The sequence below is a fragment of the Rutilus rutilus genome, assembly GCF_951802725.1.
Source record: "Rutilus rutilus genome assembly, chromosome: 16".
Lineage (NCBI taxonomy): Eukaryota > Metazoa > Chordata > Actinopteri > Cypriniformes > Leuciscidae > Rutilus > Rutilus rutilus.
In genome coordinates, this window is record NC_140224.1 from 29,445,866 (window position 1) to 29,516,596 (window position 70,731).

Below are 70,731 nucleotides of genomic sequence, written 5' to 3' on the forward strand. Positions count from 1 at the left end.
ATAACTGGAGGTCAGTCCAATAACACCCACTAACTGGAATATTTTTCAGCTATGCTCATCAGCAGCACTGTCTAACTATAGTAACAAACATCAGGCTTATAAAATGTAAGTTTCAAATCACTTCCTCATTTGAAAAGTGAATATTCTCAGAGAATAACACTTTCTATTCGTCAATGGTTCAGTGTCGAGAGGAACTGGAGTCGCTAAGGAAATCTGAATAACCTTCTAAAAACTGTTTTTCAATTTTCCAAATGTTCACACATTGTTTTAATGAGCTGCTGTTGTGTGTAATGGTCTGTGTTTAGCTGATAAGGCTAATCAGACACTTTTAGTTCCCACAAGACCTCATCACTGCACCTAAGAGTCCTAGTTAGCTTTTGTTCCATTTTCAGTTTAAATAGCTGTAAATAACAGCTATAATAGCAAAGTCGCCAACCATTAAACAAAACTAGTCATATCCAAAAGAATAGCAACAGAGCTTAATCTGTGACTGTCATGGTCTGTGACAACAAAGATTGTTTTAAAAGAATAGTGTAGGCTACTGAAAAATGAACAATATAGTAGTATTTATTTGTCTTCGTTTTATTCTGAACTCAAATGCTCTTATTTTTCCTTGGAAAATTATTTTTAAATTATGCAAATTTTCGAACGACCACAGTTGATCGAGCTATTAGCCTCTGGCCAAAAACAACACTCATAAAGGTTCACAACTGGGGGACTGTAGGCTATTAAATGTTTTCTAAAGCTTTTTTTGAGAGAAACTGACCGAAAGACAAAGCTTTCTGTTGTTCAAATCGGAGATTTCGGGTGACCAACTTAAACACATTGGCGAAATCGGAGAGAGGAACTCTTTGGCGCTCTCGCGAAATTCCTGATCGATTGGTTTCGACTGCGAAAAATCTACGAACAACGGTAATGACCGCACCTTTAGAAGCCAGGAGAACAAAAACGTTAAATAAATGTTGGTCTGTTCACTAGCCTACCGTTTTAAGTGTTTTGGGGGATTAAAATTGTGGCCCAATGAGATGTTGTATGAAAATGTTTTTGCTTTTGTTGAAAGCAGCATATATCTGGGATGACGCATGAAGGTGAGTAAATAGGCCTAATGAAAGGATTTTCATTTTAGTGCCACACTGTTCCTTTTATAGCACACAAAAATGGACGAGCACTGAGAGGGAGAAAATGAAATGGATGGAAAAGGAGAGAGTGCAATTAATTCGCTCCCGCAGTAGGCAAACTGTTCATTAAACAACACACGTTTTGTGTTAAATGGTTCATGCCTTTCTTAAATTACTAGCTGCTATGTTAGGTAATCATTCCCTCTTTCCTTTTTTCCCTCTCATCCTCGCTCCATCTCTAACCTGCAATTAAAACTTCTGAGGTCTGATGCCCCCTCCTACCTCCTTAACTTTACAGCGCTGCTTACCTTATCAAAACACATATAGGCCATCTAAAGTAATGGAGCGTGATGCAGAAGATGAGTGGAATGAATAACAGTTTTGCTGAGGGCCAAAGAGGAAAGATGAACTGGGTGAGTCCCTGTATAGAGCCTAGAGAGAGACACAGTATCCTCTCGACTCGCACTCTGACTTCCCCCTCAGAGGCTGTGATGACCTTTACAACCTTTATGCCCACAAACAAACTCAGAACTCTCTGTCCCAACTAACCAAACGAAAATAGAACCCTTTACTTCCCTCCTTCCTTCCTTCCCTGTCAATCTACCGATCTTATTGGATGCCGATGGCAGGCCAAACCCACAGTCAGTTTAAGGAAGAGGCGACAGATTCCTTGTAGATAAAATGAATAGGGATGTCGCAATGCAACTCAATATGGCGGCTGTAAAGAAAGGCTTTCAGTATAGAAGGTGGTGTGATTTCCATTTTGCTAGCTTCAACCACACACCCTCCCTAAAACGTCCACTCTCCTTCCCAGTAATATCTGTCAGATACTGGACTACGTTGGTTGTTTAAAATAAAATAAAAAATTCCTACTGCAGTTGCACATTATAGACCAAGATTATGCAGTTTTTAGCCTGATTTCCCCTGAAGAAGCTGGTATGGTTGAAATGTTGTTAGTTTTATTAGCGATTTTAATGTTATTTAAACAAAATTAGGCAACAGGGGGCATTGTCAAGATGTGCACTCTTAAAACTGCAGGTATATGAAGAAGCGTAACATTAAATGTTAAAATATTTTATGCTGTTTAATGCTGTTTGACAATATAACTATGTTATGAGTATGATTGATGTGGTGTCACTCTCAGAAAAAAAGGTACAAAAGCTGTCACTGTGGCGGTACCTTTTCAAAAGGTAAACCTTTGTATCTAAAGAGTGCATTTAAGTCCCTCGAAGGTACATATTGGTACCAAACGTGTACATATCAGTACCTAAATGGTACATATTAGAACCCTTTTGAAGGGTACTGTCCCAGTGACAGCTTTTGTACCTTTTTTTCTGAGAGTGAATACCAGCATTTAAAAAAAATTCAAACCTTTGCAACCTTTCAAACACCTGTAGACCAGTGGTTCTCAGCAAACTTCAATGGGGGCTGCAGAATTACTTCAAATTATATAAATTCATTATTTATTATTAATATATTAAAGCAACCTAACTTAATTAAAATGCAAAGAGCATTTTTCAAAAAGATCTTTAAACCATGAATGTACACATTGACTCTCAGTTTTAATAGTTTAGTTGTAATAGATTTAATCATTTATAAGCTCATTAGGTGACCTTTGAATATGGTGTGGACTCACACTCCTCCCATTTAGCTTTGAATGATGTCTTGCATCGCTTGAAGAATCAGGATTTCATCAGCTTCCCTCAGTTTTGTTGAACCAAGGGGGGTGTCAGCATATGTGTGGGTCTTCTAGGAAACAAACTGCACTTGATCTTAAACAATGACGACCACAAAGACAGGTCCAGCATGAGGATATGGAGAGGGTGGGGAATGTCCTCCCAACGGGCTCAGCCAGAACAAATCTCAAGGAACACTTCCTTCTGCTCTATTAAAGATCCGTTTCCAAAGACACTTCCATCAGTGTTTATGTAAGAGAGGAAGTCATCGCTGTTTACCTAGCTTGTGTAATTGTTTCTATTCATAGCTAAAGATCTGAGAAATATAGGAGGTGGTGATGGTGGGGTGCATATAAAGGACGCAGCAAATTAAACAGGATGACACAACAGATGTTACGCCACAGCGGAGTTGCACAGTAGGGCGCAGCTGCACTTCTCTTCCATCCAATGGGTTTTCCAAGAAAAGATGTACAGGAACTGAGTTTACTTGTACTTTAGACACACACATTGTGTGTTTGAACTTGTAGGTTGCTTCTCTGTCTTCTATTGGTGTCCCCGTTCCTCTTCCTCTCGTTCTGTGGGGTCCCCCCACCCTTCCTGTCTGCTCTCATGGGATGGGGCTTGGGGTCTGGCTCAGTCCTGGCCCCCCACACTGGCTCCACAAGGCTGGACGTTGTCCAGACTGGTGGGAGAGGACAGCAGAACTTGGCAGGCCACAGTGGAGAACATTCGCAGCCAAGCCAAAGTCCTAAAGCACTGCCAGAGAATAACGGGGAGCTTGAAACGACAAGAGCTATGCCAAGGGACAACTATGGCTCTTGGATTTTAATTTGTATCTGGGATATTATACGGCTGATGTAAATCTATTGCGAGTGTCAGCTGGGCTTTAACGAAACAAATCCACATTAAGGGGGAACTGTTGAGTTTGGGTGGATTCCAAGTTTCCAGAGACTTTAAAACAGGTGATTCAGTTTAACTCTTGAGTTGTTAGTTCTGAACCCCACCCTGTATATATATATATATATATATATATATATATATATATATAGGACTATATATATATATATATATATATATATATATATATAAAATACCGTAAATTATTTTTTATTTAAAATTTTTAACTTTAAAGGTTTTGGCACTTTGTTCACTGTGTGAACACACCAAAATGTCATGGATATGATTTGAAAAGTTTAAATGATCCTGAAAAAAATAATCACACTTGTATTGTTCACGGTCGAAATGACCGCATTTGAATGGGAGACAAATTTCATCTAGTGGAAGCGTTTGGTATTGCGGCCAAACTAAATATTACTGAACGCTCATTTTTCGGGATATCATCCTCAAATTTGGAACACAGTTTGTTTAGATTTATGGCTTGTATTTTTTCACAGTTTTAAGGGAAAACGTGCTTTGGAAAATATATTTATAAATATTTCATATAAAATTGAATGGTATTTTTGTGCATTTATTTTTCATAACAATAAATGTAAAATTGTATAACTTTTTTCAAGTTCACTTTTTTTTTTTTTTTACTTTTTTCACAAAAGACCAAACTTAAGTCTGTGCTCCAATGCATTAAAGATTTATGAACATTTTAGTTGGAAATTTCATTTTCAGGTCCATGCACAATAAGTGAATAAATGGATTATAACTACTGCATAAATATAAGTTGGTACCATAAAATCCCCTAAAAATCAAACATATAAAATAAACAATATTATCAAACTAAATGAGCTTATACAGTCATTTCATTGAAATAAAAATAAATAAATTCGACACGCGAGCAATCCCAGAGGGTTAATAAAATTGTGGAAACTGTGATATTTAAAAGTTTAGGCTTAAAAAAACTTTTATTCAGGAAATACATATTACATTTACATTTATAATGTTACACAATATTTCTGTTTCACATAAATGTTGTTCATTAAACTTTCTATTAATCAAAATCATGGTTTCCACAAAAATATTAACCAGCAAATATGGTTTTCAACATTGATAATAATAAGAACAATTATTAACAATTGAACACCAATAATAATCGAGGAAATCAGCATACTGGAACGGTTTCTGAAGGATCGTGTGACACTGATGACTGGAGTAATGGCTAATGGAAATTCAGAACTAACTAAATCTGTTGTATGAATCTCAGACAGCAACAGTATGTGCCATGCTTGTTTACACTTTAGAGACGAGAAAAAAAGTGTGATGCTTTTATGTCTTCATCTGAAAGGTTTCAGAGGACCCCTTTGAACCCCCACCCCCTCTTATCCTCCCCTCTCATCTCCTCAGAACTAGTTTAAGGAACAGAGGCTCTGGTACGCAGCTTTCATATCTCCATGGAAACACACCCCCTTTGGGGTCCTTGTGGAGTTTTTTGTGTGTAGACTACTCAACATTTGTTATGTTCGAGTTTAGGCACAAAAAGTCTCAATATAAGAGGCCGACAACAAAGTGTGATGATAAAACACAAGCGTGATAAAAAAAATAATCTGTGAGATGCATTCATGATGACATCACTGTCATTTCCCAGTGCGGCCAGTTCCTCGGGGTGCCTGTCTCTATTCGACTGCCTCTGGTTCTCTTCAGCACTGTGGGCTGTCTATAGGAGGCCTTCCACTGACTGTGAATGGTCTTTTTGTTGGGGAACAGTGAGCCATTTCTGCTCCCACAGAAAGCCCTGGGTAATTTAGTGTGGATGCCAGGAAGTCTGAGCTCACAGAATGACAACAATGGCAAACGTTATTGCTCCACCTCAAGGGGTGGAAAAGAAAGAGACAGGAAAAAAATTAGCAATGGTGATAGAATTCTGCTTCAGCATCCTCCCACTCTGTGAATTCCTCTTAAATCTCATCAGGCTAGGAGGATCAGAAGACAACCTTTATGGTGCTAAACAACCATTTGTGCTTTCAAGCATGCATTGCGGGACATGCTTTATTGTGGCACATGATTCGGTGTGAGGTAGATCTTTTCCCCCACACAAACTAACAAATCAACTGAAAGGAAGAAGAAAAAAACTATCCAACTGTTGAAGAAAAAAAAAAAAAAGTTAATGTACGCCTTTTGAAATTTGTCCTTGTCTGCCATCTAGTGGGAAAGCATCAGCACTGGTTTCAGAGATTTTTCTCCAACCATATCAAACACGCAGTCTATTTATGTCTGTCAAATATTTTAAAATGAATCATTTAAAATAAAATGAACTATCAATCTGAACAATTATCGCTGTTATCCATAAAATCAACATCAAATACAAAAGTAGCTGTAAATAATGAACAGGATATCATAGCACTCAACTAGAATGCAACTAGCATTTTTTTCCATCAATCCTCAGTTCAATCTTCAGTTGTTTTCAGCAACAAAAAAAAAAGTATACTACACTAAAAAATGATGGGTTGTTTCATATTTGGGTCAAACATGGAAAAACCCAACCGTGTTTCACAGACGCTTAAGCTAGTCCCAGACTAAAATGCATGTTTGAGCTGTTTTAACTGAAAGCAACTTGCTCTGATTTAGCTTATAATAGGCTTGTTATGTCAGTGCCATTGTTTGGTCTTAAGATGCACAAGCAGCACAACAGTAAGTTTTTTTTTTTCTAAGGCACGTTTATAAAACTACTAAATGCCCTGATCAATCTAAGGCCTAATCCTGGCTTAATCTAAGCATTGTCTGTGAAACCAGGCCTAAATGTTGTCCAAATTGTCCATATTTGACCCAAACATGAGTTGAAACAACCCAGCATTTATCTGACAGCTTCATGTGTTACTTTCATTTTTCTTCCCTAACTATTTTTTTTTTTAACCATTTAAAAAAAAAATGTTTTGTCATTGTCATGAATGTTACTTCAGTTTATTTTTAATTGTAGAATCTTACTTGTCCTGAAATGAAAAACAAAAATCACCCTTGCGCAAAAAAAATAAATAAATAAAAAATGTCGCAAAATGTCGTGCAATCAACTGGTAAATTCACCCACTGACAGGTCTTTTCAAGTCTCTTAAACACAAATATCGCATACTTTCCATGTTTATATTGCATACGGTACTTTAGCAAACTAATATTTATTTAATTTTAATGCTATACCTACATATATCACTGTTTTGTTGAAATCTTCAAGCTTTTATTACAGTCTATGGAGCGATCGGACGAGTAATTTTACGGTAGTGTTACGTCAGCAGTGTCCTTACACTTTACGGCAGGGCAGCATGTGGAGGTCAGAGATGCAGATACTCACGGCCAAAGACTGAAAACTCTCTAATTGTCCAACATCAACACTTGACAACAATTTTGCACAGTGACATCTATGTGGGATTTTCCACAGATGATATACAACACAACCCTGTCGGTAAAGAAAATCGTTTAGTGTCCCTAGCGTTCATCAGTTAGGTAAGGAAGAAGCAGGATCATCGAGACGGTTTTCTCTGCATCATCTCTAAAGAAATGGATAATAACACGCCGGAATCAGGAGGATATAAAGGGGGAATCGGGAGTCTTTTCGGTGGAGGAACCCCTGAGTATTCAAATACTGAGCTCGCAGGAGTACCATGTAAGTTAACGTGATAAGTGTCTAAGCTTACTCTTTTTAACAGTCCGATTCACTTTAAGGTCAAGCGAGTTGCTACGAGAATCTATATATTTATGATAATGTATACATTTGTTATCTGTCATTCTCAGTGACTGGTATGAGCCCTCTCTCGCCGTACCTCAATGTTGACCCTCGTTACCTTGTACAGGTGAGTGAGTTTCTATGAGACCACAGCTACATTTCAGTATTTAAAGATTTGTGTTCTGAATTTACGAAGTCTAGCTCATGTTAGAGTTTTAATGGACTGAATTAAGGGGTTCAATTGGAAACTTGTCATTGTAGGTTATTTAATGGTAAAAAAAATCAATACCAATTCATTAGACAGCCATGGACAATATTGTAGCATACAAAACGATCAGAACATTGTTTTGGCCAACAGAAGTTGATTGGTAAATTGCATATAATTATTGTAAGACCTGACGTGATTTCCTGAGAATTTAGTTTTAACTTTATATTAAAATCTGCCTTAAATCTGTTAGTTAACCCATGCCCTAATATGTATACTAGTGTGGTTGAATTGTGGTCCCTTGTTTATGATATTGGAATTACAGTAATACACAAAACATTACAATTAAGATGCTTTTATGGTGCTTGTCTTGCTCTGTTAGGACACAGATGAGTTCATCTTGCCAACTGGGGCAAATAAAACACGTGGCCGCTTTGAGCTGGCCTTCTTCACCATCGGGGGATGCTGTATAACAGGTGAGGCCCGTCTCTTCACAGTCTTTGATCAATCTTATCATGTCTTTAATCTGCACTCTTTTTAACTTTTGCTCATTACTTTGAAGGTGCTGCTTTTGGGACACTTAATGGTCTTCGTATGGGCCTTATGGAAACTAGAGACATGTCATGGTCCAAACCCAGAAACGTACAGTAAGTGTCCGTTCTTTTGTAAATACTTTGATTGGAAATTAAGTTACTGCATAAATTCAGTTTGGATGTTTTTGATTATCCCCGGAGCAGAGTGGGCAATGATCTATATAATGCTGATATGATGATGCTGCTTAACCCTCATGTGGTGTTCAAAACCCTATAACACCTGTGGTGTTCCCGGTCAAAAATGACAGGCCCATAAAAAAAAGCTTATAAATCACTCATTATACCCTATTTTCACCCAATCTTGGATTCAATCTTTTTGTCAACTTGTTCTCTTTCAATTAGGACTGGTTTTATATTTCTGTTTGCATCTGATTAATCATGGGCCTCATTTATCTGAGAGTAGGCATCTCATTTTTTGAGTAAAAAACAAATAATTTATGAGTAAATTTGGAAATATGAAAAAAAAAAATGGCTACTGTTGATCACACTAGTCTACTCTAATATTTCACCAGGAATTTTGTTTTGAAACTTTTGTTTTGTAAAAAATATGGCACATAGTCACACTTGTGGTGTTCCCGGTCAAAAATGACCGGCCTATAAAAAATAGCTTATAAATCACGCATTATACCATATTTTCACCCAATCTTGGATTCAATCTTTTTGTCCACTTGTTCTCTTTCAATTAGGACTGGTTTTATATTTATATTTGCATCTGATTATTCATAGGCCTCATTTATTTGATAGTAGGCATTTTTCTCAATATTGCCAAAATTATTAACAAATAATGCTTTTTTCACTCAAAAACTGAGGTGCATAAGCTCGGATAAATGACTCCTACAATTAAACTGTTTGAAAATTGAATACAAAACCAGTCCTATTTGAAAGGAAACAAGTTGATAAAAAGATTGAATCCAATTTTTGGGGATAATATAGCATAACGAGGGATTTATAAGCTATTTTGTGTAGGCCTGTCATTTTTGACCGGGAACACCATAAGTGTAACAAGGTGAAAAAAAAAAAAAAAAAAGTAAAAAAAAAAAAAAAAAATTTGGACAAGTTGTTATAGTCTCCGTGAACAAAGTCACTAAGTTTCAGTTCAATGCGATAACATTAACTAGTATTTTCAGGAAAAAGAAAATCTTCTCCAGTCAAAAATGACATGAACACCACATGAGGGTTAATTATGAAAGCTTGGATGTTTACAAATTTGCTGCAATGCAGTGAACATGCTGAAACAGCAAAAAAAAGAAAAGAAAAAAGATTTAGGGCAAAATAGTTTTGGAGGGCTGAAATCATTGACCGAGTGCGTTTTGTTAGTTAGTGTTTTGACTGTCAGTCTCTGTTTTGTTCACACATGTTAAGCAACAATTGATGAAAAACTTAACGATGACTCTTTATCATCTGTGAACATGACACCCTGAATGGCATATTAAGTTCAGTTACCCAAATTGAATTACCAAGACTTTTGAATGAAAAATTCATTTTCAGTTTTGGTGCTTCAAAAAAAAAGAAGTTATTCAACATTTACTAAAACTGCTTATCCATTGTTTATTACCCATATAATTCTATTGTAATATTGACCTTTGTAATGTTTTTTTCAGGATTTTGAACATGGTCACACGACAAGGGGCATCATGGGCCAACACACTAGGATCTGTGGGTAAGAAATGCATTGAATTCAAACAGCTTGTGTAAAAGAATATCACAACCTGTTTTGTCATTAGTTAAAGGGACTTTTTACACCTGGTCACTTCATGCGTTTTTGTTTTCTGATTGGATAGCTATCCGATCGGGAAAAGACCAGGTGTAAATGCCCTCTGAAACGATTTCGAGACGGATTTAAATCCGATCGCTCAAACCACTTCAGGAGGGCATTCCAAATGAAACTGGACAAGTGTAAATTCATATGGTTGTTGAAAACCACACGTGTCAATTTTACTCCTCACAAAATGTTAAAAAATAAATGCCTGAGAGCACATTTGGCATTATCAGGACCCACAGATGTTCCCCCATTCCATTATTATAAATTGTATTCAGCATTATATTGTAGTTTAATGTAGTACTGACACTAAAACTCTGAAAACTTTACAAAATATTGTCTCTATCCACGATTATTGTATTGCAATATATTGTGACACGATATATTGTTACACCTCTAGAGACTAAAAGATCTTACCATTGCTGATGGTGTTCTTTCTCCTATTGTGGTATTTGATCTTGAAATTAGCTCTTGATAAATAAAATGATCACATCTGTTGCTTTCGTTGATGTGAACTCCATTAAATTTGAATATAGTGCGGGAATTGAAGATCGGCTTTGTATTCGTCTTGCAAAGGGAAATCATCCATCATGTTTTACCATCATATAGCTATCCGATCAGTAAAAACGTATAGCTATATGATATATGAAAACACATTTTGTTTTGTTTCTCTACAGCTCTTTTGTATAGTGTGTTTGGTGTGGCCATTGAGAAAGCCAGAGGTGCAGAGGATGACATCAACACAGTGGCAGCTGGAACGTTAACAGGGATGCTTTTTAAATCCACAGGTGAGGAAAAGCCACATTGACATCAGTGCTCAATATAGTGGCAATCACAGATTTAAAGGGTTAGTTCACCCGAAAATGAAAATTCTGTCAGTAATTACTCACCTTCATGTTGTTCCAACCCCGTAAGACTTTCGTTCATCTTCGGAACACAAATTAAGATATTTTTGATGAAATCTGAGAGTTGGCTCATTCCTTCATAGGCTGCTAGGTAATTGCATCTGCCAGCCCAGAAAAGTTAGTAAAGACGTCGTTAAAATAGTCCAAGTGACTACAGTGGCTCAACCTTAAAGGGATACTCCACTTTTTTTGGAAATAGGCTCATTTTACAACTCCCCCAGAGTTAAACAGTTGAGTTTTACCGTTTTCAAATCCATTCAGCCGATCTCCGGGTCTGGCGGTTCCACTTTTAGCATAGCTTAGCATAGATCATTGAATCGGACAGGACCATTAGCATCTCTCTCAAAAAAATGACCAAAGAGTATAGATATTTTTCCTATTTAAAACTTGACTCTTCTGTAGTTACATCGTGTACTAAGACCGACGGAAAATGTAAAGTTGCGATTTTCTAGGCTGATATGGCTAGGAACTATACTCTCATTCCTGCGTAATAATCAAGAAACTTTGCTGCCGTACCATGAGTGCAGCAGGCGTAATGATATGACGCAGCGCCTGAAAATAGGTCTAATAGGTTAGACCAGTGTTTCTCAACTCCAGTCCTCGTGACCCACTGCTCTGCACATTTTGTATGTCTCTCTTATCTGACACACTCAGTTCAGTTCATGGAGTCTCTCCTAATGAGCTGATGATCTGGTTCAGGTGTGTTAAATAAGGGAGACATACAAAATGTGCAGAGCAGCGGGTCACGAGGACTGGAGTTGAGAAACACTGGGTTAGACAAACTTAGTCCCGGTCACGTTGCAAGTTACCGAGCTGGGGACTATTTTCAGGCGCTGCGTCATATCATGAATGGATTCGAAAACGGTACAACTCAACTGTTTAACTCTGGGGGAGTTGTAAAATGAGCCTATTTCCAAAAAAAGTGGAGTATCCCTTTAAGTTTATCAAGCAACGAGAATACTTTTTGTGTGCAAAAAAACAACAAAAATAACGACTTTATTCTTCAACCATTCATTTTCTTCCGTGTGGGCCTCTGAGTGAGTTCACGAGAGCGCCAAGACGCATGCGCGAGTGTTTAAAATGGTTCTAAAGTGTGCATTTCCTGGATGTCCGAATCGTGAGAAACCAAGAGAAAACGTAAGATCTCAGTTCTCACGCATGCGTCGTGGCGCTCTCGTGAACTCACGTCAGAGGCCCACACGGAAGAAAATGAATAGTAGAATAAAGTCGTTATTTTTGTTGTTTTTTTGCGCACACAAAAAGTATTCTCGTCGCTTGATAAACTTAAGGTTGAGCCACTGTAGTCACTTGGACTATTTTAACAATGTCTTTACTAACTTTTCTGGGCCGGCAGATGCAATTACCTAGCAGCCTATGAAGGAGTGAGAACGCTCTCAGAATTCATCAAAAATATCTTAATTTGTGTTCCGAAGATGAACAAAAGTCTTACGGGGTTGGAACAACATGTAATTACTGACAGAATTTTTATTTTTGGCTGAACTAACCCTTTGATCTATTGAACGTAATATTTGTTATAAGAATTTATTACACACTGTATTTATTGTGTTCAGCTGGACTCAAAGGAGCTGCCAGAGGAGGTCTCGTTGGTTTAGCCATGTCAGGGCTGTATGCTCTTTACAACAACTGGGATCACCTGAAGGGGACATCGCCTTCGCGTTACTGAGAATGACTGAGAGCTCAAACCATGGACTTATTTTGACTCTGAGCCCATTCTTAGTCTTTTCACCCCCTTTTGGAGATGCTTCAAATTTATTTTTTAAAGAAACCCATGGACCACCACATGTGCACAGATTTCTTCAGAGTTACAGTAGGTGTAATATTTAAATGGAAGAGCCAGACTGCCTCCAGCTGTGTGGACTATGTAGCTGTGCCTGTGAGTTTGCTGGTGACATCTCAGTCGTACAGTTGTTCAAGTACATGTCTTTGTTGGTGTACGTTTCACAGATGAACTCTGTGTCCTTTAATGATGTGGTTTAATCTGTTCTCATTGTGGATTGATGCACTTTATCAGTGCTGATTAAACTGTCCGCTTCCTCTCTGCAACCATCTAAAATAAAATGCTAGTTTCCACTCTTTGAGGTTCTTTATTTGTATTTTAGTGGCATTAAAATGTGTAAGTTGTATAATACAATGGATGCATGAATGGTCAGTCTTTCATACTGGGAGTACTGTAGTCAATTACAGTTGTGGTCAGAATTAATGGCACCCCTGGTAAATATGATCAAAAATGGCTGTAAAAAAATAAATCTGCATTGTTTATCCTTTTTATCTTTCATTCAAAAAATTCACAAAAAATCTAACCTTTCATTGAAGTAAAATAATTGAAAGTGGGGGGAAATCACATTATAAAATAAATGTTTTTCTACAAAACACGCTGGCCATAATTATTGGCTCCCTGTTATTAAATACTTTTTGCAACCTCCTTTTGCCAAGATAACAGCTCTGAGTTTTCTCCTATAATGCCTGATGAGTTTGGAGAATAACTGACAAGAGATCAGAGAGCATTCCTCCATACAGAATCTCTCCAGATCCTTCAGATTCACAAGTTCATGTTGGTGCTTCTGTTCAGTTCACCCCACTCATTTTCTATAGGGTTCAGTTTAGGGGACTGGGACAGTCATGGCAGAAGCTTCATTTTGTGCTCAGTTACCCATTTTTGTGTTGATTTTGATGTTTATTTTGGACCGTTGTCCTGATGGAAGATCCAACCACGGCCTATTATAAGATTTCTCGCAGAGGCAGTCAGGTTTTGATTTTTTTATCTGTTGGTATTTGCTAGAATCCATAATACCATGTATCTGAACAAGATGTCCAGGACCTCCAGCAAAAAAATAGGCCTACAACATATAAGATCCAGCAGTATATTTAACCGTAGGCATGGGGTACTCTTCATCCCTGTATGCACCAAACACATCTGGTGGGTTTGCTGCCAAAAAGCCCTTTTTTAGTTTCATCTGACCATAGAATCCGGTCCCTTTTGAGGTTCCAGTCGTGTCTGACAGCTGAATATGCTGGAGTTTATTTTTGGAGGAGCGAGGAGGATTTTTCTTGAAACCCTATCAAACAACATGTGGTTGTGTAGGGGTTATTTGATCATTTTTTTTAGGCTTTCTGACCCCCAAGACTCAACTGATCTCTGCAATTCTCCATCTGTGATCTTTGGAGAGTCTTTGGCCACTCAAACTTTCCTCCTCACCGTGCATTAAGACAATATAGACACACGTCCTCTTCCTGGCAGATTCGTAACATCATCTGGAACATCTTAATTATTGCCCTGATGGTCAAAATGGGGATTTTCAATTCTTTAGCTATTTTCTTACAGCCACTTTCTATTTTGTGAAGTTCAACAATCTTTTGATGCACATTAGAACTATATTCTTTGGCTTTACTCATCGTGATGGATGATTAAGGGAATTTGGCCTTTGTGTTTCCTCATATTTAAACTCCTGTGAAACAAGACGTCATAGCTGGACAATTTCATGTTCCTAGTCACCCTGGTGTGCTAAATAAAGGTAAATATTAATAGGAATATACTTCAGAGATATTTTACTCATAAAAAATTCTAAGGGTGCCAATAATTGTGGCCAACGTGTTTTGGAGAAAAACATTTATTTCATAATGTGATTTCCCCCCCACTTTAATTTTTTTTACTTCAATGAAAGGTTAGATTTTTTCTAATTTTTTAAATGAAAGATCAAAAGGATAAACAATGCAGATTAATTTTTTACAGCCATTTTGTATCATATTTACCAGGGGTGCCATTCTGACCACCACTGTAGCTCTAAATATATAAATAAAATTTAAATTTAGTAGGCTACATGTTCTTTTTAATGTACTAAAATGTTTTAAATGTACTGACTGCATAGAAATGAATTGATAGGGGTCTTGTTTTCCAAATGGTTTATTTGTAAGCAGGTCAACCTTTATTTCTACAGTCAATGTGTAGAGTACAGAGGAATGATAATTATAATATTACAGAATGAATGTCCTTCATTATGACCTTATATGCTACAGTATTCATTCACACATGTTTACGAGTTAAAGCATTTTAAAAGTTCCTTTCAGTATTAATTCTCGAAATCATCCTATTATCCTAGTAGTATTGTAGTAGTAACTCACTCTCCCTGTAGTTTGAATAATTGAGCGATAGTTGCATGATGCAATAATTAAAGCTCCTTCTCAGAATAATGATTATAAAGAAATGTATGAAAATTGTATGCATGAATTCCTTGTAGCATCTTACAAGTGTAAAATATAAATATCCGTCCTGTGTGGAAATTACCTAGCCTGTTCGGTGAAAAGAACTGGAGTATAAAAGGGAGACTGTCTCCATCAACAGGTGAAATGTTCTTATCACTACTTGACGTTGACCGTCAAAGCACCTTAGGGACTGAATACCGGACTACCCAAGAGAGGGCAAATGTACATGCCGTTCCTTACAGGAAAAAACAAGGCCAACTGAACTGATGAGTGTAATGTAGAATAGCCAGGACTTGGTTTACAGAAAATGTTGCTTGGCTTGCTGAACACAATGCGGAGATCAATGTGATTTAGCTGAAAGCAGTTAAAACTTTGCAGTTCATGTACTATAACAAAGCCCAGGAGAATCTCACATGCATAGCGGTGAAACGACCCACAAACCAGTGCAAACTACCCTAACTTGGTGGCTGGTGGTTGCAGTGATGTACACCAGCTCTCAGTGCACGGACCACAAATGGATAAGCAGGTCCATGGGCCAGACCCAGACCGGGACATGGCACTAAATCAGTTGCTTTCACAACTCTTCCTGTACCTACAAATGTGGGCAAATAATTCTTGGAGGTGGGAGTTCAGTGCAAGAAGAAGTCCCTGATGCGTGTAGCCTCTATCCATGGGATGTAGGCTGCGGTGCGAGTGAAGACGCTGGGTTTGTTCTCCACTGTGCATCCAATAGGACCGAAGCTCACAATGCCGTGGACCTCCCAGCGGTCACGCCCCACCTGGCACAGCAGAGGGCCACCAGAGTCACCCTTTAGGAAGAAAAGCCACAGAGAAGGTATAAATAGAGTTGAATATGGGGCACCGTGATACATTTTCCCATTAAATAGTTTTCTCACCTGGCATGCAGCTGGGGTCCCCTCTGTATCACGGAACCCAGCGCAAATCATGGAGTCTCGCACGCGGTCACCCCAGAACTTCTTCTGCCGGCAGGTCTTGTAGTCAATGACTGGGAGCCGAGCTTGATTCAGTGCCTCAGCAAGTGACACGTTTTCCTTCCCGCCTAAGAAGAGATGCCAAACCCATATTCTGGATAAGTGGATCACCTACCTTTGTGAACTCAATGATATCAACAAAACATTAAAGTGCTCTTTGTTTTCACCTCAGGGGCATACAATTAACCAGTTTCTATGGTAGAAACGGCTGTGAGTGAGAGTGTTACTCTACACTCATTAATCTTTATCTATGAGCTAGTGATGAGCCATAGATAAACCAGCCATCATATTTCAAGACCGAACTTTCTTAGCACAAAAGGCTTATGATACATATTTTACCTCGTGTGTCCCCCCAGCCGGTCACCCAGCAGTAGTGCCCTGGTTTAAGGTTGATCTGCTTGCGCGGCAGGCAGGCATAGCGGATGAAGTTAGTGGTCGGGATGTCCGTGGCAGCTTTAACCAATGCGATGTCATAGTCTAGCTCACTGTGGGCTGGATAACGGAAGTGCTCATGCCTGTAGATCCTCTTCACTGGGAAAGTACGCTCAGCGGACTCTGATCTTTTCAGTTGATGCTTACCCAAAACGATACGCCAGCTACTAGCATCCTCTGCTTTTCCCCTGGTCAACAAGAGGGATACAAAAAGTGGTTGGTTGATTATGACATCTAAGGGGAAATCAACCAGGAAAAGTTGCCCAGCAAAGCAACGCTTTTAGTTCTACCCTACTGGTGATAAACTTATGCTTTGCCTTACTTCTGGAAGCAGTGAGCAGCAGTGAGAACCCAGTTCTTATGGATCAGAGTCCCTCCACACACATGAACATAATGTTTACTGCCTCTGGGACGAACCTATTAAAACAGACACAAGCATCAGTGACTTTTTCTTTTGTTACACCTTGAGTAATGCTGTGTCATTTGAAGTATAATTTACCTGCAGTGAGACCTGCCACGGCCAGGAATGGGGTCTTGCTTCATTGCCCAACACGATACGCTCCACTGTGTTTGGTTTGAAATGAGGCAGGCCACAGTCCTTCGGCCAGTCTAAGGACAGAACAACACTTAAGTCAATGTCAGTTAAAGTACCATGTAGACAAGAAAACACAAGGTACACAGGATTTATGTGGAAGCAAATGAAAGGTGTTGTACCAGGAGAGGAAAGAAGGAAAGGAAATCCATATTTGGATCTTTGAGAAAGACATAGAAATAAGTGTAAATTCAGTTTTTTTTTTTTCTTCTCAAGATAGCACCACTTGAAATGCACTTGAAAGATGTCAGTGGTTAGCGTTCATTTCATTTCTCACCAAGGTGGAGGACTTTGTGCTGTTGAAGGCGACTAGGGTTGAATGCATGGGTGGAGGCTCTGTCCAGCGCCAGACCCAGCAGCATTAGCAACAGTGGAAAAAATGGGCTCCTTACTGCCATGATCTACAGTAAACTGTGTGTTGCGCTCTGGTGATTACCCATTTATACCATGCCTAGTGCAGAGGCCATTCTTTGTGCACTCCCCACCCCTGTCATTGGGACAAAGCACTTTCACAATACTCCTCCCAATCCTGGATTGTTCTGGTGGGGTAGCTGGTGGTTTTCAGAACACGCTGGCCCCAGGGGATCATGGGAGTCCCATCAGCACTTTCAGCTACAGCCCGTCCCTTGCCACTGCAAAACAACTCACCCAGAATAGATTGCCAGTAGCCTCCTTACAGTCACGCCATGCTAATAGCTGTTTGGATGAGCAGAAGTGCTGGCCTTCACATGACCTTCTGCTGCCTTCCAAAACCTTGCAGGATTCAAGTTTTACCTTGGTAAAACCCTGACAAATAATGAACAAGATTATGACTGATCCATGTGTCATTTATATATTCATTTCATTAAATATTAGCAGAACCTGTTCTTAGCAGGCACTCGTTTATCCAAAGTGAGCCCACTCATTACAGAAACAATCCCCTTGGAGCAAGCCTTGCTCAAGGGCACAATGGTGATTGTTTATAGCCTGAACTTTGCGGATAGACATCACTTTTCAGCTGGACCTTAAACCACCACTTCATTTACATAATAGACTTTATAATTAGTCTTATCCTTAGCCTATAGCTTTAGCTAAACTTCCATGAGTTCAATGTAGTAAAGGACGGAAGATTTATACAGTGTAGTTTGCATGATTTAATAGCAATGTGAACATGTTTCTCATGATACCAGCAGAGGGCATAAGAAGCAAAATTGAGATATACAATAAGGCCTGTGAAACCTACTGAATTTCAAAGATGTTTGTTCGGGTGGAGCAGATTTTAAGACAGGAGATGCTGAGATGTTAATTACTATATGCATGAAACTATATTCAGGCTGAATGGAGTTTTATTATTCTTGTTTAGGATGTGTCCCTGCTCACCTGTTGTATTTATTCCAAAAAGGGATCACCTGCTCAGGGACAGGACAGTCAATACCAGGGAATGTGCCTGCTCATCCAATTGGTCAAAGTTACAATGAAAGAGCCATGGAAATGTCCAGGGCAATCTACTGGAACACAGTTCACCAAGTTTAGCAGGACCTTCTGACATGTTCTCATGTCCCTCTCTTTTCCATGATCTTCACAAACAAAGAGAAATCCCACTGCCAGCAAGCCAACGAGGAATCTCGAAATAAATTAATCAAAATAAAAGACACTGAATATTGTTTGCCAAATGTTTTATTGTTGCTCATACTTTTCAAGACATTCACTATTCTCAATATTAAAACACATTAGTGTAGTTGTTGCTGTAGAAAGCTTGTTTGCAACATATTGTATGGTGTTGATTCAGTAATATCTATATTATGTTAAATCACAATGCTCTGGTCCAAAAAAAGATCAAAAGAAAACATTGCTTTGGCAAAGAAAAACAAAAGCAGTTTGTGCAGCACATACTGTTAATTTGGTCAGAGATTCTAGATACACATTTACTTACATACAATAAGGTCCATCCATGCTATTTAAATGAACATAATCTAAATATTACAGACAGAGATTGCTCTAATTACAATCCCAAACTTTCACAAAATCATGACTGATTCTGTATATGCTATAGTTTTGATATAGCACATGTGATCATGATGTACATAAAAAACAGTAAAACTCTTACTTAATGTGAAATGAAGCAATTAAACTTGAATATTTTAACATTATAATGAACAAACCGTTTTGTGATATTACATGACAAAAAAACTATGATTTATGAACATGTAAAATTATGTGAAAATGTAAAATTATCGTTGTCCTTGCAAAGGTTCTGAATAGGACACAACCACAAAAAAACAACAACAATGATTTATTAAATTGTGACATGAAAATAGTGGAAAGATTTTTTTTCAGGTCAGATTTTGGCACCAAATTCCAAGTGTACATGTTTTAATTTTATAATTTATTAATTTAATTTATTGTCCCTGGGCATAAAACTGGGGCTTAGTTGGAGCTCATAGTGTACTATAGAAGTGTGGGAACATTGAGTCTATATTTACTAATCATGAGTAGGTTTTACATTTACATTTATGCATTTGGCAGACGCTTTTATCCAAAACGACTTACATTGCATTTCAAGGTACACATTTTACAATCTTATCGGTTCTTGCTTTCCCTGGGAATCGAACCCATACCCTTGCCAACACTACTGTTTGAGCTACAGGAAGGTTTGATAAGAACCTAGCTTTACACACCCACAAACCTCATGAGCATTAAAGCTAGGGTAGGGAATGTTTTTCACTTTTTGTTATACTGGTTGAAACTCTCATTTATCACTCATTTACATTTATCTTCCGTGGAAGTCTCGAGACCAAAAAATGTTTGTCCAAATATTGCATTCGGTCCGAATGCAATGATAGGATGTCCTACCTGTTAACGTATGAGGTAGCACTTCATTTTACAGTCCAGTTCCACATGTACATTATAATAATTACCTGAACTTAGCCCTAAACCTAACCTTGACCCATGTAGTTACCTTGAATTGCCCACTACTTTCTTAGGTAAGTACACTAAGTACACGTAAGTGCACATACTGTACAATAAATTGCAACTACATATGTATTTCCATATCTCCACGCACCCTGCTCGCGCAGACAACACATCATCAGCAAGTTTCACGAGGCTATGCAGACTTGTAGACACGCAGTCACCGAGCGCCACAAACAGTAGCCACTTTTTACAGTTCCTCCTGAACCAAAACAAATAAACTTATGCTGTGTTCACAGCATAACTACCATAACTAAGAGATGGCCACCCGTGACATTCTACTCAGAGCGGTTCACGTCCTCAGACTCTGATTTATACGTTTCTATGGTAACACTATCAATGACATAATAAATCTGCTGTAGTCAGGTGGTACAAGTAATGGTGATACAGGTGGTACAAGGTAATTTAACGCAGTCTCTTGTAACGCTTTGAAAACTCTGCTCTGGCTGTGTGTTTTAGAGGAGTTTTGGCTTTGGAGACGCTCTGAAGAGAGGGTGGGATCTTATGCTTTCAGAGCTAGCTTGCTATTGCTAGCCACTCCGTAATTGTCTACCCTACCTTTCATATTTTTAGCACTTGTGCATTGATTCTGGCCTAGAGCCCACTCTAACCCACCAGGTCAAAACATTACCGATCACCATTTACATCAAGACAAAAGACAACAACAACAAAAAAAGAGAGCGAGAGCTGTAGCTTGTATTTGACTACAAACGGTTAAACATCATGAATCTGTGAGATCAGAAAACAAAGAGATCTAAATCCATCTTAATCATAGACTATAGAACTAGCCTTCGGATCTTGCTCCAGGAAGCGTTTCAGGGTGTACGAGAGCTCCATTAACTTTAACGTAGCCCTAGCTGATGCTCATTAACCTGCTATTTGCTTTTCAAAATCCAACAAGCACAACAGACACATTTAGCCAATAATTAGCAGTTTCAAAATTGCTAATACTCAGTGCTCACCAAAATCATCTGTAAACTTTAAAGGGGTCATAGACTGAGAATTCAAATGTTCCTTGATCCTTTGACAGTTAAGAGTTTGTTATACTATAAAAATAACCTGTAAGTTTCAAAACTCAAAACTGCTTTTATGAAACCAAGGCCAGCAAACGTCAGGATCTAAAAAGCGGAGACTTGGTACGTCACAGGGCAGCTTTGGCCCCGCCCACTGGAGCGTTAGTGAACAGTGACATGAGAATGAGAAAAGATCGATACAAGATCAATAATACCATTACCTTCCAAACGATCCTAATGCTAGGATAGTGGGTTATTTTTCCCAACAATGTGAATGTCTCAGCAGCGCATTATTTGTTTGTATTCAGTGTATTTCACTGTGGAAAATTTCGGCGCAGGCTTTGCAAACAGACTTTGGATTTTACACCTCTGGTGAAAGCATTCGTGAAAGTGCCGAAATTGCGTTGCAATGATAAGATCTTTTCATATGCGATCAACAGACTGTCTGTCATCTGCTCAATGCTCCTCACTGCAACCTTTCATGTGATGGGAATAGATCATTATGATCAATACTTTTCACGATTCCTTAATCTAGTTAGCTGTAATAGTAAAAACGTAGTAAAAGTTTTAGATAGAGTTCCACATGTAATACTAGCTATTTCATATGCAAACATGTCAGCCAATCACAGCAGTGGGCGTTTACACTGAAGTCTCACAGCAGACATGCCCCTTAAAACAGAGCGGTCAAATCAGAGGCTAAAATCAGGCTTGGAAAAATGCCTTTTATTTATAAATTATGACAATTTTTTATGTTAAAATCATACTAACATTATAAGGGCACCCCAGGAAACATGATAAAATAATAAAATAATCCAGTCTATGACCCCTTTAAATGTTAGCTCTGTGCAACATGAGCTTTCAGTATTTCTCTGAACATTACCACTTTACTGATCCAATAGTGGGGCTTTGATAGCTAAGCAGACAAGGCTTTGGAATATTTAGATATATTATTTGAAGGACAATTAGCTCTAGATAAGCCATTTTCCATCCATTTCCATCTTGCAGCAAAAGTTGTACCGTTTCTATACCTTACTCCTAACCGAGGCACCCACATACCGATAAGGCAAGCTCTGGCCCTGCACTAGTTGCTTTAGTCTCCCACAGTACTGGGGTTAGCGCAACATGCAGAACTGCGCAGTGTTTTTATAATGCCTTCACTCTTCTTTCGTTGCGTGGACTGCAGTGCCAGGCTGCTGGTATTGTCCGTGGAGTCTTCCGTTTGAGCAGCCACAGCTGCAGCGGCTGCAGTCTCTTTGATTTGAATTTCCAGATGCCTTTGGATTGCCAAGCCAAGCTCTTCAGGGTCCACAGCTGCACCATACACCTCCCAGGTCATACCTTCAGCATCCCATTCCACCTCCTTTACAGGGGTCCTATGACACATGTGCTCTATTGTCAAAGGTGCATCCGAGGTAGAATCCGCTCTCAGACTAATTTCAGGAAACACGTGAGAAAGAGGGGAAACAAGGGAATCAGACATGGTCTGCACACCAATATCTCTGATTTCATGGTCAGATGTCATGGTCGTGGCATCTTTGACTGTCCTGTTAAGACTAGTCTGACCTGTCCGGTCTATTCTAAGGCAGGAGGAGTTCTGCCCCCTTAACTCGGATCCACAGCAATGGCCTGTACTCCGGCTGTCAAGTCTGGTCTCGCTGACAGATGACACAAGTGGTGGAAAACCAAGCAAGCCTGAATGAAGAAGTGATCTTTGTCCTGCACAGGGGTTTCCTGCACAAGGTGGCCGAGATATCAAATGTCCAGGGCATGGAACAACACTGCAAGCATTTCTCAAACAGGCAGTGTTCATCATGTGACCAGAACAGGTAGATCTATGGCATGCAGTTAAATGATGGCCTTCAAAGTTGCTGTGAGCATGGTCTTCTGTATTCACTCCCTGTGGTGTGAAGCTGTTGCTCAGACCTGAAGAACTCATTCTGCAAGCCACTCTGCAACAGCTGCATCCTGTCAGGTTCTCTGCAGGTCCATAACATCGACAACATCCCTCCCTGCAAACCAGACCCTTCATCCTTAAATCTCTATTTGTGGATGGCGAGTGTGGAACACAATTCACACCACTATGGACCTGATTTTGCCCCAGGAATAGATCCTGCGTTGGAGTCCTTCTGGGGGAGTCCTCCATGAAGCTCCAGGATTTTGCAGTTCCCCCATGCCAGATTACAGTCTCAGGGGTGCTGTTGCCACTGCGCAAGCTCCCCTGTTCATGGTCACAAACGTTCACAGGAACTCCAGCCGCTGGTCCACCCAGACTGATAGGCCTTTGACTGCATGCTGAACTGCTGACACTCTTGCGCAAATTCTGACGATACCATGCCAGCTCCATTCGTTGAGGAGGTCCACTCACCATTTCTACGGAGCTTTTGGATAAAGAAATGGTTGGCAGCTCATAGTCCTCCACTGCTTCGGCATCAACAGATCTAAGGCTGATGCTTGGGAGGTAGATCTCAGATGTAGGTCGTTGTCCTTCCTCCATAGTGAAATATCTACTGTGTAAAGAAAGACAGACAATGATACAACTAAGTATAAAATGTATAATTAATAAAACGTATTTATTTACACTATATATTTTAAACGATTAAACGTTTCTTAAGATAGAAGAGGCACACCGATTCTTCCTCTCTTTAGTTGTCTACAAGACAATCCATTGAATTTCTGATTAATCTGCTTGACCCTTAAACCTTTACTTTTACGGTATAAAGCTAAGATTTATTTTGTCCTTACTAAATTAAAGTGAATAGGACAAAGTGATGTCTAGGTATCTCTCCCTAGATAATTGGCCAGATTACAGATGGATAAACCCAATTTAAGTCTTAAGATCATTAGCTACAACATGGATTTCTCAGCTTCTCTCAGAAGGACATTAATCCAAATGGGGCTCTAGCACAGGTGGCCAATTCCACACCACATGGTCCAAAAAGGACAGGGGGTTGAATGTTGCAAACTGTCCTATACTTCATGGTATATTGGACCTCAAATCATTACTGTGAGAGTATTTCTCATTTCTATGAACTCTCGAGAGCACAGAGTGAATGTGTGTCAGGTCTGTTCATGTTTACATCACACTTTAGCCACTTTAGCCACTAGCCCAGACTTTTGGGTCTGTCACTCCCTACTGTCAGCACAAACATACTGCTGAATCCAAAATACAACACACTCATACTCTAATCTGTGAAGGCTATTCAAGGCACACGTTAATTCAGAATGATTTGTTACTTGCTATTGAGATGCCACTGTTTTAAAGCAACTTGTGCCTCAAAGGCATTTCAGAACTTTCAGGAGTAAACTCAGAAATAAACTTGCAACCTTTGTGTTATCTTTGTGGATACTTAATGATTAGGCCATCTGTGACTAGTTGAATCATACCATATAAATGTAACTTCCAAGGATGCCCACACAGAATCTGCATATGCAGAACTCAGAAGAAAGCTCAGCAGATTTCTGCAGAATTGCAACACGCAACATTCACAAAGCTTACAAATCTCTGATCCATTGTGTTTGTGTTTTTGCACTGTCTATAATTCAGATAACACGTTCTCATAAAAAGTTGTTTGATTCTATGGGAGCAGAAGATCTAAAGCCCATGTGTGCTAAAGCCAGTGTTCAGCATCCAGCTCATTAACTAAATCAAATCCACAAACATTAATAGATAACTCATAAAATAATAAAGTATAGGGCTACACTTTTGTTTTGTATCTGTAGGGTGGCACTATTGCGCAACAAGTGTTAATACTGTTATTACAGTTATTTCACACTATTTAATACTGATCATTAGCAGAGTGTTTCAGTAATAATAACAACAATAAAGCAGACCTGTACAAATGACTGTGACTCTAGCATAATGACGGATGTTATCTCTCCTCGGTTATCATGGGAGAACAAAATACTTATCTTCCAACTGCATCTAAAAATAACAGACAAGGTGTTCACTGTTAACCCTCCCCTTCCACCTCAACCCACAAGCTAACCTCCACCCATCCGTACTAGCTTCAGACTGGGACACACTCTTACACACATGCAAATATAAACACTGAATGAACCTCTCATCCCATACAAGAAAATCAAACAAGAAAGATCTCACCTTTTGATTTTTCTAGCAAGTATACATGGTCCAATCAAGGCCCTGTGCCATCCTTTGTCTTTTCTTCCTTGTCACCTTCACTCCCCCCCCTCCTTTTTAAAAACCATTCCTTTCACACTGAGCAGCACTTACTTTATAAAGACACAGCTACGGTTTCCCTCATGGCCACAGGTAAATCAACAACCTCCCTCCCTCCACACACACACACACACACACACGCACACGCACATACCTCCCACTTCCTCCTCTCGTCTCCTTCCCCTCAGTCCAGACAGCTTCCGCCTCCTTCACTTCTTTTCTCTCCTCCACTTGTGCTCTCTCGCTCCACTCTAAGTGAACAGGACAGAGTGGGTGTGTTGCTGGATTATCAGTTGTTGTCAGCTGATTACACACCACACACTCCCTCTCTGAGAGGAAATCCATGGTGGAGGGGGGAGGAGGTGCAAAGACACACAGACAGAAATGGTGGGTAGCCAAGAAGCACTGTATGCCCAATGGAGGGGGGCGGAATTGTGTGAAAGTGTGTGTATGAAGTGAGGGATGGGGTTACATGTAGATTGAATTGAGTTGTTAGAAAAGGAAATCAGATATCCTTGCGAATCAATATGATAAATACTCTTTCTCACACATAATATACACATAATATGTTCATTCTCTCACACACACACAGCTCCTGCCTCTTACTCATCCAGTCTCTCTCTTCCTGTTGCTATAGAAACAGCCATGGTCAATAGGAGCCCGATGAATTTTCATCATGCCTTTTTTTTTTTAAGTTGTCATGGGAACAATGAAAACAGTCTCTTGTGGTGCTGGGAAACCATTATGATATATGTCTGTGACTCATCTATCTGATTCACCTGTTCATATACTTGTCATTGCAGTCTCACAGATTACCTGTTCCATAATAATTCTAGTTCAAAGGTAAAGCAAAAAGAAAATCGTGACATGCTGTTTTGTGTATAAACATGCTGAGTTTAACACATTTTTAATCGCCCTATAACAAACCTGAATGTTTTTTCCCCTCTTTACAGAGACATTTGGAACCTGTTGCAGTAAGGACATTTTGTTGGCATAATAACACAGAAGCTGTCTATTTGTTGTTATTTTAAATCAGTTTTAAAGGTGTATTTGCTAAAATCCATTCGTTGGGACTACATAACAAATCTTTGTTGACATAAAGTCAAACTGGTTTGGGTTCCCAGCATGCTTTGCATGGGACTAGATTACATGCATCTATGGCTGCATCCAAAATCGCAAACTCACTTGAGTAGGTACTTATTTTGAATAAGTACTTACTTTTTATTTTTTTACTTTTTTTATTTATAAAACAACCTTGGTTGACCCAAGTGCTGTACAAGAAATATCTAGTTCCATCCCCAAAATTAAAATAAACATTCACAATACATTAAAGGCACAGTACAAATAGGTTTTTAAAAGACTTCTAAACTCAGACACTGTGGATGCTGTTTTGATAGATGACGGCAATTTGTTGTATGTATGTATTTTATAGTATGAATGTGATATTGACGTACTACATTTGCCATATTGTCATTATCATGTGACCTACCAGCGCCAGTTGCGTCGCTTCACTCCCATTCACAAATCCTCTCCAGTGGCCTCATGGAACAGTAAAGTGTCCATCGTAAGCACACTTAAAATTCTTGCCAGAAGTAGTAGTAGGTTAACTGGGTACTTTTTGCTTCGGACATACTTTTTTTTGTCACATAATATTTTCACACTCTATATAGTAGGGAAGTATGCGATTTCGGATGCAGTAGTGCTAACATGCACTGTTGCTAGTTATATATTCATACATTATATATTCACTTGAACACATCAAAATGTATTGGAATTTACTAAATTCAATTAGATTTCTTCTATGTTGGAGATCTGAGATGAGTTTACAGTAAGTTTGTATTGCAATCTAATGCCGTGTTAACTACATTTAGATGTATTGTGGGAACAGCAGACGTGTTGCCTGATCACAGCCTTGATAAACTTCCCCTGTTGTCCATGAGTTATTCATTAACACTTAGTGAATGCAAACTAGGCTCTTGTGGACACCATAACATTCAATCTGTAGTTATTAAACCACAGTCTATGAGCCTTATGGTGGTTCCATAAAGTAAGAGTAGTAACATCCACATGTTAAAATAAAAAAATCCGAACTATAGCTTTAAACAATTGCCACAATAGCTCTTTAGGTTGGAAGTCCATGTAGTGTGCTATGTGTATGCTCACTGCACTGCATCAAGGTTTTGTGTTTGTTTGGAAATAAATACTGCAACTGGCAGAGCACATATCGGCCACCTGCTTAAGCCATTGTACGGTGTTGATTAACTAACCTGGGAAGCCTCAGGGAGACTGTAGTACTCTCCTGTAGGGTGACCAGGCTGTCAGAAGCCACAGCTTACTCTCAATGGGACATCAGGAAGAGTGCCAATGAGACGGCCTCTGGGCAAAATGGGAAACCGCTGATTGGTGATTGTATTGGAGAGAGCAAGACACTTTATTCAGTTAGGAGTTAGACAGACTGTGGCCATCCATGGCTGGTGAGTAGAGGATTATTGGAAACAGTTGTACAAACCATATACTTGAGACCTATTTTACACAGATATAATACTATGTGATAGTGGATCTTTAAGACAAACATACATTGTTTGTTTTACCAGGCTGCAAATATTTGATCAGTGCTCTGTCATCTAATGTGACCTAAAATAAGTTGCGCCAGACACGTTATTATGTACTATGTATGTTAGTTGCACCGAAGACATGATGGTTTAGTGCTGTCATAGCGACATGTATTTCTGTTTGATAATGTGATATGCCATTAGACGCTGCTGAACATATGGTTGACCCCCCTGTACACTAATAATCTTCATGTGCAATTGAACAATTATTGACCAGTGAGGCATTAGAATGTGCAATTGTAAATATGTACACTTAAATGAATATATAGTTCACCCTTTTAGCTTACAGATATCAGTTAGTATCATAAATGCCAAATTCTTATTTAAATGACTGGTTAACTCAAAAATTAAGATTCTGTCATCATTTGAACACACAAAAAAAGATGTTTTGAAGAATAGATTTGTCTTACAATGAAAGTCAGTGGGGTCCAAAACAACAGACCCCACTGACTTTCATTTTATGGAGACAAAATATCTTCTTATATGTTCCACAGAAGAAAGTAATACAGATTTGGAATGACATGAGGTTGAGTAAATGATGACATAATTTTAATTTTGGGTCACTATGATGACTTACTATGAACATTTAAAAACTTACTATGAACATTTAAAAAAAGCACTGACTACATTTAAAAGTAAGCAAACAAGCTTAACATTATGGTATTATTTTATTTAAAAATATATATATTTTAATATATTTTACATTTTAACTTATAATTAATTATTCCATGTAAGTTTTACTTTTAATTTCTGAATGATGTATTAAATCAACTACTATACCTGTTACAAAGTTCTGGTTCACCTGCACTGGATTCCTTAAGGTGGCTGCAGTAACTCCCTTAAAGTAAAGGAGAAAACAGGTTGTTTTTCTAGAAATACTGTGCTTCTTGAGCAGCAGAAACACAATGTGCTCCACCTCTTGCATGCAGGTCTCCACTAACGTGTGTTGACACAAGACACTTGACACGTCTATTTAAAAGGCATGAGAGAAAGAGACTGTCCAATGGTGTCACACAGCAGGTTTAGTTAATGCAAAGCCATGTTCTCTGTTGTATGAAACACTGAGTGAGAGGTGAGGGTGACCGTCAGCTGAGTTTATTTCGTGTCTGTGACATTAGATCCACTTGTAGCACTGGCTTGTGGACTGTCTGGAGCATTTCTGTTCCTGTTGCTGTTCGGCCTGTCAGTCTATCTACTGTGGAGGAAGAGGCGAACTCAAACACTCTACAGGGGACTGACACCAACCACCCCCACAATCCCACGATGCACCGCTCCAGTGCTTCAGACATCAGAGAGCAGCAGCTATGGGTAAATAACAGTTGTTGCTTGTCTAGAAATGACAATAATATAAGATTTATACTGTATCATTCATTGCATATATATATATATATATATATATATACTGACATGTAATGTGGATTGAAGTGCATTCTTATAACCTTTGAACTTTCACAGCTCAGGTGATGTTCCTTTCGTCGTGCCTCCTCAATTCAAGAGAACATCCCAATTAAACGAGGGGAAAGATGGAAGAGAGTATACTGAGGAATGGGAACTCCATCCGGACCTGCACAGCCAGCGAGGCTCTCTGACAGTAGGGAGTATGTCAGGACTGGAATAAAGGCATTTGATGTCAGAAATTATGATAAAAAGAAAGTATAAGAAGAATCTTATGACTGTCTTTCGTTCTGCTCTGTGGTTTTTGAGGTTGTTTTCCCCTGGGCTCCATAAGGCCAGACCTGTACCAGCTCCCAGAGGAACCCAGTGAATGGGCCCTTCCCAACGGCTCAGCGGTTCGTCTGTGGTTCGCTCTGCGGTACCAGCAGGAGAGAGAGCAGCTGGTGGTGTCTCTGCTCCGAGCCGCTAACTTGCCTGTTCGGTGCCAGAGTAACGCCACACTGGTCAAACTGCAGCTGTTGCCGTCTGACGACCGACGACACCGGCAGGCCAAAGCACGGCGGAAAGGATGTCATCCGCAGTTCAACGACACCTTTGTGTTTCAGGTAGAGAGTCTCTTCTGTTGAACATCAGCAATCTAAGATGGTCTCTCTGGATGTGGGTACAACAGCAAAATTGTCCTCATTCTATGAAGATTCAAGTGCTTTGGATGAGCGTTGCATGATTTGTTTGTGGATTCATTTTCAAAAACATTTCTGTTCTAAAAAATGGAGAAACTTCTTGAAAACAGAGAAGACATTTCATAGTTGATGTCTCCATCTATTGGCCGTTGCTAGCAGGTTTCACAATAGGGCGCTTAGAGGAATGTTCTGGGTTCAATACAAGTTTAGCTGTTGATTTTACCACACACATTCATTTCAAATTAATCCCCAATTAAAAATAAAATTAAAAATAAATTATAATAATAACATTTAAAAATTAACTAAGATAAGACTTTTTAAAGATTTTTATAAATAATTGCAGCCAAATTTAAAATGGATTATAATATTTGGAGAGATTCATGGTTACATCTGAAATTGGTTGTTTGTCATGTTATATACATTATACTTTCTGAAGGTGTAACAAAGTATTATAATGTATTATAACTGTTTACAATTATTCATGGGACCATACAACACATTATAAGGTGTATTATTAATGCATTAAAAATACTTTTATAACACATTATATATAAAGGCTTCAAGTAAAGTGTTACCATATTTTTCACTGTTTTTGAAAGAAGTCACATATGCTCATCAAGGCTACATTTATTTGATCAGAATGTTTTGTGTGAAATAAAAAAAAAAAAAAAAAATCATATATTTTAAAATACAATTTATGTGTCACATGACACATGATCCTTCAGAAATCATTCTAATATGCTGATTTTGTGCTCAAATAAAATTTCATATTATTGAAAACAGTTCTGCTTAATATTTTTGTGGAAACTGTGAATTTTTTCCCCATTTTTTTTCAGGATTCTTTGATGAATAGAAAGTTCAAAAGAACATTAATTTGAAACAAAAAAGCTTTTGTAACAATATAAATGTCTTTACTGTCCCTTTTGATCAAATTAATTAATCCTTGCTGGGGGAAAAAACGCCCTCAAACTTTTGGATGGTAGTGTATGGTCAAAATAACCTGATTCCTGTGCCTTGTAACAGGTATCTAATGGCTGTGTTGACCAGTGCTCTCTGAATATGAGCATGTACACTGTGGACCATCAGAAGAAGCACCATCTAGTGGGTCACATTCTGATCCCCCTCAGACATTCTGAAATAAAGGAGGCAGCAGGCAAAGTGCAATGGAGGGATCTGGACAATGAAAGTGATCAAGTATGATACTTTAAGAGATCTTAGGATATTAAAGGAATAGTTCACCCAAAAATGAAAAATCTGTTATGATTTACTCAATTTGTTCTAAACGTGTGTGAATTTCTTTCACAAAAGAAGATATTTTGAAGAATGTGGGTAACCAAACAGTTGGGGGTCCCCATTGACTTCCATAGTATGAAAAATACTATGAAAGTCAATGGGGAACAGAAACTGTTAGGGTATCCACATTCTTCAAAATATATATTTTTGTGTTCAACAGAAGAAAGAAACTTACAGGAAACAATTTGTGGGTGAGTAAATAATGACAGAATTTATATTTTTGGGTGAACTATCATTCTGTCATCATTTACTCACCCTCAAGTCTTTCCAAACCTGTATAACTTCCATCTGTGAAACACAGTAGAAAGAAAACCATTCAGGTTTGGAATGACATACAGTAAGGGTGAAAAACTGAATTATGGCTTTAATCTGATTTCGGAGCATTCTGTGGGAAAGTGTGCTGTACTAAACGTACTGAATGTGTGTTTTTCTCTGCTGTTGTAGCCCCTCTCAAAAAATGGTGACATCCAGGTGTCTTTGAACTACAATCAGTCCCTACACCGCCTCACTGTGGTTGTTTTACGAGCACGAGGGTTGCAGTGTTCCAGTGATGCAGGTGAGAAACAGAGCAGTAAAGAATACAACGCAGTTACTAGAAGTCTCTGCACCTTTAACTCACGTGTAAAACGAATGGTACAGGTGTGTGTGCCCAGGTTTCTCTAAAGATGCATAATCAGGTGGTGAGAAACAAGTGGACCTCTGTGGCAAAAGGAAACGATCCATCCTTTAATGAGAGGCTTACCTTCAGACTCCTCCCCGTTCAGCTGGACACAGCCTTTCTGACACTACAGCTTCAGCAGCCCAGCACAAAAGATCCTGGTAAATGTCAAGCAATCATTTCCAAGACGACAGGGCACCACTCACCTGCACTATCCTGCTATTATTAAAGGGATAGTTCACCCAAAAATAAAATTCCCCTCACCCTCATGTTGTTCCAAACCTGTATGAATTTCTGTCTTCTGCTAAACACAAAAGAAGATATTTTGAAGAATGTTGGTAACCAGACAGTTGATGGCATCCGTGAGCGTTCTGGCGCAATATGGCTGCCGTCGCATCATCCAAGTGGATGCTGCACATTGGTGGTGGTTGAGGAGATCCCCCCTTTCTATGTAAAGCGCTTTGAGTGCTGAGAAAAGCGCTATATAAATGTAATGAATTATTATTATTATTATTATCCACTGACTTCCATAGTAGGGGAAAAAATACTATGGAAGTCAATGGGTGCCGTCAAATGTCTGGTTACCAACATTCTTCAAACATTCTGTTTAATAGAAGAAAGAAACTCATACAGGTTTGGAACAACATGAGATTGAGTAAATGACGACAACATTTTCATTTTCGGGTGAACTATCAGAAAAAACAGAATGCAAAACAATATATTAATATTACTAAGTGGACATAAATAAGAACTAAAACTGAACTATAACAAAAACTGAACTGAATAGAAATAAATGAAACCTGAATGGTAATATAAAAAAAATAAAAAACAACCACATTACTACAAATTAAACCTAAATTTAAACAAAAACTGAAAATATGGATAAAAAAAAAACTCATTCAAATTATTATTAAAATAACAGTATAAATAATACTAAAATAACCATATTGATACTACAAAAAATATTGGTTGCAACAAAGAAAAATGTAGGCCTACATTTCAGAAATATTTAAAACAAACAAATGTTGTGGTGTAAAATGAATAACACATTTAAAATTCAATAATTAAACAAATTTGTGCTGATCAAGTTCATTTATTAAACTTTTCACTGAAATTGTTATACTGATAATATATGTAATTAAAAATTAAAGACGTGTCACATATGTGTCTTTATCTTTACTGAGTCACTCTATTTTGTCTTTAATGCCAGTGTCGTTGGGGATTGTGGTCATTGGGCCGTTCATGTATGCAAGGGGCAGAGAACTGGAACACTGGAACGACATGGTCAGCAAACCACAGGAGCTGGTCAGGCAATGGCACCCACTGGGATCCGCTGACACAGTACAGGGCCCTCACTGAACAACATCCACTCAATGCCAACCTCCCTCTCTTTGAAAAGAATGGTAGACTTGTATTTAAGGGGGAAGTGTTTTTTCAGGCAGGTTTGTTAAGGCTGATGTCAAAAAAATCAAATGAAATAAAAAAAAAAAAGTTAAAAGAAAAGGTTTATTAATAGCATACATTTGTGAATGAGTTTGCTTGTAATAACTTAATTTAAAAATAATAACAGTCCCATCAGAACATTTGTGTGACGATGCAGGAGGTAAAATTACAGTCCAGTTGTACCACAGGGTTCCCACACTTACCGCACCTTGACCCATACATTTCCATGACCTTTCCAGTTGTTTATGATGGATAAGGATTTTGTTTGAAAGCCATTCTCCAAACCTCTTGTCCCATGTAGTGTCACAGGGATCGCTATTGAATCGCTCAGTTTGATTGATTCATTGAAAAGAGCCAATTCAAAAGAATGATTCACTTACAAACTGGACATACACAACTGTTCAAAAGATTGGGGTCAATATGTTAAAAACCAGTAATGATGCATTAAATTGATTAAAAGTGACAGTTGCTCCTTTAGACTTTCTATTAATCAAAAAAAAAATTTAATAATATGAGTTTCCATCATTTTCAACACTGACAGTTGAAATGTTTCTTGAGCAGCGAATCAGCAAATTAGAAAGATTTCTGAAGGATCATGTGACGCTGAAGACTGGAGTAATGATGCTGAACATTTTTGCCATCACAGGAATAAATTACATTTTAAAATATATTTAAATAGAAACCAGTTATTTTAAATTGTAATAATATTACTGTTTTTTTCAGATCAAATATATGCAAACTTGGAGAGACTTCTTTCAAAGACATTTACAAATATTACCGACCCTTTGAACAGTAGTGTAGCTTGAGCAGGTTTTACTCTACACAAAAGCTAAATCTAGTCACACAATATTAATATTCCAACTTTTTCCATGTCTGTGGGGCTTTAAAATGAACTTTAAAACCCAATTATGTGTAACACTGATCAAATTTGTTAAGTCTGCTTCCACCTGGACTCGCAAAAATGTAAACATAAATCACCATTTTCATCTATAAATCCATTTCCCTGGGTGCATTTTGCAACATGGTTGCATATTGTGACCTGGGTGAGTGTAGCTGCTCTGACCCTGAACGCTGGGTCTGGATAATCCACTACTGTAAGGCCTCTTATGGACTAATCATAGTTCAGAAAGGCTAGCAGATTGCAGCTCGGCGTCCACCTGTTCTCATGCTCTACAGCCAGCATCTAAGACTTAAACTGCCTGGACACAGCGTGTCTTGTGACCTGGGTTGTGATCCTGGCACTCATTTGGTACCCTTAGCAATAGGAAACCAAGAGCGGTAATATTCCATGTTTTTTGTTGCTTTCAGATGCATTCTCTAATACAGTGGTTCCCAATTCCAGTCCTCGTGACCCACTGCTCTGCACATTTTGTATGTCTCCCTTATTTGACACACCTGAACCAGATCATCAGCTCATTAGGTGAGACTCCATGAACTGAACTGAGTGTGTCAGATAAGAGAGACCTACAAAATGTGCAGAGCAGTGGGTCACGAGGACTGGAATTGGGAACCACTGCTCTAATACAAATGGCTGAAATGAGCTCCTTAAATGTCAGGACGTGGTTAACACCAGATCACCTGTTTAGGCCACCTTATTAATAAATCCAAAAGCACTACGATGAAGCCTCACATGAGGGTATGAAGCACGGCTGCCCTCAGATTCCTGTTTCTCGGTATGTTCTTCACTGAGCATTTGATAACTTTATAAAATTTGGGGCAGCTGCCCAGGTGGGCAAAGTTCGGTAAGCGGTGTCCAGTCTGGTGGCCGTGTTTTGCGCCCCACAGCATTGTGGAGCACCTTTGAAGCACTTCTACTGCCACAGAGTACTGGCCGTTAGTCCACTGTTTCAGCCTGACCAACGTCACAGCCGAAGAGAAGCCGAAACAGTACCGCGAGGTCCCACGGAACACACGTTCCCCTTCGCCGAAATATGCCCCTTCCTCCCAGGAGAGCATGGAGCCGTCCTCTTCACCCATGTCAGCCAGGTTACAGAGGGCCATAAGGCAAGAGCTCTGCAGTGCCTCATTTCCACTGTGCTGGAGAAGAACCGACACCAGTCGTGGGACAGCTCCGAGCCTCAGGAATCGCTCTTGCTGCAAGTCTGGCAAGAAAGTAATCACACTTACATCTCAAACTCCAGGGTCAGCATCAAGATATAGGGTGCTAAGCTCTACTTAGGGGCGCCTCAGCTCAGTTTTTCATCTTAGCCCTCCTTAAAATCTGCAATGAAGTTGCCAGCCTCTTAAAGGGATACAGCCAAAAATGAAAATTCTGTCAACATTCATCATATAGTTCCAAACCTGTAAGCATTCCGTTCTTCTGCGGAACACAAAAGAATGTGTTTGAAGAACATTGGGAAACAAACACACATTGGTAACCCATTTGACACTGAGAGATTTCTCAACATTTCTTCTTTTAAAGTAAAAGATTTTTGTTTCAGTATCCCTTTAAAAATCTGGTGTGATCTTTCTTCACGTTCTCTGAAAACAGCAGCTGCCGCAAGCTATTTAAGGGTTATTTCACTCCGAAACCTGCCAGTAAGTATTTTACAGTTTTTGTGACAGTTTGTGTATTATCCGGCAGTGTTCATACACAGCTCTTGAAAGCTCCACTTCTCTATCTCTTATGTGAACACCATCTGTTCCAGTGTAATCATTACAAAAGGCAGGCAAACCATTACCACTGAAAAACATGCATTTTCAAACACTTTCAAAAGTGAAACTATTAAATGTTAACAATTTTCTGAAACCACTCTTTCTTCTGAGCCACATCATCTCAGATTCAGGTTCAAAGCTGAAATCCTACAATTGCCTCCAATACTGATCAATTGGGGTTCAATACCTTTGTATTCACAGATAGGGTGCTTCAAATTGAGTCTTACTCAATGAAATATGACTAATGGCCTTTCACATCAGTACTGCTTTTAAAATCTATGGTTTAGAAGAAAAAAGGGCAAAAGTTCAGGTCCACTCACTGCTGTTATAGCAGATCCTGGCGATGGCCTGGCTAACGTGAAGGAGAAGGTCCTGGTCTTGGCTTAGCAGTAAGGTCACAAGGGCAGACACAATGCCCGTCTCAAAGCATTGCTCTCTCACAGGAGCTAAAGAAGAAATTATAGAATAATAAACAGATTTAGAGCTCATCAACTATACTAAGTATACAGTTAGATAATGAAAACATTAACATAAACATGTTTATTAACACAAAAACAGTCTACATAAAACATTTGTTCTTACCGTCTCTGGCCAGTTCAGCTACTAGTCTGGCAGTGTGAGTAGTGAGAGTGCTTTTCCTTCTTAAAATCTGAGCCATAACAGGGAGGATCCCGCTTTCTACCACCTGCTCGGATATGCCTTTCTCTAGGGCAGGGAAAATACGTTCATTCTAAACAATCGAGATGCACAACTGTTCAAATGTTTGGGGTCAGTAAAATGCATTATTGTTTTAAACTAAATCACTTATGCTCACTAAGGTTGCTTACAGTTACAAAGTGATTTCGTGAAATATTATTACAATAAACAATAACGGTTTTCTAATTTAATATAATTTAAAGTAATTTATTCATGCAATGGTAAAGCTGAATTTTCAGCATCATTACTCCAGTCTTCAGTGTCACATGATCCTTCAGAAATCATTCTAATATGCTGATTTGCCGTTCAAGAAGCAGTTCTTATTATTACCATAACCAATATTTTTAGACTTTTTTTCATAACTTTTTTGTTTAATAGAAAATTTTAAAAGAACAGCATTTATTTGAACAATCTTTTGTAAAATAAATGTATTAACTGTTTTTATTTTTTTATTTTATTAATTTAATGAGCTCTTGGTTAATTAAAAGTACTAAAACTTTCGGTAACACTTTATTTTACAGTGCCCTTGTTACATACACAGTACACGTTACACAATAATTGCATGCAACTAATTCTAACCAAAACCATAACCCTATAGTAACATGTTGTTTAATAATGTTGCTCAGTACTTAAATGTAGAATTACACTGTAACAAGGACACCTTCAAATAAAGTGTAACCAAAATTTATTTTAAAATTGTACAGAGATGAACATTTTTATGGTATTATATATATATAGGCTATTACAAACCCATCCCTCTGAAAGACCAACAAATTGGATCAACTGTTTCCAACAAGCTAGATCATTGTCCAGTTGCCCCGAGTGAACATTTGCACTTTCACACAAATTATGTTTCCACAAACTACAGATGTCGCTCACAGCTGGCTATCTGGATGCTTGCGTGCAAGTGAACAGTCTGGCTAATCGTTCCTGTCACTCAATGGCTCTCACAGAGACAAACACGGATTAGAGCGTCTCTGTTTTCGTACCTTCTCACGGCCACCCTCGTTGACATAGTAAGTATGGTTTATCACTTATGCCCAAATGATTTGTGATAAGCAAGGGATAATGCACAGTCAGCTGGTCAATGATCGTAAACTAAACCTGACACTTTCATTTCAGTACATAATCTGACTGTACATTATCCTGTATATTATTTTTACACATAAAACATTGATTAAAGTTTAAATGATCTGAATATGTGAGAAGAAAGAATATGTAGAGAGGTACAAAAAACATGAAGCTAGCATAGCTATAAAAGAAATGTTTGGAAACAGTTTGGAGGTCCTTGCGCAAAATGTTCAACTATAGAGTGTTGGGATTGACCAATCAGAATCGAGTATTCCAAAAAAAAAAGGGCATAATAACCTGTGATAGTAGCCTCACTGATGTCTAAAGCCAAAGAGTAATTACAATACACACTAAGCAGCTTTCAGACCTCACACAAAGTTCTGGCACATTCTGCATCTAACTAGTTCAAACAAGCTCATAATAATAATAATAATTGACAACAGTTTCATTTTACTTTCTTTTAATGAAACTACTTTATAAAGGCATAATGTATAAATAAATGTCACAAAATATTATTACACCCTGTATAATGCTCAGAGGGCATGATTTTTGGTAAACAAGTCCTCAACTAGTACTATACAAGTCCGCAGAGTTCTTTCTCAAGTTTATTTAGACATGACTTACGTAGTTAGACATGTGCACCAATACAACTACAGGTACATTTTTTATCCAGCTCAAATACATAATCAAAATTTTTAAATATATAACAAAAACATAAAATACTCACTTCTTTCAATGGCAACATTTAGCATAGTCTCCAAATAGGGTTTTAGTTCCTCCTCGACAAGTTCTGTGCTCACACTGATGACCTCTATTGCAACACTTAATGAATCTGAGAGGAAAAGAAAACGTATATCAAAATGTACATCCTCCGTACAGTTTCTATTGTGTCTGCTGTTACTTACCTTTGGGCGAGCTGGGCAGCGGACGACTGGCCCCCATCTTGTCCATATGTCTGTGTGAGTTTGTGATGACCTGTTTAGTTCTCAGCGCTGCTCGTGTCCCAGATTAGGACAGCCTAGACTGCGTTTCTGTTCTAAAATCTCACACAGCTCCATCTCTTGCTTTGTATCTGTATATATTTCTCCTTTTTTTTGTGTCCCCCACCTGCTTTGTTTCTTTCCACTCTGTCGGGTTTACATGTATGTCTGTGACACAAACTCCTCCCTCCCTCATTTATTTTCTTCCTCTCAATCCCTGTCTCTCCATTGCCTGCTCTGATTGAGACCTTCACTAATGCACTCCAAATCCTCTAACAAAAAGCCTCACAGTGGACAGGCCGCCTGTAGGTGACACTGTGAACTGCAGCACGCTCACATCAAATATCTCCTAGAGGGCAGAAGAGAGTGGAACAACAAACAGACAATGTCATTGGCTGAGCTACAAAACTGACTCCACGGTGAGGATTTTCTCTGCATGCTTGCCAGGGATTCAGAAAAGCTGCTTTGTGGGGGAAATCTTTTGAGGAAGCACAAAAGATAACAAAGCAGTTCAACTGAACATAATTGAAAACAAAACAATTAGCTATTATTACTATTTGAGTGGATGTATAAAACCAATAAATGATAACATGCTACGTGGCTGCTTCTGGATTGCGTCCGCTCATCCATGTTTTGTCGTTCAATGAAAATCGCTGATTGATTCTCAATACCCCACACAATTTAAAGTATCATTCCGGCCCGTAGCACAAAGCGTGCGAGATAAGTAACGCGAGATAATGGGTGGATAATGGGCAAAGGGTGCGAGATAAGTAACGCGAGATAATGGGTGGATAATGGGCAAAGGGTGCGAGATAGTAACGCGAGATAATGGGTGGATAATGGGCAAAGGGTGCGAGATAATTTTAATACTTAGGGTTAAGGTTTTGTTCAAATCCTTAACCCTAATTATGAGCAATTGAAATTGCAATTAATGTATTTTATATTGTACATTTCAGCCATTTGCATTAGAGTGAATCCTTTGCTCTGTGAAGCAATAAAAAAAGTTATAAATTGCTTAAAAAAGGTAATGCTTTTAATACAAGCATATGATGAGCAATCTGCAAAACTTACCGAGTACAAGCTATAGTCGTTCACATACACGATCAGACACAAACAGAAAAAGGAAATAAATAGTCTGAAAATCAAACAATGTCCAAGAGAAGATATGTTCTTAGTCAAACTAAATTGCTCAGAGATTGTAAGATGAAAGTACAACAGAATTAAAGAACATTTAAGAGATAAAATACAACATAGTGCCCCCCCTCCAAAAAAATGCTTGCATGCTACTTTAATAGCATACATTTTCTGTGTACATCTGTTTTTTTTTTTACCACAAACAAACAACAAAACATAAGGTTGAGAGCGACACGTGATTGGTAAAATATAGATCAAAACATCTGCTGAACACCCTCTCAGACCCATAATATTTTCTTGATTGACTATAAGTGAGAAAATAATCAGTCTTCAGAGAAGTGTAACATTTATAAAACTAACATTTTCTATGAAAAAATTTTTGCACTCAGAATTCACAGTGTCTCTGTGTGCCTCTCAGGCACGGGACGTTACGCAAGACCTGCACTGGTGGGGTTGAGTCCACTGGAAATGGTTTCGTATCCTACAGAGACTAGCGTCAACACGCTGCTCTCCATCTCCGTGGACTGTTGAACCTCAGGAACAACAGAATCCAGCCGCATCTGTTTTCCTTTCTTCCGTCCCCTTTTGCCCTTTTCTTTAGGTTTGCCGTCTTCCGTGGCAGCTTTGGGCTTGCGGTTGCGTTTCCGAATCCTTCTCACTGGAAGTTCGGGTTTGGGGTCCGTATTCCCAGATAGGATTCGGATTTGTCGGTCGATGACGTTATCTATGATATCGAGAGCCACGTCCATCATGCCGTTACCAAGCCCATGCGTAACATTGGAGAACAAGCGGGTATTCATGGGGTCGTTAAAAATCTTCCTCATCTCCTCGAGATAGTTCCTGTTTAACAGTAAAAAAACAACCAAACTAACTTTTTGAATCAAAGCAGAAACATTTATTGTTCTTTCTACGGGCCTACTAGTACTTTACCTTGTTTCAATGATTTTTGACCAGTGCTGCACCTGGTTTGTTTCAGGTAGCAACTGTTTAGCCATATTCTCATAATCGACATACTGTAGTGCAAAATCCTTCATGTCTTTGCAAAGGGCCGCTGTGTCACCTGAAAATAATTAAAATGTAGTTATACATGTACACTTAGTAGCCTAGAATCTATATTCATTTCATGTTGTGTCTAAAAGAAATGAAAATTTGGTCATCATTTACTCATATTTTCAAGTGTATGGTCCAGACTTACCTTCAGTTAGTTTGGAAAAGGAACTGGACACTGCTGTGTTGGTGCTTGGTGACAGTCCAAAGACATTTAGGGACTCTAAGAGTGTTTTCTTACTAGCCGGACCTCGACTCACTCTTGTGTAGGCAGCCAGAGAGCGGAGAGACATCTTCTCTGGCGGTTCCAATCTCCTCTTCACCTCATCGTATTGGATCTGGTACTTGCGAGCCTTTGAGCTCTTCATGTTAGGGTCCAGCAGGGAGGCTACCTCTGCAAAAGGGACCTGCAGTGAGTTCACTGCACCATCTTGAGACGATGCGGCACTCTGGCCTTCTGACGGACCTTGTGTTGCCACGTGGCCTTGGGTCGGAATATGAGCCTGTGCTTCCATGTGGCATTGCTGTGGGGTCTGCAGATGTGGAGCAGGCTTGATGTGTGACTGAGTCTGGATGTGAGTTGGCATGTGGATGTGCGACGGGACTGTGTGCGGTACAGCGTGACAGGAGACTTCTTGAGGAACCACGTGCTGCGAGATGATCTGTGCGAGGTTTGGAGGTTGCGGCTGATACATGGTTATAATGGGGTTGCTGACAGAGACGTGGACGATATCGCTGTTCTGGGGAACAGCGGACATGTGCATACCTGCAGACGGATCCATCTTTTCCCTCTCGCCAGCACAATGATCATCAGCTTATTAATGCAACTTTGTATCTAACAAAAAAGAAAATATTAAGAATGTGTGGTTAAATAAACCGATATATTATGTATACTTTTCAAACAGGTCAACATAAAACACTTAAGTAATGTGATGTGAAATAGGATATTCAATCAGACTAAATTAAGGGCAGACTTTAAACTAACAGCAATCGCTTTGATTGAGAAAAGTATATGAAAGATGGGGAAAGGGGTTGAAAAATAAGAGTTTCAGAGGTGGAGCAAAGTGTCTCGTTTTTGATGAAATTTTATGAATGCAAACAATTTAGGAACATGTATTAGGAAAGTAAACTAAATAGTCAATTTTCATTCAGTGTTGCCAATTTCATAGCCCTTTTGGTAGTATTAAGACATTTCTATATTTTGTCAAATAATTTTTTTTCCCAATGCCACAAGGACAAGATGTTTACATTTTTTAACTACAGTAGCTGCTGGACAAAAAAAAAGTTACATAAATGTCAATGCTTTTACATGTTTTTAGTTTGTTCCAAAGGTTTATGTATAATTTTTTTATTTATCAAATGTAAGAAATCTGATTCGCAAAGAGTCCAATTCTTCTTATGTGTATTAATTTATTAATGTGAATTCATTCGTATATGAATTAATTCGAAATTGTAAATAGTAAACAAATGTAGAATTGTTTCTTTTTCCAGTCCACAAATCCAATATTTTCTTTAATTTGATGCAAAATTTGTTTTGCATTATTCCATGCTTTGTCCCTACCCAATAAAACTCTTGCTGCTGCAAAAGAGAGACCGAACAAATATAATTTCTCATGACCTAACGGTTACATTGATGGTGTAAAACATCAACATTGTCATATATTTCGTCAAATATACAGGTGAGAAGTCTGAAAACATGACCCACATTACTTTTTTTTTTTTTTTTTGACAGCGTCACCTCTGCGCGAGACGGCTGAACTTTGAAGCGCGTGCTTGTGAGCGCGCGGCGGTATGTCTTTTCCACACACTCTTGAGTATTGAACATTAAAACTAACCGGTAAATAAAACTGGGCTGCAACACATGCATTTGATAAAGCATGAGTATGTGATTTAATGTAGCGTTTACTTCACATAAAGAGAAAGCTTAGCTATACATATAAAGCCTGCATAAGTCAGTGTTGACTTTGAGAGGAATGATAATCTACTTGTTTTGATCAACAGTAGGACAGGCCAAAGCCACCATCATGTTTGAAACTTGATATTCCACCGTATTCATGTTCTCAAAAGCGTCCAAACCACCGTTTTATTCGGACTGTTCTGGTTACGAACGCTAACCTTGAATCAGACACAAGTTACCGACAGCATTCTTACTTACCGCTCAATGGTTAGAGTCGTATTTAAACCTTACTGATCCTAGAACAGTCCATGGCGAACCGCTCGAAGATCTCCTTCTTCACCGATCCTATTTCGGCGGGTTGCAAATCAGCAGACGGGGCACAGGCGCCATAGCTGCCAAAGATCGTACGCTCATTGGCCAATGTTCCTGTCAATCATGTTCTCTGGAAGCGCTTATTCGTGGAGACCTGTGTAAGTCATGTTACGTCAGAGAAAAGAGGCGGAATATCCGGAGCTTAGAACGGTTAGGACCACAGTCTATGGGTAGGACGTGAACAATGCTTCCAGGTGTCTCCCTGTTTGTCACATAATGTTTTTGACAAAAGCAAGCAGTGCATTTGAATTGGTGTACATTTAATATACAGAAGTGGTGAAATACGATCAAGTCAAGGATAATTTTCATTAAACAGTAAAAAACATTAAATTAGTTGCCATGTTTAAATAATAGGTCGCTTCTTTGCACTGCAGTGTATCGATCACAGCTTGGTTTTCTTAAATGTAATAGGAACTTTACCAGAGAAACTCATTCTTGGTCATTGGATATGTTATTTGTATACAGTTCACTAGTTCTTTTCTGCACTAGATGGCAGTATTTCTTCTCAAATGGCTTTATTTCACCATCTCTAATGATCTCATTAGATGCTGCCCATCCCAAAGCTGCAATGTTTATTTGCTTTTTCAGCTAGTTGGACAATTAGTCTTAAGTGCTAATTATTAAAGCCAAACCCATTATCTTGATAATCTTGCTAGTGGAAGAGAGATTTAGGAGACTGGGGAGCTATTAATGAGAGGATTTGTTTAGAGATGTTTCCATGGGAAGAGAGGTGATGTCTCTCCATTTTCTGTTGTTGCCTCCTGACACAAAGAATTCATGTATCTGCCCATTATCAATTGGTCACAAATGAAGTGTCAGCACAGGAGGCGCAAGGGGACCAGAGATGGAGAGACGGATGTAATATGTGCTGGAAAAGCACAAATATCTCCTCCTTCAGCAACCTCTGCATCAGGCGTGTCAGGTCAGATTGACATAGAAATCAAAGGTCTGCCAGGACTCATTACTTTTGGTCTTTTTATATGCCCAGGCTATAAATCATGCACGTTTACACGCATCAAATTAAAGACTTTGTATGCATTTTTGAAGCTGATGTTTTAGCTTATTTTAGAGGAGGGGTTTGTTATTTTTTCTTTGATCAGCAGACAAAAGCCCTCTGTGGTGATCTTGTGAGTGGATGCAAAAAGATTTTTGAATACGCTGCAAAAATGAATGCAATTGAATAGGCATTCGCAATGTTTGTTGCCTATCTATCTATCTATCTATCTATCTATCTATCTATCTATCTATCTATCTATCTATCTATCTATCTATCTATCTATCTATCTATCTATCTATCTATCTATCTAATCATATTTAACTGGTTATTTGCCTTAATGAAGCAAATCAGTTTCATTCTCATTCTAAACTTCTTTATTGTGAAACAAGATTGATGCTTGGTACATTAGTAATGTGGTTAAGATCCTCCATTAACAGAAGAACAACCCTTCTCGCATCTTCGACAGCATGTGCCACTTCAAACGCTATCTTACAACAGTATCTAGAGTGCCTGCGGCAGCCAATGCTAAACGTTCTGCTGCTCTCCCGCTGCCAAACTCTAGGGAAGGATACAGACAGAGGAAGCAAGGATGTCTAAGTATTTTAGCATTCAATTATAAATATTTAACTGAATGAGGAAGTCTATATCATGTTGGAAATTTGAAACTAAATTCAGAAATGTAGAACACACAAGGTTTGCATTCTCTTTTTGTGTGAGTATGACATGACAAATTAACATGCTAAATGTGATGATGAACTGTTATAACAGACAGATTGACTACAGATTATGTAAAAAAAAAAAAAAAAAGTTCCAAAACATGATGCTAGAGAACTGGTGCATAATGTAATAATTCAGACATGTCTGATTAAGCCAAATTATTGATACAAATATCTAATATCTAGCGCTATCTCACCTGCTCGTGGTGTGTGATTTGTCCCTTGAACTCACTGGCTAACTAATAATGAGCAGCACATTTGTTACATTATTTATCAAACTTTTGTCAACGTTAACCCTGTATAGCCTGACATAAGTGGAGCAGTTTATTGAACCTTTAGAGAAAATCTAAAATAAAGTTAGCATGTGTCTTGTTAGTTGAGTATCATATTTGATACACCAGGTTTTTATGACTCATATAGTATGACGAGAATATGAAGTTAATATTTGAGGAGGAAAAAAAAACACCTACATTTTATTCATTGGCCCAAACTAAGGAATGCAATTTTGCTGATATTTACATGGCCAAAGAGTGGAATGAAATTCTGATAGCTTGTAATGTAAAATTGACAAGATATTTATAATAGTATAGTAGAATAGTTCTCACTCTTTATTTCCAAATAATGTTATATTCAGACTATATTTAAAGGCTGAGTTTTATGATCAAACCTTTGAAATTTGTATTGTGTGGAACAAATTAATGTAATGCAATGCAATGATGATTGGGATGTATTACAAATAAAGGTTCCCCAATATCCTGATGTATCAGGTTTAATACTCGCATTTGAATTTTTTTAATGATTTAAAACCAAATTAATTTATTAAATTGAATTAATTTATTAAATTGATTTAAAACGAATTTAATTTATTTCTACTAAAAATATAACATGTATTCTTACATTTACTTTATAAAAAATAGTAAACAACCCAAGGTGAATATTTTTTCAATTATACACAATTATACTAAAAGCCTTTATACTTGCTAAAACCAATCAGACAAAATCAATCATGACCAAAGTTTTAATCATGCTAATAATTCAGAGGCCTATAGAAACATGATACTGTAAGATTTATAGTGTTAATAAAATATAAATGCTCAATGTTTATTCAGGTTAGCTCAAGTCCTATGTTAATGTTGAAATGAACATTAACTGAAATGAATACATGCTTTAGAAGTATTTTTCATTGTTGGTTCATGTTAACTAATTAAAGTAACATTAACATATGGACATTACACATTAACATTATTGTAAAGTGTTACCACTCAACCTGATGTTGCTCCAAACTAATTCTTTCTTCTCTGGAATATTAAAGGAAATGTTCAGCAAAATATTAATGCTGCTCTTTACTTTACAATGAAAGTGGATGGTGATCATAGGCTGTCAAGCTTCAAAAATGACAAATAAGACTCAATTATGTACATATACAGTAAGTGTATGACTTGGAATAAAGTGCTTGAGTCATATATACCTCTTTAATGTAGATTTTTTTTGGAGCATTACAGCCGCCGGTCACAAATTTCTCCATTTGTCTTCCATGGAAGAAACAATACACAACATAAAGGTCAACAAATATTCATATTTGTGTGAACTATTACTTTAATATCTGTTAACAGTATATGCAGAAGAAAAAAAAAGAGAGGCTTATTTCATTCTTCTTTCTCATCTGTTTCCATACCAACTGAATGTGGATTGGCTGCTGTAGAGGCGGTTAATGGAACTGAGAGATGATGCCTCTGGGTAAAGAAGTTATGATAGACAGACAGAACCCTCAAATCTGTGAGGGGATGTGGATTTTTGTGTGGCTGTGTAAAAAGGGAAGGACTTTACAATGCACTATATGACTCACTGGTGTATTTGTGGCCAATATAAAACATGGGCCAAAAAAAGGGCCATGGCGAAAATGTAGTCTTTTAATGGTCATAACCATTTGAATCACAAGTCAATTAGCAAGAATTGCACAAATATTGTAGATAAAGATACTTAGCACAGAATAGCCTTCCCCTTTGTTTATACCGTGTGGGTAAACTTGCAGACAGCTTTTTACAGGAAGAAGAGTCAGTGTTGTTCAACTCAATGGTAATGGCTTCAAACATTTCATAGTTAATATTAAAATCTGGGCTCTGACCAGGACAAAACATAACCCTGATGGACTTGTTCTCAAGCTACTTCTTGGTTGTCTTTGCAATTTGGGCAGGAGCAGTGTCTTGTTGAAAAATAACATCTGATCATTCCTCTTTGGATAATAGCTTGTCAACTGTGGGAAGCAAAGCCATTCTGCAATATTCTCTTCTACTCCAAAGCATTAAATGACTTCACAGTGAAGTAGCTCACCAATACCAGCAGCTATAAAGGTTTTCCCACACAATGACTCTTCCTCAATGGACGCTCCACTGTGGTATAGAGATGCATTTATTATTATATTTATTTCCAGATTTTCGAAGACACCGCTCTGGAGCATCACCATGCAGCTCATGTTTTGCCCAGTAGTGTACTTTCTATGCTATCTCTTTTAAAATTGTCCTTTTAAATGTCATTTCTATACAATGCCACTTTCAGGTTATTACTTTCTCTTTCTACCCCCCCTCCCCCTCCCCCATCATGACCCAATTTTTTCAGAGAGCACAAAGACAATTGTCTCTTAAAAATCCTTAAATATGCTGTGAGTGTTGGATGTACTGCTGGCAGTTTAACCATTGTGTTGCCATGACAACACCGCATCCATCAAAGTGGTGCACCAGTAAAATTCTTGTTTCCCCCATTACAACCACAGATCATCATGTAGCGGGTGTCTCTGCGGCACAGAGATACAACACGACTGTAAAACACGTCAGTGCCAATGATCAGGTCATGAGTGTGGCGGGAGAAAGGGAGGATTGAGAGGGTAATGTATGCGCGCTTGTGTGGGTGCGAAGACTCCGTGGGTGACTTTGCATGCCAGTATCAGAAGGTCACTCATGCTGGGCTTCCCAGCTGTATAGCTTTATTATTATGAGCAAACATGAATCAACTAAATCTATTATGCTCTGCTCTATTTGTTTTTATAGAGAGTAATTGAACTCATGCTATCCCATAAATGCTATAGAGTGCATGGCTGTTTCATCTAATATATTGCATCAATGCATTTCATAAATATTCTTGGACTTTTATGGTTTCCATGGAATAATAGTTTTTCTTGGTTTCCATGTGAAATAATCCTTAGATGTAACTTTCTAAATTGTTCCGTTTTCTGGAAATATCCATAAACTTTTTTGACTAATGGGTGCATTAATCACGATTAGCCTATTTGTGAGGAAAAGATTCTGTTCTTCCCATCCGAAACCCACACAAAGAATTAATTGCCTTAATTTTTCTCCCCTCTAAATCTTAGCTGCAGTTTATAATGTTCACTCTGCTGATTTTATTCAAAATCCCTCCAGGTCTTTTTATTTTTGAAGATTCAGACCTCATAGTCACCTCTCTACTGTTGCATGCAAAACAAACATTTGTTGAGAGGAATCACTTTCCTATGTTTATGCACATTTAGAGGGTAAACGTACAACAATGCAAAAAGCAATCTCTTAATAAAGCAAATTGGCTGGAGGTTATTAATTAAAGAATCATTTTATTCAGTTTAACTTTATTTATATAGCAATAGAGATTGTCTTAAAGTGGTTAGACAAGTTTTAGGACTAAACCCCCCATCAGTGGAACACAAACTCCATGCATAAAAACTCTAAAAATGCAGAGAGAGACTAGTTATCTTCTGGTCAGCATGGTGAATTAAAAATGTAGTCAGTCATCCTGTTTACCTGAAGGAGTAGTTATTTAAAGATGCTGTAACTTAAGTGTTATTTTTAACACACAAAATGTCCCTAGTACCTGATAGGTCCTATGTGTTCTGATAAATCACACTTCTCTCTGTGACATCCTTAGGCTCTGTGAACAGCAAACCGAGTAAAATGACACATGCTATAGGCTTTTTATAAGTTTAAATATAAGTTTTCATTCTCTCTAAAAAGTTTAACATCCAGCTTTGCTCGCCATGGAACATGGCATGGGAAATGATGGCTGCGTCTTAAATGGCATACTCTCTTGATTACTAATTTAATTAAGTAATTACTTAATACGCACGCTAAAAAAAAAAAGTTCTATATATAGTATGAGTGTGTGTAGTATGAAAGTAATCTGGACATAGGCCTACATTCGCCATGTTGTCAGTATCACGTGACCAACCAGCGTCAGTTACATCGCTTCACTGCCATTCATAAATCCTCTCCCGTGGCCTCATGGGACAGTAAAGTGTACATCACTTCAGAATCTCGCCGAAAGAAGGTCATCTTGATACTTTTTGCCAACACTTTTATGAGTAGGCTACTATGAATTCGGACACACTTCTTTTGTTTTGTCGCATACTGTTTTTCCGTCTACTGAAGTATGCAATTTCAGACACAGCCGAGAAGTAGCAATTCGTTTGAATCGGATCTTTTCAATGATTTAGATGATCCGATTCACAAAATCGATCTGCATGATTCGCTCACAATTCAAACTGACTCTGTTCTAAAGTTCAACTCAACATTGTATAACAATCAGTGAATAATTACTTATTTCCTATTCCTCACAACACTGTTGTGTGGCACCAGAGTTAGGCCTAATAACCACAGTTTTGAGTTTTACACATTGTGAACTAGGCCTACTTCATAATTTATTTTCTAGGTCTATACCTATTTTGTAGAAAAATTGAATAGCATAGCCTAACTAAACAATTTATTTATTTATTTATAGCTGTAGGCTATATTTCACACATTATCATTATTAGGATATTATTAGAGTTATGAGCAGTATTTTAATTGTTCATTTAGGCACATATCTCACAAATTGCTTTCACTTGTTATTTGTTATTTGTTAATTATCATTATTATGATTTTGTTGCCAGGTTTGCACTAAGGCAGCAGTGACGCCCAGTTTATTGGCTGCTGGTTCATCAGTGCGGCGCGCGCGTGGTGCGTGAGCGCTTGGAGACGTAGGGCTGCGCGTGGGTCGCTACGAGGGGTGTGTGCGCGTCTGTGACACTAGGCTACTCCACAACACCGATTAGACATCACATATCAACCTACGGCGGGCCACGGAGCATCGCATCACTCACCGTGGAAACCAACGCTCTTAAACGGCATCCGCGCAGTTGTGCCATTCAAACCGTTTGAACAGCGCTGATTCGCGAATACACCCTGCTCCGGAGGTGGCTTCTAACACCGTACAATGACACTGACCCACAGCCGCAGATAGGGATGGGTCCAAGAGTGTGGAGGATGCTCGCGCTGCTCGGGGTGTTTGCAGTCTTTCTGGAGGTAAGATGCGCCTTTAGGGCTGTTCAGTAATATAGCTTGGGAGTCGGGACAAAAGCCTAAATAGCTTTATTCCATTTGCTAAGACCATGTTTGCTTTTTGCGTGTGCTTATCTGTATTGCTTTGAGCCGGTAACATTAATGCAGCGTGATTTCAAAGTGTACCTTTTTTGGTCAAATCTAGTTCAGCATTTAATATTTGCCATTGTGCAATAAAGCACTCACATGCTGTTTAATGGATTCATGCAAAGCCACCTTTCTCTAATAGAGGATCTGACATGCTTTAGGGAGGAAATATCGCTGAAACGATACACCGTTTACATGGAGAATAATTAGACGTTTTAATTCAGTTATCATTTTTGTTTTCTTTATTAAATGCATAAAGACCAGTGCTTGCAAACCACAATGATTCCGTTGGGGAGAAAAAATACAGCACATTGACCCATATTCTGCTTAAGACTAATGAATTTGATGAGTGTGCTAATGATTGACACACACACGTAATGGATTCATTACATTTCATTTCAAGAATTCAGTATAAAAATTGTTTGAAAAGAATGGCCGTTTTTTTTATTTTTTTGGGGGGTCTAGAGCATATCTACACATAGTCTCAAAACTCAGCTCAGCACAGAAGACAAAGAAACATCCAGTTGTGAAAGATTAGACAGAATGCTTTGAACAATACTTTTTTTTAATATATTTTTTTATTAACATCTGCAAAACCATTCCTAAATGCCTCGTGTTTCTTTTTTCTTTTCTTTTTCAGCATAAGAAAGAAATAGGCATCAGTGTTATTCAACAGCTAGATAATTGTTCCTTCATCTCAGTTCACATTCACTACAGAGCTGGACTATCTTAACATCTGTTTGGGCGGTGAAACAACAGCACTATGGGAAGGAATTAATGAGTAATATGACTGCCGTGCTCCATTAGAGACTTTATGCTCCTCTTGATTATGAAAATTTTACAGCACCAACAAATCAGTTGAAAGGCTTTGCTCCTGAGATGGTGTAATACACCGGATTGATTTTATATATCTGCATGCATTTTAAACTGTGCATCTGCAATTAGACTCCTGAGATACAGAGCAGCAGCACACAGGATCAGGGCTATATGCTATAGACATCAAGGTTGTTGTGTGCCTTCCTCTTTTTGCAGCTGTCAGTAAGACACACCTGGTCATATGTTCACACATCTGTGTTATACTCCATTACCACATTCTGTTCCTTGTATAAGTGTCATTTGAGATCGAAAAAACAAAGATGCTGCTTAAATCAAGGGCTTTTTGATGTGTGTTTTGCTATTTCAGGGAAAGGAACATAATCAAGGACAGTGTTAGTCTGGCCTCAGTTGCTGCTGTGGAATGAGAATGACAGATGCAATTATGGCCGTAACTGACCGGAGTGTGTTGATATGAGCATAAATATTAGGGTGCATCACTGGAGCTTGTCATCTATAATGCAATTATCCCTGCTGGTGGTGCTAAACCCCCAGATCAGTTTATTGGCCGTAAATTAATGAAGTAAATCAATACCATGTTTTCATCTACAGACTTGTTAAAATGACTGTGCAGTGCAGCATAGGAGCAAAAGGGTTTCAAAGGAACGAAAAATATTTTTTAAATGTATTATTTACTCACCCTCATGTCTTTCTAAACCTGAACGGAACACAAAGGTTTAACAGAATGACTGGTCTGCTCTCTTCCATGCAACGAAAGGGCTTTCAAGCTCAAAAAAGCATCATAAAAGTTGTCCATGACTCATGCTGTTTATAAGACTTCTGAAGCCATTTTATAGCTTTGTGTGAGAACTGGACAGGAATTTAAGTCATTGAAAATCTTGCATTGAGATGATTGCTTGGGAACCATCATTCACTGTCATTATGTATAAAAAAGGCAGCTTGGACTTTCTGCTATAAATAACTCCTTTTGTGTACTCAGATAAAATAAAATCATACTAGTTTTGAAAGACATGAGGGTGAGTAAATGATGGCAGAATTGTTATTTTTAGGTGAACGATTCCTTTGTATACCTAAAAGAGATGTTTACTTGAAATATTCTTAAGGGTCAGTGATGAATGCTAGGTCAAATTTAGGATTACAAGCTGCATGGTTTCTGGTCCTCAGTGAGAAATCAGTCGGGAGAACAGAGCCCAATTGGTTCTGGAAAATTCAACCCTTTATAGCTGTTTTCCTGCTTCACTGAAATCTCTCATTGCATTTCAAGTCACAGAAGCAGCTTTAGTTCCTTCTTGCTGCCACAATGATGCTCTATCAGCAATCCTCAGATTTCTAAGGTGTACTCAACCTTGACAGCTGCCCAAATTTGAGATGAATGTTTTGAAAACCCAGTGCCAGATTTGATCACTGTATTAGTACCTTGGCGTTCAACTAAATATTGAGGAGTTAATGTAAATCAGGACAATTAAAGCATATTGTTTGCAGAGTCATCTCAAGTCTTTGTGAAACTGTTAGTAGAAGGGCTAGGCAATAAGTATTCACCATATATTCACAATAAATAATGTTAAAATAATATTGTGAAGATTTTAATGTGCATTTTATTTGACTATTAGGTTTTAAAGTGTGTATCATCAGACTATAGTTTCATGATTCTTCTTTGTCTCATTACTCATGATGAGAGTTATGTTTTAATAGCATTTCTGATTTGTATTAGCTTGAGTCGGTATGTTCGATTCATTTCCATGAATCCAGTAAAAATCCTGTTCATTTTTGTTAATCATCCATTCAAAATGCATTAATTTGCACCATATGATGGAATTTTTTTCAAATGATAAAATCATTTAAAGGAAATGTACATGTTGCTGTTTATCTCTATTTTATAAAAAAAATAAAATAAATTAGAACTAGAACTAAAATTAGAATTAGAACCACTTATATATATATATATATAGTGTGGAAAGGCCATTTTTCGCATATACCCAGTCCTGTCTTCCATTGTAAAACAGCAGTTACCTTTAAAGATTAAGATGATAACTCATCTCCTAATTGCTCTTCAGTCGCAGTGCAGAACGAGAGAACGCAGAAATAAAATGTCAGTTAAAATATTAACAGATATTATCTTCGTTCCTTGTCAGGAGTGACTCTCACAGCTTCCTCTGAGCCAGGCAGAAACGGAATGCACCGCTGTTCAAATGTGTGTCACGTCTTAGAAGATAAAACTCCACTTTTCTAGAAAAACAGACACTTTAGTGTACCGAACAAATCAATTCATAATTCTGTCAGCTTTCTGCATTTGAACTCAGTTTCCTTTCCCCTCTCTGTAGGTGAATGGTGATGACAGCTACCTGAATGCAGTGCAGAATACAGGTGAGCCAATATGTGTCCTCTCTGTTTTAGACCCCAATTACATCTGCTATTAACATTCTTTTTGGAAGATCCAATACATGTAAAGAGAGTCCAAAAGCTTTTGTGAAGATCACTCCACCACAGTCAGTGGTGGTCAAAAATGCATGTGACCCATTTGCATGTGAAGTGTAAATACTAACCAATCCTAATGTGTCTGAGGCCACATTAAAGAACTGCCTATTCATCACCACTGTGCTAAAATAACAGTTTTAAACTTTGTTTCTGAATTAAATGAAAACATTTGCTAAAGCATAAATTGACGATTGTATGCAGTGACAGACAATTTGATTAGCATAAATGCTAAATGAAAATGAATAAACATAGATCATAAAGCATCTTGAGCTTATGTATAGTATTAACTGTGTACATAGTATATAATAACTGTGCATTTTGCTCAAAATGTTATTATGACTGACAATAATTAAATTGTATTTGAGAATGTGGTGTGCAAATATTGCTGAACTTTATCAACATGCAGTAGCATACAATTTATTTGTGATATCATTTGTCATGAAATCAGAGACACTCCATTCAGAAACACATGTAGTAACACATTTGAGGTGCATGAAAAAACCAGGGATAAATAGTTGTCATCTGGCAACTTGTGATTGGATCACCTCAAACAGATGTTAATTCCAAGTGTAAACAGGGCATTAAAGGGACAGTTCACTCAAAAATGAAAATTCTATCATTAACTACTCACCTTCATGTCGTTCCGAACCCACAAGACATTCGTTCATCTTTGGAACACAAATGAAGATCTTTTTGATGAAATCTGAGAGCTTTCTGTCCCTCCATTGACAGCTACGCAATTACCACTTTGACGCTTCAAAAAGTTCATAAAGAGATTGTGAAATTAATCCATATGAATTGAGCGGTTTATTCCAAATTTTATGAAGAGACTCAATTGTTTTACATGATGAACAGATTGAATGTAGGCTTTTATTCACATATAAACATTGATCAGCAAACATAAGACAGAAGCTCAACCGAACCTGCCTGATGCGCGAGAACAAACCTCTTGCTGAAACTCAAACGTGCTGCGTAACACGAGAAGGAACCTCATTGGTTCTTTCTGAAGCTCAAACATGCTGCGTAACATGAGAAAGAACCTCATTGGTTCTTTCTGAAGCTCAAACATGCTGCGTAACATGAGAATGAACCTCATTGGTTCTTGCTGAAGCTCAAACACGCTGCGTAACACGAGAATGAACCTCATTGGTTCTTGCTGAAGCTCAAACGTGCTGCGTAACACGAGAATGAACCTCATTAGTTCTTGCTGAAGCTCAAACGTGCTGCGTAACACGAGAATGAACCTCATTAGTTCTTGCTGAAGCTCAAACGTGCTGCGTAACACGAGAATGAACCTCATTAGTTCTTGCTGAAGCTCAAACGTGCTGCGTAACATGAGAATGAACCTCATTGGTTCTTTCTGAAGCTCAAACATGCTGCGTAACATGAGAATGAACCTCATTGGTTCTTGCTGAAGCTCAAACATGCGGCGTAACACGAGAATGAACCTCATTGGTTCTTGCTGAAGCTCAAACGTGCTGCGTAACACGAGAATGAACCTCATTGGTTCTTGCTGAAGCTCAAACATGCGGCGTAACACGAGAATGAACCTCATTGGTTCTTGCTGAAGCTCAAACGTGCTGCGTAACACGAGAATGAACCTCATTGGTTCTTGCTGAAGCTCAAACGTGCTGCGTAACACGAGAATGAACCTCATTGGTTCTTGCTGAAGCTCAAACGTGCTGCGTAACACGAGAATGAACCTCATTGGTTCTTGCTGAAGCTCAAACGTGCTGTGTAACACGAGAATGAACCTCATTGGTTCTTGCTGGAGCTCAAACACGCTGCGTAACATGAGAATGAACCTCATTGGTTCTTGCTGAAGCTCAAACGTGCTGTGTAACACGAGAATGAACCTCATTGGTTCTTGCTGAAGCTCAAACACGCTGCGTAACACGAGAATGAACCTCATTGGTTCTCGCTTGTCAAGCGAACATGCTTGAGCTTCTGTTTACCACAACTGATGTGTGAGTTGATGAATGTTTATATGTGAATAAAAGCCTAAATTCAACATGTTCATCATATAAAGTGATCTAGTTTGGACTAAACCACTCAATTCATATGCATTAGTTTTATCTTTATGAACATTCTGAAGCGTCAAGGTTTTAGTTGCGTAGCTGTCAATGGAGGGACAGAAAGCTCTCAGATTTCATCAAAAAGATCTTCATTTGTGAAGATGAACGACATGAGAGTGAGTAATCAATAACAGAATTTTCGTTTTTGGTGAAGTATCTCTTTGAATTCTCCATGAAATTGCTTGACAAGCCATTTTCTTTCATGTGTTGTTTTTTGAAAAAAAAAATTAATTTATTGAAGAGATTGCTTCCTTTTTTAAATATCTAGGCTTCATTTATGTCACAGCCATATACATGATTTGATTCTTGTGTTAGTTGAAGGAGAGAGTTGTCCTCACAGCATTTGATTGGACAAAAATCTGTGTACATACGGTAGTGCAAGATGGGTCATCAATCTTTTTATGTTGATTTTTTCCCAGCAAATAAGGACATTTTAAATGTGAGTATCTGCTAAAGGTTACTTTTATCATCTTTTAAGAGTACACTAGCATATACTGTTGGCTTCAAAGTACTAAAAGCCGCAAATGCAAATTTCATTTTATGGTCTATAAAGAAGCCGCTGGCTCACTTTCATGTTTCATACAGAGATGTATGAAAAAATTAAAAACAAATCCTTGTTTAGAGCTACATTCCACTATATCTCATTCTCTTAGTTCTGGATGTGGTAGTAATGAGCCGATGAAGATGGATTTGTGATGGGTTGTGTTATATAAATATTTCATCAATTCCTCCAGAGCTCCAAAATGTGACATTTACACCACATCACTGTGCGCTGGTCGCTGGATATCGCTAGTGTGGCTGTTTAATAAGGGCATTCACCCTGTGATGGTGTCCCATCTTTCTGAGCTGTGTCAGATTGTCTCCCTCATCTCGCTCTCATATACTTTGACAGCGTGAAATTCCCCAGTACCAATCCTGAAGTGCTAATGACTGTCAGTGCTTTGATGTCACTGCATCAAGACAGATAAACAGCCTTCCCCGGACCAGCCAATCAGACGGCTTTATGGTGCCAGGAACGGAAAGGGCTTAGATTGAGCGATTTGGTTTTCTCTTCTCATTGAAAAGATAAACTGTGCCCAAAGCATCCTTTATACATATGGTTTTGATTTTGAGCTTATGATTTTATAGTACCCTTGAAAGTTGCATGGTTAGATTGTTTCCTATAGATCTAGGTAGCATGCCACAGTGGACCAAAAAAAAAGAAAAAAATAAGTTCTTTTGATATGAGTTATATCCTTTGAAACAATGTGCAAAGATTGCATGCAAAGTCTTTCTCACTGAACACACAGTGGCCAAGAGAACTCATTTCTGGTTTATTTTGCAAAAAAAAAAAGAAGAAGAAAAAAGCCAATGTTAATGTGAATGCCCTGATGTTCTTATGTTGCTTCCTGTCACCCATTGGTAACCCACCATGCATCTGCTCCAACATTCGCTTAACACGCCAAAGCACGTTATGTGAACCGTATCAAATATTCATTGTGGTGGGGAAATGGATTATTTGGGGAGGGAGAATGAGCTCTCCTATGGCGCAGAGCTCTGAGCGTGTGTGTCCAAGTATGCCATACGGATGCTTTACGTAAATGACTTGATTTCTGCTGCCATTCGTTCTGCCAGTGTGCTTCCATTAGCTTAGAGCGGCACAGAGGGGGTCAGTGGCTGAAGGTGAATGAATCCCAGCCAAAGAGCTCTAATACAATGCTCTGCATTATTTATTTGTCTTATTCTTTTTTTCTTATTACTTTCGATGATTGTTTTGCTTATTTTTTGCACCCACTGTTAACTGCATATTGTCTAGAAGTTCTATTATATCTAAGCTATTTTATCTGATTGTTCCGATTTGATTGTCTGTAGATTTGTTTTTTTGTTTTTTGTTTTGCAACTAAATTGAAATTCTATACATGTTGGTTGGCTCTGTTTGTATTGCGAAAGCTTTGATTGAATCACTTATGTCCTCCAATTTTGATAGTTGACTTATAAGGTAATTTTTTTGAATACAGCTTTTTGGAATACAACTTCAAAACATCACAGAAAAGACTCTCTCAGATTCTCTCTCTCTCTCTCACTCGCATCTGTGCCGGTCTTTGCTTTCTCAAACGGCTTTGATGTTTCATCCCCCACCTTATGTGTCAGATCCTCGTGTGTTTGGTTTAGAATGGAGAAGAATGTCAGAATAAGATGATTTCACTAGAGTTGATATTTCAAAGAATGGCTTGTTTTCAATGAGCGGGATGTGTTAGTTTATCAGATCCGTGGTAGAGCATGCGTCCGACATGCATCTCTCTCTCTCTGTTTTCCCGTAGCGTCCCCTCCCCCGACCTTCATGTCGTAGGAGTTATTAACACCTGGAGATCAGCCTTTTTTTCTTGCACCGTAATGGAATGGGATCGAAATGTCTGAGCCTGTGCTGAATAAGCATGGCCGTCTCCTGGTGCTGGTCCTGATGCCCAGACGCCTCTGTTTTACACTCTTTTATTACCTGACCTTCCCTGTCATTCCTGTTAAATATCTCTCCGCTAATTTTAACACGAAATGTGCTATCCCATCACACAGAAGATGTCTATCTCCTCTGTTCTTTGTTATAAAAGGATCCAAATGTCAGCCTAATGTATCAGTCTTAAAGGGATAGTTCACCAAGAATGAAAATTCTATCACTATTTTCTTACCCTTAAGTCATTCCAGTTGTGTGAAACACAATTGTTTTTGACAGAGATTTCCATAAAATGTCAGTTTATCATGACCGGGGGCTGTAAAATTCCAAAAAGCATAATAAATGCACCATTTTGCATTGTGCAGGATGGATGTCGGTTACATCAAATTTCAATGATTATTTAGTGTTTCTTAATGGCATGACATCAAAACTGCACTATAAGCGACACATGATTCAAGAGTTGCAAGGTGAAGAAGATAATCAGTGAATAATGAATAAAGACTTTTATATATTACATTCATGGTCTAAATTCTATTTACTACATAAGCTTAGCTTAGCTTGCATTAGTAGCAAGCATAGCTTGGGTTAGTTGTTCCTGCGGTTGCTAAGGTGGTTATGAAGTAGTTACGTACTGGACTAAGAACTAAGTCAAACAGTCCACACCAAGCTTCTATGATATTCTGGTCCATAGACTGGACTCATATTCCTCCTTCAATATTCACAACCGTTAAAAAGCACTAATGAGTCAGTACGATTTAAAAAAGAAAAAGAAATGACTACTTTTATTCAACAAGGGGGCATTAAATTGATCAAATGTAGCAGTAAAGACATTTATGTCATAATGTAAATACATTATGTATTTAAATACATAATGTTATAAAAGATTTCTAGTTCAAATAAATGCTGTTCTTTTGAACTGCTGTCCATTCATCACAAAAATATTAAGCAGCAAGATTGATAATAATAAGAAATATTGACTGAGACTGAGTAATGATGTAATGGAATATAATAATGATGGAATAAATTACACTTAAAAAACGGTATTTTAAATTGTTACATTATTTCACAATATTACTGTTTTTACTGTATTTTTGATCATTCAGCCTTGAAATTTCAAAAATGTAATCAAATTCTTTGATAATCCCAAATTCTTTAACAGTATAAGTTTTTTTAAAGCATAAACACTTTATTAGATTTATGCTTAAAACAAGAGAGTTACTTACCAATGGTGTAAGATAACCTTAATCAAGGAAATATAAAGCGAGTCTTATTATCTGACACAATTTTGCTTCTCAAGTAAATTAATCTTGTTTCGAGGATGTTTAGGTACTTTATCGTAAAACAAGACAAAATACCAATTAAGATGAAAATGAATGTAAAAAGCCATCAAAAGCTTTTTATTCTGTCACTCTCTACGGATGAAATAATTTTCAGTTGGTTCCAGACCCTTTATCGACAGCATTATGGCGTTTCCTGCCCACACATCTTTATGCATCCAATTAAGCAGAAACGCAGTCAACGATTTCCCTGAGGTTGGCACAACTCTTTCTGAGAGCGCTCTCCGTCATCCTGTTTTAATATGTCTAATTCAGCCCTGCCCTGATTGCAATGAGTCTGTCTGAGCTTGCAGATGGAGACATTAATCTACTGCTGCTCTTTACACACACACACACTGTTCCTCTGTAATATATGTTTTTCTGATATCACTTGAATACAGCCTGGCTCAGAAAAGTGCAGTCGCATGAGTATGCAGACAAAGAAGACTGCAGACGTGCCAGTCGTGACTGTGATTAACAGCCTGTTCTTCCTACTGCCGGTGATGTGTTTTCAAAGGCAAATGGAAGTTGGAGGACCCTTCATATTTACACAGTTTTCTAGTGACAGGCTGGGAATGACATTCTGCTGAGTCATGGAGTGCTGGACTCTGGGACTTAAGGAACTGTGGGTTAACAGGGGAAGTGAAAGATCACAGCCTCTCCATCCTTCTCTGACTGTCTTTGGGTCCAGCTCATTACAAAGTTCCTCAAAAACTGCATACAAACATGGAAAATCTGCTGAAATCTCTTGGAGGCTTTTTTGTGCAAAGCCTGCAGCATTTCACAGTCCATATGGACCTCACCATCTAAACTCTCCATGAGTTCTTCCCATAGTTCTGCTCTCCTCCCCACCATGTGTTCAGTCATCCAGCGAGAGATGCATTTGTGTCTTCATCTGCACAGCACAGCACCAAACTCGAACACTCAAGCCTTTTAGCGAAGTAAAGTTGTGTTCAAACTGTTTAACAGTTTAGAACAGCACTTCTAATAATCTTTCCTACATATTATCTAGCCATTCACAGTGTGTGTGTGATGATGTTCTGTGCGAAATGCAATTTGATCCTGATTTTCACAGCACTACAACACCAAAATTGTGTTAACGTAATCAAGTTTGTGTTCTGGAAGAAGACCAGCTTTGATTTTCTATCCAGCTAGCTATGATCCAACCATAATCGTGTGAGAACTTCTGTTTACTTCAGTCATTTTTCCAATCATTTCTTCTTTTCTTTCTTTATGTACTCAAACAACATATTGTTCCAAATCAGCTCTTTGTAAAGCTGCTTTGGAACAATATGCATTTTGAGAAAAACAGCTGGATAAAAAAATAATAGATTAATCTTTTGCATTTTTGTCAATTCACTTTCTGTTTTTGTTGTGTTGCATTGAGGAGCCCCTCCCACAGTGAAATCTCATTGGTTTAAAATCCTGGTCTATATTAAACATGATTGAATACACTCAGTTTGGCTGTGATTGTGTCACGTCACGCAGAAATTTTTCATTTCAGTTTGGACAGACTAATCACTTGTCACTGGAAGCTTGTCAGTTCATACCTGCTGGGACATATTGTAAGTGACTATAATTGCTAGACATGGCAGATGTCTATCCATGAATAAAGCCTTGTGATCATTTCAGGTTCATTGACTTCTGCATTGCTGTGGTGGCTTATACTTTGTCAAAACTGGTATGGCAGCTCGATTAAATATCACATTTAGATGGCATATGGTGTTTTTTTTTTATTTTTTAAATGCATCTGACATTTGTAGTGTAAACGCTAATCCATACTGATGCATACCGGGTGACATCATCGGACCGCCTACTCATCTGTCAGTCAAATACTGCTTTGAAACTAGGTTTTGTTATTAAAAGAAAACAACCATCTGACCAACTTGGGAATGTGCATATGCATAAGCAGTGACATAGTGATTGATATGTGTAGTCTTGAAACTAGGCCTAAGAAACCACAAACACCTGTTTTCCTTAACACGAGGTGCAAGTTTGCAATAATTGTGCCTTTAAATCCAGTACGGGTGGTGTAGCTCTTGCTGGTGAGTCTCAAGTAGGGCAGGTCAGTGAGAGTTCTGCTCCCTGCCGCTTTATTGGCTGCTCGTCTTGGCTTCTCAGCACCTGCTTAGAGCACAGCCTTGTCTAATCCCTCGTCCTTTATGCTGGGAAAGGAGGCTGTATGAGGGATCCAGATGTCCAACTTCTCCCTCTTTTCAATCTCCAGCCCTGAGGCTGAGGAATCAGTGCTCATGGCTTGGAGGCCAAGGCGGGTGTTCCGGAGAGATAAACAAAAGGGCCGCTGTTAGATATAAGATGTTGGCATATTGAAAGGCCACATCTGCAGGGCTCTACACTGGCAGTTTATACAACAGGGATTATTATTTTGGACTCTAATAACAGAAAGGGGATTTTGCTAGATAGTGAGCACTCTTGGAACTAAACTTGAAGCAGTTCCAAAATTAATCACTGACAGAAAGTTATTTTTTATTTTGGATTGACTAATATTTTATTCGTTTTTTATTTTATTAGCTTATTTTTGAGCCCATATTTTTCAGGACTTGACTACTTCAATGAAAAGTACATTTTATGTGTGCTTTTCCAAAAAGTAAATACATAATTTCAGCTTTAAACACAAGGTATGCTCTGTCAATGCATTCTGTGCCATGCTGCCAATAAGCACAGGAAATCATTTTGATTCTGTTTGTAAAAAAGATATGTGTATTAATGTGTGACTTCTAATATAAGTGCATAATATACTTTGTGCTTCTTTTCAATAACTGAGTGCAAGGTGTAACGTAAATTTCTTCTGTTGTTACTTTGGATACTTTTGACTATTTTGTGGTCTAAACAGAAAAATACAAATGAAATGCAAAGTTATAGGATTTAAAATCTGATTTTAATATATATATATATATATATATATATATATATATATATATATATTGTGGAATATGTTCTTTGTTTTTCCAGAATATCAAGTCCTTTTTTTTCATTAAAAGTTCAATATTGTCCAATGTCCAAATATGCTCACTAATATTGTATTTAATATGAATGATATTATATTATTAATATTTTATCCATATAAATATTCCTAAAATGTGTAACTTATCTGTTAAGCATCACAGCAAGATGTCATGATAGACATAAGCAGAGACTACATTTAAATGTTTCTTTCCTTCAACACCGGGAGCTGCTCTCGAGTGTTGAATGAGAAATTCTCTTGGTCATACTCGTATTATGTACAGTAGATACACAGGATATTGACTACTGTCTGAACAAACGGATCAGATTTCATCACTTTGAAAAATGCCTGTGCGAACAGCCAGCCTTAAAGATGGGATTTGAAAACTAAATCGGATTTGTGTGCAGTATAAAATCCTCTTTCTTTGTTTTTTTCCCCCCAGTTCCTCTGTCCTGCTCCGAGGGCTTCACTGAGCTGGGCTATTACAATGGCACCGTTTCTCAGACCGACTCGGGTTCACCCTGTCTGAAGTGGACTGAATTCCCAGATTACGTGCAGCAGTATCCGGGCAGGGGTCTGGGAGAGCACAATTTTTGTCGAAATCCTGACCGTGAGTCTAACCCATGGTGCTTTTTCAGACAGAGCTCAGGGGCCATAGGTTGGGCCTACTGCGACTGCCACCAAGGTGAGCCCTACAGTGTTTACAGTTAATGGTCTGCTATGTTCCACTAGTGAGTTTAAAATATTTCTTAAGGAAGTTTCCCACTAGCCAAATCGAAACACATTTTTGCTTTTTCTAAAATCTCACCCTCTTCACTGATTACTGTAAATATGAAGAGCAATCTACAATTTCCTGTTATAGATTGCAGTAATGTGTTTTGGCGAATCAATTTGAAATTTGACATAACAACAACAGAAAAACCAGCAATTCAAGGTTATTTTACCATTCATTCACAGGGAATATTCATGCACAGCTTTAATGAGTGGGGTTTTTTTTGTTTTTTTTACTCCCGCTGTTTTATTTTAGCAGAAAAACGCAATCAATGTTTGCAATTATGTGGCTTTGCGTCCGCTAAAGAAAAAGTTTGTGTCAGATCCATTTACTCATCAGGGAGTTTAGACTCTGTTAAAGTTTCCCTGCGGAGAGAAACATGACTGAAAATCAGCTAGTGGGACGTCAGCCTTTGATGTTAGTACATTTTAACATTCTTCAGCTGATAAATATGTGTTTTTACCACATCTTTGAATACTGTTGTCTTACTTCCCTTTCGGTCTCTTTTGGAAGACTTGTGTTTTGCAGCGACTGTATATTTAGAAATCAGTGGTTGACATTCTTGAGAAGATTATTCTATCTCAGTATGTATCTCAGGAAAATTATATATGGTATAAAAAAACAAACATTGCGTTCTGTGTGCGGTGGAGACAAATGGTGGCTGTGACTTTGCCAAGTACGATGTGTTCCTGGATCAACATTATGTTCCTGTTATCAAGCAATCACATATACTGTTAGTTTTAGGGCTGGGATTAGAGGCATGAATACATTGATAAGAACAAAATTCTTTTTTTAGAATTTGCCTCTGATTTTAGGAGTTCATGCTGAGGAATCTGATTAAACTATACAGTAAATACTCTATACAGTTTGTCTCCGTAAAGAAGCAATAGTGTTAATTTCCATGTCCAAATTCAGTTCTATAAAAGATACATTTGTATGCAAATACAGAATGAACAATGCTATTTTGGTAAGTTTTATAAAGAAAAAAATGAATCTAAATCTTGAAAAAAAATGTATCCTCCCTGTAAAGAATAAAATGGCCTTGATCGCTTTTCAGTAAGATTTTATAACTTACTGTTAATTCTTATTAAATTCTAGAAAACAGCTAGGAATGAGAATACTGGTTGTAAATAGGTTTTATATATAGGTTTACAGAATTGGATGTGGTCCATTTCTAACACTTCCCCAGAACCACCCAGAACACCTAACCCTAACAAATTCATATCAATACGCTAAAAATAGTTTTGCATGGATTTTCTTCAGAGTCTTTATTATTATTTATAATAAATGTGTGTGTATGTATGTATGTATATATGTATATATGTATGTATATATATGTATATATATATCTATATCTCTATATCTCTTACCTATTCAGGAGCGGTCAGGTTAGCGGGAGGTTCGTCCTCAAAGAGTGGCCGACTAGAGGTCTACCTGAACGGCCAGTGGGGGTCAATTTGTGACACGCATTGGACAGACCGTGATGCCAGTGTGGTTTGCCGACAGCTTGGACTGAGGTATGTTTATTTCTAATTAGGGCTGTCAGTTTAACTAAAGTATAATTCAGAAACCCTTGTTTTTAGCGACACCGGTGGCCGTTAAGTGAACTGCAGCCAGCAAATTATTGTTCGCGCTCGCACTCGTACACACGTGATACACGATTCAATGCCCTGATATACTCATGGCGAATCTCTTTTTCATTCTTTCCTTAGAAGTAAAAAGAAGTTGGAAATACCTTTGCAGCGATATGCTGTTAACGAACATCCAGGTGCTGCTGAGAGTGGCATTTAGATGAATGAAACAAAATAAACATACATCAAAAATGACAGTGGTGAGAAAACAGCAGTTAAGAAAGCATCTGATCAAAGCGATGTGGATATGTTTGCACGATCTCTGCAATTCACCAACATCACGACAGATGAGTTAATTAAAATGACACTGTTATGATAGTTTGAATATAAAGTATGTTTCAGACTATAGACTATATAGATCTGGCTATGTGAGACTATATTTTGAATGAATCCCTTTCTTTGCATGACACATTGACATTACAGCACAGAATAGCTCTTTCGGCACTATCCTCCTGAACATTGAATAGGCATTCATTTCACGTGTCATGGAGTGAGAGCGCACATAAACGTCACATCCTTTGGATTTTCCCGCCGAAAACGTCACAACACGAGTCCTTCACATAAAAATCAGTCTACATGCTTTCATTTGACAGTCTGGGAAGGTCTCGTTTTTTAAAGTTTTGTTACAAGCTGTTCACACATTGGCAATGGCAATACAAAAAGCGATGAATACATTCTTACATATAGCCCATTTAATTTAGTACAATTAATTAAAGATAATGTGAAAATTATGCATTGACTGCCACAGTAAGGTAATGTCTTTGAATAATATACTAATTGTTTTGTTTTTTCTCAATAAATATTGAAATATGTGATTATTTGCAATGTAAATAATTTAATACATTTGAGCCTGTGCTTCTCAGTGTGGTCAAAGTATGGTTACTCATTTGCACATTTAAATGATTAATTCAGATTTCATATTTACTGTATCTATTTTTGATTTAGCCTTTATAAAATGAGTGGGTTTAAAGCCTTATGTCACTGAACAGAGGAGGAAATAAACTTGGTGCTTCTTTTCTCTCTCTCTTCATAATTCTTTTTTCGTTTGTTGTAGTGAGATTGGCACAGCTCTCCAGCACTCATATTTTGGCCCCGGCTCCGGGCTTTTTCACTACGCCCGCCTTGGCTGCCGTGGTGATGAGAAATCCCTGCTGGAGTGCCGGAGCAGGAAGTTTGTTACTAGTGACTGTAACCATGGGAACGAGGCCGGAGTGCTGTGTGCACCACCTGAAGGTCAGTGTGCTTTCTGTGGGATTGAAGCAAATGACCTTTTAAGTGACAAGTGCTGTAAACACTCCTGCATCGAGATGCCCTCGCGAAACCTTACAGCTACCATCAAACAGAAAAAGTGTTTAAATAGGATACAAAGATCATCAGGGTGACTCAAAGTCTGGTTCTGAAAATTCAGTTTCCGCCTCCATGTGTGCGCGGTAAGCGTTCACTGCATACGACAAAGAAGATTGCTCCCATTTTAATCAACAAAGCGGTCTGCAAGTGCTTAGAATGCTAGCATCCTTTTTTTCGTGTGGTGCCGTACTTCACCTTTTTGCTTGCTTGCAGTGCAGACTGGCTAATTAAATTGCATTCAGTGGCAGATTTAGTCACAAATGTTTTTGCTCAACATTTTTTAAATACCTTGTTCATGTTCACTTGTTAAATATTTGGACTTTTATTATGCTTTTAGCTACCAATAAGAGTGAACTATTCTCAGCTATCCTTCCAATTTTACCACATTAAATTCCATTCTACAGATTTTGCCCTAAAACAACACTGAATCTCTGTGACACTATGATTTTTGTTTAATATTGTGATATAAATATGAGGTTGGTCTGAGACATTGCTGTAATTGTCGGTTAATGTACATTTTAATATAAAACCAAATGAAAAATGTCTATTTATTCACTGATCACCCTGCATTTTCTAAAAGCTGCCCTGGAGCAACATCATTTGAGTATCTCTGATCTAAAAAGAATTTTAAGACCAGAAACCACAGGGGTGTGTGATAGAACATCATGAAGATGATTATGTTATCTTTGAATTGCCGTTACTGCAGCTTCTTTGTCCATTCATATTGACTTACTAAATTGGCGCCAGCTGAAATTTGAAATTTTAATGAAACAGTGGGGGCTTATGCTTTCTTTGGTGGAATCAAAATAGCCATACTTTCTTTTGTAGAAAGGAACAAAGGGGGTAAAAAAAACGAGAAAATAGGTTGGAAAGCAAATCAATGGCTTCTGAACTCATGATTGCCTGCTGAGAGCTTTATTGAAGACACAGTCTGAGGACACAAGGACAGATGTGCACTGTGCTGGGTTACCAGGGCAGCAAAATATGTTTTTTAGCCCTTGAATGGATGCATATATTGCATTCCTGATATTAATTATTATTATTATTATTATTATATATAAAATGTTTATGACAACTGCGCATATGTCTAATTGTAGTTGTAGTAATTCTGGCTTTGCTTCAAGACCCAGATTTAAAATTTTAAAACACACTACCAGTTGTTTATGATTCAATTGCGAAACTGCATAGAAACCCAACAATATGCAAATGCAAATGGATCGGTAATTATTTTTTGCTTAAAAAAAAGAGAAGTCTTATTCTTACCAAGGTTGCAATTATTTGGTCAAAAATACAGTAAAAAGATTATTATTATTATTATTACAATTTAAAGTGACTGTTTTCTATTGTAATATATTTTACAATATTATTAATTCCTGTGATGTCAAAGCTGAATTTCAGCTTAAAGGTATAGCGGAGGATTTTCCCGAATTTTAGAAAAGAACCGCCCTCTGCACTTTTTGAAAAAATGCACATGCGCAACACTCTACCTGCTCCCGAGAGGGAACGTGTGCACGAGAGAGCATGCACGAGCCTAATTCTCCTCGTGCACGCTCTGTTTACAAGTTGCTGTCGGTGCGTGACTTGTGCCAGGGCTAGCACCGCTAATCATAGCTTACATTAACTTTTACTAGCAGTGATTTTAAATGGATTTCTCCAAATAGCATGCCAAACTTGACCTGTCGAGTAGAAACTTTGCGACTGAGGCATCAGTGGGAAGCCCAACGTGCTTTTAGCGCACGCCAGCGTGTGAAATATTCTCCCAAAAACACTCTGGTCTTGTTTCTTTCTTCAGAGGCCTTTCTCTTCCTGTCATACAATTTGTAGACACTTTTTCTCTTGCGACCCTCAGACATTTTGAAAAAAACCCGGTGAGAACGGCGAGCTTCAATGAATGGCTGAAACCGTAGCTCACCACACATATACACCTGAAAGTGCGCATGCGCAGAAAGTACCTAGGGACGAGCACGTACGACGGCCTTACGTAAACATATCACCAGAATGATTGACAACTAGGAGGACCAATAGTCTTGATGATCCACCCGGAAAAAGAAAATCCTCCACTATACCTTAAATTACTCCAGTTTTTAGTGTCACACATTCATTCAGAAAACATTGCTTCTCAAAAAACATATTTTTCAGGATTCTTTGATAAATAGAAATTTAAAAGAACAGTATTTCTTTGTAATAGAGTTTTCATTTCTTTAAAAAGCAAATCTTACTAACCCAACACTTTAATACATATAGTATTTTTATCAACAGCAGATTTATCCATGAACCAGTATTTAATGTAACCTGGGTTATTTTCCTTTACTTTTGTTTTTCCCTAAAAGTTCAGACTTTAGTCTGCATTATTATAGTTGCATTATTTATCTTTTTTCGCTGCCTTCTGCAACCCTATTAGAAAAGACCTGCAACCTATCAGTTAAGAACCGCTGGGTTATTGCGCACAGAGAGAGAGAGAGAGAGAGAGAGAGAGAGAGAGAGAGAGAATATTGCATGGAAAGCATTCTGGGTGTCACAAAATTTATTGATGTGTTTGTGGCTTTGGGTCATGATTCCTGATTTGCTCGCTCAGGTAATGGACCGCCACTGCGGCTGGTTGGTGGGGAGGAGGACTTTGAGGGACGAGTTGAGGTCTTCCATGATGGGCGCTGGGGGACCATTTGTGATGATCAGTGGGATGACATGGATGCTGAGGTGGTCTGCAGGCAGCTCGGACTGGGGTGAGTCCAATGTACAGCTAATACATCAAATACTTACCATACACACCCCTGCCATGAATATGCAGTTGATGGTTTCAGAGTAATACATCATGCTTGTAACTCCTACCTTTGCTAACTGCCTTTTGCAACTTTCTTTGGTGTTATGTTGCTATTTGAGCATGAAAAGTTACAAAACACAATCCAAGGGGAGTTATTCTCTGTATCAGTAAGCACTGTTTCTGAACTCCCTGAAAGGCCTCGGTTGTAGTCTTGAGTTTTCTTCCAGAAATGTACATATCACAGTATTTCCCATTAAAAAAATTCCCACTCAAGGCATACGCAAAAAAGGGGCGAGGCCTGGTTGAGTTGCGTTATCGCCGCAATGAGACGCTGTTTTGTCCACCCTGAAACTAATAAAGTAAAACTGATGCCATTGTTAGTGTTTACACCTGAGAAGCTGAAACTTGCTGTTATGGTAAGAGGCGTGACATTTCCAGAAAGAAATGTCAGAGAAAGGACACTAAACAAGACGTTACTGACAGACTGGGAAGAGAGGTGCTGCAACACTGAAAAAGCATTCAAGCATGAAAACCTATTCTAGTATTCCCAAAAACAAAATCAAGACTGTAAAAGGGCATAATATGGTCTCTTTAAAGAATCAGTAACTCTGTTCTTTTTTCACAACACACAAAACTTCGGAGCTCTTGTGAGGTATTTTCATCCCTGTGTGCTCTTATCTCGATGAGAGGAAGATTGAATTATTTATTTTGCGCTGTTGTATTATTTGCTCTCTTACATCATCTCATATTGTAGCAGTTGTAGAGAATAAAGACGGTGAGATGGCACATGAGCACAGACTCGCACCGCTGCTGCAGAGATGATACGCATGACTTCAGTTACTGCAGCATTAAAGCAATGGAATGATGAGTTTGTCAGTTATAGTTACAACAAAAAAAACGTGTTAGCTTTCAAACTGAATGTGTAGTAAGAAGCATATTAAATGTTTAGTGCTTCTCAGGGCCTCTTGGTTTCCCACCGGAACTAGGCAGGGTTGAGTCTGGTCAGCACCTGGATGAGAGACCACCTAACGCTGCTGTTGAGGAGGTGTCAGTGAGGCCAGCAGAGGGTCCTCATCCTGAGCTCTGTGTTGGTCCATATTAATGTGGATAGTGTTCAGCAAAAAGGCACCGTCCTTCTGATAAGATGTTAAATTGAGGTCCTGACTGTCTGTGGTCAGTAAAAATCCCCATGGTGTTTCTTGAAAAAAAGAGTTGGGCTGTAATTCTGGCGTCTTTGCCCTCAGCCTCTATCCATCATGGCCTCTTAATCAACCCCAAATACACTCACAGGCTGACTACATCACTCTTTGGATTCCTCCTCTCTCACTCTGTAAAGCGCTTTTATTTATTTATTTATTTATTTTATTATAAAGGGGAACTTGATTTTTTTTTTTTTTTTTACGAATTACATTTACCATTTAAATGTATTGAGATTGACTTAATCTTGTGAAGTCTACTTCTTTTTTGACCATTTATATGTCTTTGTGCGTCTCTAGGGGCATCCCCAAAGCCTGGTCATGGGCTCATTTCGGGCAGGGCAGTGGGCCGATCCAACTGGATGCAGTGCAGTGCACAGGCAATGAGCTCTCACTGGACGAGTGCCGTCACAGCGGATGGGAACAACACAACTGTGATCATATGGAAGATGCTGGGGTGTCATGCAACCCCTATTCAGGTCTCGTCCTTTACATAGACACACACATACAAACACTTACAGCTCTACTGATTCTGATTGGTCAACCGCAATATTCTCTACAATTGACCCTAGTAAGCTTTTTTTACGTAGCTGTGCTAGTTTTATA

General features: G+C 38.3%; 7 protein-coding genes across 9 annotated transcripts in view; 3 read left to right on the top strand and 4 right to left on the bottom strand.

Annotated features, from left to right (window-relative positions):
• The first annotated feature begins 6,935 nt into the window (after positions 1-6,935).
• timm23a (translocase of inner mitochondrial membrane 23 homolog a (yeast)) lies at positions 6,936-12,950 on the top strand. The gene is made up of 7 exons (XM_084433711.1): positions 6,936-7,334; positions 7,463-7,521; positions 7,982-8,075; positions 8,162-8,246; positions 9,794-9,852; positions 10,629-10,739; positions 12,428-12,950. Exons 1-7 carry the CDS (start codon positions 7,229-7,231, stop codon positions 12,538-12,540), a joined length of 627 nt encoding a protein of 208 aa, XP_084289837.1. The 5' UTR covers positions 6,936-7,228; the 3' UTR covers positions 12,541-12,950.
• Positions 12,951-14,769: 1,819 nt separating this feature from the next.
• LOC311306494 (chymotrypsin-like elastase family member 2A) lies at positions 14,770-17,491 on the bottom strand (the record flags this gene model as incomplete). The annotated part of the gene is made up of 6 exons (XM_084434930.1): positions 14,770-15,886; positions 15,974-16,137; positions 16,409-16,689; positions 16,824-16,918; positions 17,001-17,110; positions 17,371-17,491. The coding sequence occupies 6 exons, from the start codon at positions 17,489-17,491 to the stop codon at positions 15,707-15,709; spliced, it is 951 nt and encodes a 316-aa protein (XP_084291056.1). The 3' UTR covers positions 14,770-15,706.
• A 4,267-nt stretch (positions 17,492-21,758) lies between these two features.
• Positions 21,759-28,782, bottom strand: LOC311306491 (uncharacterized protein). Of its 3 annotated transcripts, XM_084434925.1 has the most exons (4): positions 28,625-28,782; positions 27,500-27,608; positions 25,387-25,483; positions 21,771-23,562 (listed from the first exon to the last, which is right to left on the bottom strand). In XM_084434925.1, exon 4 carries the CDS (start codon positions 23,547-23,549, stop codon positions 22,146-22,148), a length of 1,404 nt encoding a protein of 467 aa, XP_084291051.1. In that variant the 5' UTR covers positions 23,550-23,562; positions 25,387-25,483; positions 27,500-27,608; positions 28,625-28,782; the 3' UTR covers positions 21,771-22,145. The 3 variants fall into 3 exon arrangements, with proteins under 3 accessions (XP_084291053.1, XP_084291051.1, XP_084291052.1); XM_084434926.1 differs by lacking the exon at positions 28,625-28,782 and having other exon boundaries at positions 27,500-27,628; XM_084434927.1 differs by lacking the exons at positions 27,500-27,608; positions 28,625-28,782 and having other exon boundaries at positions 21,759-23,562; positions 25,155-25,423.
• Positions 27,531-33,805, top strand: syt15 (synaptotagmin XV). The gene is made up of 8 exons (XM_084434928.1): positions 27,531-27,706; positions 28,963-29,152; positions 29,300-29,442; positions 29,549-29,844; positions 30,943-31,113; positions 31,657-31,768; positions 31,852-32,031; positions 33,081-33,805. The coding sequence occupies exons 1-8, from the start codon at positions 27,700-27,702 to the stop codon at positions 33,227-33,229; spliced, it is 1,248 nt and encodes a 415-aa protein (XP_084291054.1). The 5' UTR covers positions 27,531-27,699; the 3' UTR covers positions 33,230-33,805.
• Positions 33,806-33,995: 190 nt separating this feature from the next.
• On the bottom strand, positions 33,996-38,887 carry LOC311306497 (rap1 GTPase-GDP dissociation stimulator 1-B). The gene is made up of 5 exons (XM_084434933.1): positions 38,641-38,887; positions 38,463-38,567; positions 36,551-36,673; positions 36,289-36,414; positions 33,996-35,415 (listed from the first exon to the last, which is right to left on the bottom strand). The coding sequence occupies exons 1-5, from the start codon at positions 38,684-38,686 to the stop codon at positions 34,940-34,942; spliced, it is 876 nt and encodes a 291-aa protein (XP_084291059.1). The 5' UTR covers positions 38,687-38,887; the 3' UTR covers positions 33,996-34,939.
• An 839-nt stretch (positions 38,888-39,726) lies between these two features.
• Positions 39,727-43,203, bottom strand: LOC311306493 (uncharacterized protein). Its single transcript, XM_084434929.1, has 4 exons — positions 43,052-43,203; positions 41,045-41,731; positions 40,780-40,909; positions 39,727-40,689 (listed from the first exon to the last, which is right to left on the bottom strand). The coding sequence occupies exons 2-4, from the start codon at positions 41,676-41,678 to the stop codon at positions 40,278-40,280; spliced, it is 1,176 nt and encodes a 391-aa protein (XP_084291055.1). The 5' UTR covers positions 41,679-41,731; positions 43,052-43,203; the 3' UTR covers positions 39,727-40,277.
• Positions 43,204-49,908: 6,705 nt separating this feature from the next.
• LOC311306490 (neurotrypsin) overlaps positions 49,909-70,731 on the top strand; it is a 34,572-nt gene continuing 13,749 nt past the window's right edge. Inside the window, exons 1-7 of the mRNA XM_084434924.1 lie at positions 49,909-50,202; positions 53,481-53,523; positions 62,861-63,103; positions 64,569-64,707; positions 65,876-66,054; positions 68,744-68,891; positions 70,426-70,604. Coding sequence (XP_084291050.1) covers positions 50,143-50,202; positions 53,481-53,523; positions 62,861-63,103; positions 64,569-64,707; positions 65,876-66,054; positions 68,744-68,891; positions 70,426-70,604 — 991 coding nt within the window. The 5' untranslated portion in view covers positions 49,909-50,142. The remainder of the gene's footprint in view (positions 50,203-53,480; positions 53,524-62,860; positions 63,104-64,568; positions 64,708-65,875; positions 66,055-68,743; positions 68,892-70,425; positions 70,605-70,731) is intronic.

What these genes read in the sequence shown, in the direction of transcription:
- timm23a (XM_084433711.1), top strand. Translation starts at nt 7,229, where the DNA reads ATGGATAATAACACGCCGGAATCAGGAGGATATAAAGGGGGAATCGGG. An exon ending in TGAGCTCGCAGGAGTACCAT is followed by an intron (nt 7,335 to 7,462) that starts GTAAGTTAACGT and finishes TGTCATTCTCAG; the next exon opens with TGACTGGTATGAGCCCTCTC. An exon ending in CAACACACTAGGATCTGTGG is followed by an intron (nt 9,853 to 10,628) that starts GTAAGAAATGCA and finishes GTTTCTCTACAG; the next exon opens with CTCTTTTGTATAGTGTGTTT.
- LOC311306491 (XM_084434927.1), bottom strand. Translation starts at nt 23,549, where the DNA reads ATGGAGGAAGGACAACGACCTACATCTGAGATCTACCTCCCAAGCATC.
- syt15 (XM_084434928.1), top strand. An exon ending in AGGCTCTCTGACAGTAGGGA is followed by an intron (nt 29,443 to 29,548) that starts GTATGTCAGGAC and finishes GTGGTTTTTGAG; the next exon opens with GTTGTTTTCCCCTGGGCTCC. An exon ending in GCCCAGCACAAAAGATCCTG is followed by an intron (nt 32,032 to 33,080) that starts GTAAATGTCAAG and finishes CTTTAATGCCAG; the next exon opens with TGTCGTTGGGGATTGTGGTC.
- LOC311306497 (XM_084434933.1), bottom strand. Translation starts at nt 38,686, where the DNA reads ATGGACAAGATGGGGGCCAGTCGTCCGCTGCCCAGCTCGCCCAAAG. An exon ending in GCTGCCCAGCTCGCCCAAAG is followed by an intron (nt 38,568 to 38,640) that starts GTAAGTAACAGC and finishes TTTTCCTCTCAG; the next exon opens with ATTCATTAAGTGTTGCAATA. An exon ending in AAATGTTGCCATTGAAAGAA is followed by an intron (nt 36,674 to 38,462) that starts GTGAGTATTTTA and finishes TCCCTGCCCTAG; the next exon opens with AGAAAGGCATATCCGAGCAG.
- LOC311306493 (XM_084434929.1), bottom strand. Translation starts at nt 41,678, where the DNA reads ATGGATCCGTCTGCAGGTATGCACATGTCCGCTGTTCCCCAGAACAGC. An exon ending in CTTTTCCAAACTAACTGAAG is followed by an intron (nt 40,910 to 41,044) that starts GTAAGTCTGGAC and finishes AATTATTTTCAG; the next exon opens with GTGACACAGCGGCCCTTTGC. An exon ending in TCAAAAATCATTGAAACAAG is followed by an intron (nt 40,690 to 40,779) that starts GTAAAGTACTAG and finishes ACTGTTAAACAG; the next exon opens with GAACTATCTCGAGGAGATGA.